The sequence below is a fragment of the Symphalangus syndactylus genome, chromosome 19, assembly GCF_028878055.3.
Source record: "Symphalangus syndactylus isolate Jambi chromosome 19, NHGRI_mSymSyn1-v2.1_pri, whole genome shotgun sequence".
Taxonomy (NCBI): domain Eukaryota; kingdom Metazoa; phylum Chordata; class Mammalia; order Primates; family Hylobatidae; genus Symphalangus; species Symphalangus syndactylus.
The window spans coordinates 77,177,429-77,249,517 of record NC_072434.2 but is presented as its reverse complement, the minus strand read 5'-3'; the positions used below and the strand labels follow the sequence as shown (position 1 = coordinate 77,249,517).

General features: G+C 43.5%; 1 long non-coding RNA gene and 1 other non-coding gene across 2 annotated transcripts; one reads left to right on the top strand and one right to left on the bottom strand.

Annotated features, from left to right (window-relative positions):
• The first annotated feature begins 15,159 nt into the window (after positions 1-15,159).
• Positions 15,160-31,849, top strand: LOC129458625 (uncharacterized). Its single transcript, XR_008649689.2, has 3 exons — positions 15,160-15,458; positions 27,822-28,028; positions 30,228-31,849. It is a non-coding gene; the product is annotated as an uncharacterized lncRNA (long non-coding RNA).
• A 29,622-nt stretch (positions 31,850-61,471) lies between these two features.
• LOC129459053 (U6 spliceosomal RNA) lies at positions 61,472-61,576 on the bottom strand. The gene has a single exon (XR_008649867.1). It is a non-coding gene; the product is annotated as a U6 spliceosomal RNA (small nuclear RNA).
• Between the last annotated feature and the right edge of the window lie 10,513 nt (positions 61,577-72,089).

The following is a 72,089-nucleotide window of genomic DNA, read 5'->3' as shown; positions in this document are numbered from 1 at the left end:
TCTTTTGAGATAGGGTCCAAATCTGTTGCCCAGGCCAGAGTGCAGTGGTGCAATCATAGCTCACTGCAGCCTCAACCTACTGAACTCAAGTGATCCTACCATCTTGGCCTCAAAAGTGCCAGAATTACAGGCATGAGCCACCATGCCTGACTGGTTTTGTTTTTTTCGTGGTTTTTTTTTTTTCTGAGATGGAATCTCGCCCTGTCATCAGGCTACAGTACAGTGGCACGATCTCGGCTCACTGCAACCTCTGGTCCCGGGTTCAAGCAATTCTCCTGCCTCAGCCTCCCGAGTAGCTGGGACTACAGGTGCCTGCCAACATGCCCAGCTAATTTTTGTATTTTTAGTAGAGACAGGGTTTCACCATGTTGGCCAGGCTGGTCTTGATCTCTTGACCTTGTGATCCACCCACCTCAGCCTCCCAAAGTGCTGGGATTACAGGTGTGAACAACTGCGCCTGGCCGAGATTTTTTTTAACATACAGTTTTGCCAATAAGAATTTCGATGACAACTTAATTCTAATTTCTATATAGGTAATCTATTTTTCCTCTAGGAGTTTTTCAAAATCTCTGTATACTCTATAGCTCTAAGACTTCATAAAGATACATTCTAGCCTGGGTGCAGTGGGTCATGCCTGTAATTCCAGTAGTTTGGGAGGCCATGATGGGAAGATTGTGGGAGGCTAGAAGTATGAGACCAGCATGGATAACATAGTGAGACTGTCTCTCCAAAAAATACAAAAATTAGCCATGCATGGTGGCATGCACCTGTGTTCCCGGCTATTCAGGAGGATGAGGTGGGAGAATGCTGTGAGCCATGATGGCACTACTGCACTCTGGCCTGGACGACAAAGCGAGAATGTCTCAAAAAAAAAAAAAAAAGATACATTCTAGATGCATCTTATCAATTTATATTGCTTAGGGATTATTTCTCTTACATTATACTTGGGTGGCTCTTTTTATGTAAAAAAAAGTCTATGTTTCTCTTCAGCTATGATAAATTTTTATTTTTCTTTATAATTTTCTCCATTTAATTTTTTTCTATTTCTGAAACTATTTTCTGAAACATATTAGATATGCTGGAACTCTTGAAACGAGCTTTCCTGTCTTTTGACTCTTTCCCCATCTTTTTATCTTTTTGCTCTATGTTTTGGAATATTTCCTTAACTTTATCTTTTAGGTCACAGGTCACTAAACTACAGTCCATGGGCCAAATCCAGTCCACCACCTATTTTTGTAAATAAAGGTGAATTATGTAAATAAACCCTTTCTTGTTTGTATAGTATTTTGTAAATAAACCCTTTCTTCCTTATATATTGTCAGTGACTACTTGCCTACTACCCTGGCAGATTGAGTAGTTGTGACAGAGACAACATAGTCTGGAAAACCAAAAATACTTAAAATCTGGCCTTTCACAGAAGAGAAAAACTTTCTGACCTCTGTTTTAGATCACTAATTTGTCCTTTATTGTGCCTGTTCTTCTATTCATTCCTTCCAGTAAGTGCTCTATTTTTGTAATTCCATAATCCTAAGAACTATTGCTTGTCCTCTGTTTCTTGTCCATGGAAGCCTATTCTTGTTTTAGGGGGCAACATCATCTTGAATCCTCTGGAGGATATTAAATAGAAAGCTTGGCAGTTCATTTCTCTATTGTGGATTTTCTTTTTTTTTTTTTTTTCTCAAGTTAGTTTATCAGAAGCACAAACCATCACCCTCTACCAATCATTATAATGAAGACCACTTCATTTCAGTTTATGTACAAAAACTCATCTCCACAGTTATGCCAAGTGTATGAAGACAAAGAAACAATATCAGGAAAAGAGGTTTATTTGGTTTTGAATCCTTAGCCCCTTACACAGTGCCTGAAACATATAAAAGGCAGTGACTAAATGCTCATTGACTGATTACATAAAGAGGTAAATGGTAGGCCGAGGCGAGCTGATTACGAGGTCAGGAGATCGAGACCATCCTGGCCAACATGGTGAAATTCCAACTCTACTAAAAATACAAAAATTAGCTGGGTGTGGTGGTGCCTGTCTGTAAACCCAGCTACCCAGGAGGCTGAGGCAGGAGAGTTGCTTGAACCCAGGAGGCGGAGGCTGCAGTGAGCACCACTGCACTCCAGCCTGGTGACAGAGAAAGACTCCATCTCAAAAAAAAAAAAAAAAAAAAAAAAAAAAAAAAAGCCTGTTCATATATCTTGGACATTTCAATTTCAGTGTACTCCAGCAGATTTCTGACTGACCACATCTGCATCTCCATGACTGAGGGTTTTCTAGAACTGTGGAAGGTCCCTTTGCACAAGGCAGGCTGAATGTGCTGGGGAATTAATGTTCTCTAAAGTAGTCCTCAGCCTGGGCAATATGGTGAGACTCTGTCTCTACACAAAAAGTTTTAAAAATTAGCTGGGCATAGTGGTGCATGCCTATAGTCCCAGGTATTCGGAAGATCACTTGAGCTCAGGAGTTTGAGTTGGAGGCTTTGGTGAGCTACTTTTGGGAGTTGGAGAATAACTACTCCTGCTTAATTGCCCTTCGGTAAAATTTTGAGGCATGTTTTACACAATGTCCCAGAAAGGCGCAACGGCATTGAGCTCTAGTTGCCCCAGCAGTCACCTGCCCACTTGCATACTATTTTATTGGCATCTTTCTCTCATTACTTGTGCTCAACATCTTTGCTCAGGGCCTGTTTCTAAAGGCATCCAAACTGAAAAGGAGGACAAGGAGCTAAGGATAAAAGATAGATAGATAGTCTAGGGAGTATGGCAGAGATTCTAGATAATATGTGCATTTCTGGTTAGAGTGACGGTCAAAAATTGACCAATTATCGAGCAAATGTGGGCAGCTCTGAGTGTCCTGGATAGTTCAGGGTGAAGTGTGGATTTGAGTCTCAAAGTGATCTCTTGGCTCTCAGCTCCCTGAATCCCCCAATCCTACTGTGTTGGGCAATTTGCCTGCAGAATTACCTCCAGCTGCAGCCACCTCATGATGGTGGCGGTGGCCCACCTGGAGCGTCCGCTACAAAGACGACGCCAGGTGCAGAGGGATAGGCGCGCCAGGGCTGCGTGCGGGGCCGACGGGGGCCAGGAGCAGGCCAGAGGCCCACTCCCTACCAAGCTGGCGGGACGGGAGCCCTGAGTTCCCAGGTGGAGCTGCAGTCGCCCTGCCACAGTTCCGGACCCAGGAATCCCTGCACTCCTGGGGGCCTGGGAAGCCCACCTGTCGCTGCAGGGTTGGAAGTGCCTGCTCCCGCCCTCTGGCCTCTCCTCACTCCCAGTGCCCACTCTGATTTCAGAGCAAAGTTGTGGCTAAGCCCAGGCACTCCTGCCACCTGGCCGCGTGTGTGCACACTTGAGGCAGCGCTGACATGACAGCCCCCTGACGCCTCAACCCCTCCCGACTTTGGGTACTCACGAGTGTGGGAGGGAGGCCAGCGGGGGCGGGCAGCTCGGTGCGGGCCTGGGCACGAACAGCCTGGGTGCCCTGGATGGCATGCTGATGGCGGGAGGCAGAAAGGTCCCTGGTGAAACCCCACCTTCAAGCCAAGGACAGCCCGAAGCCTGGGAGCCAGACTGCCAGTTCTGGGTGGAGTCTGTGGCCCAGAGAGAATTTATGGTGCTCCCTCCAGGCCCGCCTATGGCTACCCATGGACCAATCAGCATGCACTTCCTCCCTTCTGAGCCCATAAAAACACCGCGAACTCTGCCAGACTAACACAGACGGTACTAACAGGTGTGGGAATGAGCTACCCATTTCAGGTCTCCTCCACTTAGTCGGGATGACCTGCCTGTGGAAAGGAGCTACCCAGTATGGGTCCCCTCTCTGCTGAACGCTAGCCGCTTATCAGGACGACCTGCCTGCGGAAAGGTGCTACCCACTATGGGTTTCCTGAGAGCTGTTCTGTCACTCAAGGAAGCGCCTCTCCATTTTGCTCACCTTCCAGTTGTCCACATACCTCATTCTTCCTGGATGCCAGACAAGAACTCAGACCCACCAGATGGCAGGACTGAAAGAGTTGTAACACAAACAGGGCTGAAACACGACCCCTCGCTTGCCACATTGCCAGGAACGAGAAGGAGAGAAGAGCTGCAGGCCTTTGGGGAGCTCAGACCTACGGCCTCCTCGAGCTAGGGCTGTAACACCCTTTTTGGGTCTCTGAGGTTCCTGACGTCTCCAAGCTTCTGGGTGCCACCACGTTCCCTGGCGTCCACAGCGGAAGCCATTTGCAGTATGCCTGGTTCAGCTGGAGCCTAGCGTAGAGCTGGAGCCTGTGCAGGCACCTGGAGCTGCCCGCCCCACCACAGCCTGACAGTGCACAGTGGCCAGACCCTGAGCTCCCTCACATAGCCTTCACTGCTCCGTGCCTAGCTCACCCTTGGCAGGTGTGGGATCTGGGCTGGTAGCGCGAGCCAAGTGCAGCCTGATGGGCGGAGTGGGCAGAACAAGCCTAGCAGGCCCAAGCAAAATTCGGGCAAAGGCGCTACCAGCCTCAGAGGTTTCCGGCTGGAAAAGCAACCCCCTAGAGATCCTGTGACACTGGGATCTGGTATGAAGATCATGAACTGCAGGAGTCAGGATGGGGGACTCACAGCCAGCTCCAGTTTTGCTGCCGCTACTTTTGCCTGTAATCTTCTTTTTTGTCACTTTGACAGGTGCATCTGAATTTCTATTGTGGACTTTCTGTTTTCTCTAGGGTCAATGTTCTGTCTCTTTCTCTTACTTCCTTTTTAATTTAATGGTTTCCTCCCTTAAGCATGTCCGTTTATGCCTAAGGATGAAGAACTGGATGAGTTAATACCACATAGGTGGCCAGTGTGGGTTTCTTCTTCAGTTGAGGAGGGAGTCACTGGCAGCGGAGCCCTGCGTTCTGCAGGCGGCTCTTTAATTACCCTGATCATTGCCAAAGGGCCTCCTTCTGCTCTCTGTGATTGTTAATACTCAGCTTGGAGTTTCTCTACAACTGCTCTTGTCTTCCTAGTAGTTTTTTTTTCTTTGCACATGTTGGGCTGTGGTTTTCTCAGTTTTTGTCAGTTTAATCCCATCTGCTTTCTATCTTCCAAATTCATTTTAATTTCAGCATCTCTCAATGTCACCTCTATTCTTCCTGTGCCATCATGAATGTAGTCTTAAAAGATGCCCTTTTCCTGTCACTGGAAAGGATTAAGGGTGAAATGGGAAGTACAGGGTGGCAGACTTGTGTGCTGTGACCTACCTACTTAGTGTTTTAGATGAGAAACATTATTTGTAGCCATCTCCTATTTGCTTTAGTAAAGAAGTTCTTTCCCACCAGCCAATTTTCTAACTAAAGCTCATCTATTCAAAAATAAAGCTTTAAATAACTTAACCATTATGATGTAAATAGCATTTCAAATATGTTATTCACTTTTCTGGCTTCTTAAATAGAGGATACTCAACATCATTAACCACATATTTACACAGGATCATCATCACAATTGTTCCCCTTTCTGGGTGGTAATGGAGTGAACTTGGTCCTTGAGTTTACCTGGCCACATCAAGCAGCTCCTGTGCTCTTCATTTATGACTTCTAATGCTCCCCTGTGTTCTTGCTGAACTTTCTACTTCTAATTTTCTGTGGAACAGGAAACCACAGGGCTATGCATGTTACAAAAATATATACTGTGGATAATTGCCAGTAAGACTGGGGGCTAAAAGAAGAAGAACGTGGCTTGGTGAAGTGTCTTTCAGGCACCTGGAGGCTTTTTGCGTGCTTCTAGACCCTGAGGTTTTATTCAAGTAGATGAATGTTTACTAGGAGTCTGACTCTGACCAAGAGGGATATTTCTGTGCTGATGTTTTGTCATTAAGTAAAAAAAGTACACACATTATGTATAAACTATTATACATAAACAAATTATTATATATACATATAATACTTATATTTACATACAAACTATTACGTGTGTGTATATATATATTTACACATACAAACACACATAGCTACTTTCTTTTTTTTTTTTTTTTTTGAGACGGAGTCTCGCTCTGTCGCCCAGGCTGGAGTGCAGTGGCGCAATCTCGGCTCACTTCAAGCTCTGCCTCCCAGGATCACGCCATTCTCCTGCCTCAGCCTCTCCGAGTAGCTGGGACTACAGGTGCTCACCACCACACCTGGCTAATTTTTTTGTATTTTTAGTAGAGACGGGGTTTCACCGTAGTCTTGATCTCCTGACCTCGTGATCCGCCCGCCTTGGCCTCCCAAAGTGCTGGGATTACAAGCGTGAGCCACCGCGCCTGGCCTACACATAGGTACTTTCACTCACATAGTCATGTGTGGCTTAATGACAGAAAATGTGTCATTAGGCATTTCCATCTCTGTGTGAACATCAGAGTGTACTTACACAAACCTAGATGGTCTAGCCTACTACACACCTAGGCTACAATGGCACCCACCATTGCTCTGGGCTACAAATCTGTATGGCATGTTACTGAACTGTACTGTAAGCAATTGTAGCACAGTGGTAAGTGTTTGTGTATCTAAACATTTATAAACATAGAAAAGGTACAGTAAAAATACAGCATTAACGACAAAAAAAAAGATATTTCTTTGGAGGGCACTTACCATGAATAAAGCTTATAGAACTGGATGTTTGCTCTGAGTGAATCAGTGAGTGAGTGTGAAGGTCTAGGACATTACTGTACACTCTCGTAGACTTTATCAACACCGTACACTTAGGCTACACTACATTTATTTAAAAATTTTCTTTCTTCAATAATGAATTAAACTTAGCTTACTGTAACTGTTTTACTTTATAAAGTTTTTAATTTTTTTAACTTTCGACTCTTCTCTAAAAAGACTTAGCTTAAAACACAAACACACTGTACAGCTGTTCAAAAATATTTTCTTTCTTTATATCCTTATCCTATAAGCTTTTTTCTATTTTAAACATTTTTAATTTTTAAACTTTTTTGTTAAAAACTGAGACACAAACACACACATTAGCCTGGGCCTACCCAAGTTCAGGTTCATTAATATCACTGTCTTCCACCTCCACATCTTGTCCCACTGGAAGGTCTTCAGGGACAATAACATGCATGGAGCTGTCACCTCCTGTAATAACAATGCCTTCTTCTGGATTCCTCCTGAAGGACCTGCCTGAGGCTTTTACCATTAACAGTTACGTTACAGTTACAGTTAACAGTAAATAGTTAACAGTTAAGTAATGTTTACAGTTACAGTTAACAGTAAACAGTTAACAGTTAAGTAATGTTTACAGTTAACTTTTTTATATAAGTAGAAGTACATTCTAAAATAATGATGAAAAGTATAGCCTAATAAATACAGAAACCAGTAACATAATTGTTTACTATCATTATCAACTATTGTGTATAATAAATAATGATGTGTGCTAGATTTTTGTATGATGGCAGTACAGTAGGTTTGTTTACAGCAGCATCATCACAAACACGTGGGTAACATGTTGTGCTACAACATAACAATGGCTATGATATCTCTAGGTGATAGGAATTTTTCAGCTCCATTATAATCCCACAAGACCATCATTGTATATGTGACTCATTGCTGATTGAAACATCATTATGCACAACTGTACTCTCAAATGCATGTAATGTTCTCATATATACTCTCGCACACATATACTTTCTCAAACAAAAAATAGTTTGTTTGTTGCAGAAGTAATCACCTACAGAGGAAAAAAAAGTATTTTCTGCATATGAGTATAAATCTCAACATAAATCTCCACTTATTTATAAAGTGTGAATGAGTGACAGGCACATTAAACCCCCAGAGTTACGTTAGAAACAAGAGCTTGGAGTGACAAGGAAAACAAGCACTCAAATGAAGGATTTCTCAGCAAGGCAAATTTGCTTCTGCAGAAGGATGCTGCTTGCACTTCTGGCCACTGTGAGAACACACCGAACAAAGGAGGGAAGGGGTTTTTATCCCCAATGTGGTTAGTCCCTGCTTCTGTGTCCTGTCCACATTGGCTGGAGTAGGACCACACGGGCTAAACTGACCCAAGTGGCTACTGTTTAAAATTGAATATGGCTAATTAGGTGGGAAGGGAGTGGCTGTCTGTTATGGTACAAGGCATGTTTGGGCATGTCAGGGTGCCGCAAATGGGGGAAGGGTAATTTTGGCAGGAAGGGTAGTTTTGGCAGGAGGGGCAGTTTACAGAATGGGTAGCCAGGAGTAAAGAGGACTCTTTCCAAACAAGGAAGAGCTGTGAGTTACAGAGTGGGACTGGCAGGAGAAGTTGTTTACAGAGCAGATAGCTTAGAAGAAGGGACAGAGAAGTGGATCTCAAGAACAAAGAACGAGGAAGTCAGAAATTAAAATTTTGGAAAGGAACTTACCGTATCTGACAGTTAAAAGCTAACGTTAATAGAAAATTTTGGAGCTGCTTCTTGTGGTGTCTCTATTTCTTTCTGCAAATTAACTTCTTTCAACGAAATCTGCAGAAGAGACCAGGCGCAGTGGCTCACACCTGTAATCCCAGCACTTTGGGAGACTGAGGCAGGCGGATCACCTGAGGTCAGGAGTTTGAGACCAGTCTGGCCAACATGGCAAAACCCTATCTCTACTAAAAATACAAAAATTAGCTGGGCATGGTGGCATAGGCCTATAATCCCAGCTACTCGGGAGGCTGAGGCAGGAGAATTGCCTGAGCCTGGGAGGCAGAGGTTGCAGTGAGCCGAGATCGTGCCACTGTACTCCAGCCTGACTGACAGAGCGAGACTCTGTCTCAAAAAAAAAAAAAAAAATCTGCAGAAGGATAGTTCATAATGACCATAGCAGATTGCATGAAAGAATAGTTCATAATGACCATAGCACATTGCATATGCACATCTACTCTCATCCAGACCAAGACACTTCACAGGGGCCCCAAGGCAAGTGGAGGTCTTTCCCAGCAGGGACCACTTCAGGATATGTTTCCTGCCTCTACTTTCTCTCTCTTTGAATCCTTCCTGTTTTCCACAGCCAGAATTATGTTAATAAGAGAGCTTTTTAATAAGTATTCATCCCCTTCTAACCCACTTAAGTAGGCAGTGTGGTAAAGTGGAAAAAAGCATTGCTTATGAACCAAATAGATCTTGCTTTGGATTCCAACCCACCACATGTGAATTTCATAAACTTTTAGTTACTTGACCTCTCTCAATCTATTTTCTCAAGTATAAATTTAGGAAGATAATGCTCGCTGTGATATACTGTACCCTGTAATATCTGAAGAGTATAGGGCAGTCTTTTTGGTCTGACATTCAAGGTCTATATAATCTGGCACCAATATATCTACTGCTAAACCTGACGTAAACTCACTACTGCCAAGCTACCCCATGCATAACTTTTATCTACATCTATGTCCATCTGTCTTAGTTTGTGTGTTGGGCAGAATAATCTCTCCTCCCCTACCCCACCACAGCCCCCCAGAGAGCAAGTCTAATCCCCAGGACCTGTAAATGTTACCTTACTTGAACAAAAGGGTCTTAGCAAATATGATTAAGTTAAGGATTTTAAGATAAGGAGATCATCCTGTATTATCACAGTGGGCCCTGCATGTCCTCAAAAGTTTCCTTATAAGGTAGAGGGAGATTTGACACTCAGACACAGAGAAGGAAACCATGTGATGAATGCAAAGACTGGAATGATGCAACCACAAGCCAAGAAATGCCAGCAGCCAGCACTGTGGTAACTCCATTAGTGGCTACAGTGCTAATTTAGTGCTAATGGTTTGTCTCCTTAAGAGATGGTGCTGTACCTAGGGCTTGCTGCAGATCTCTCATTTTCAGCACTGACAGCATCCAGGCAGATCTGGTGAATTGGAACCATGCTGTTGGCCCACATACCTATTGCATCCATCTTTGCCACTGTAACTACCACGCTAGCTGGAAGAGGCAAGGAGCAGAATCTCCCTAGAGCCTCTGGAGGGAGCGTGGCTCTGCCAACATCTTGCTTTCTGCCCAAACTGATTGCAAACTCTCCAAAACTGTGAAATAACCTATTTCTATTGTTTCAAACCACCCAGGTGGTGTAATTTATTACAGTAGCCCCAGGAAATGAATGCAATTTGGGCTTGCCCAGAAGCTAATTCCAAGATAAGGCTTTGAGTGCAAGTTTTCTATGGGAGGTGACACCAAGAGTCACTGTGACGGCCTGGAGAAGCAAGGGTGTGAAGAAAGGAAAGCCAGCAAAGGGAGCATTAGAGGCCGCTGTGCTGTGGGCTACTGGGCAGTCCTGTAAGAGACTGTGTGGACCATGCTTCCCAATCCCCCCAGTGAGCAGTGAGATAGTTCGGGTATTGATCCATAGTTCCCATTTCTCACTGGTCGAGGGTCATTCCTGGGGACATTAATTTTCCATCACTGCAGGCCTCCCCTGTATGCAAGTGGAGCATAATCTGCAGCCAGAATATGTTCTCAGGCAGAGAGAGGCAAGAAACCATCAGACAGGAAGATACATGGTGAGGGCCCTGGACTTTGTTGGAGTCCACCGTGAAGCCTTCTGATCCACTTGTGCCCCGGAATAATTCCATTCTGTTCTGTCACTGAGTCTTCAAATTGGTGGCCACTTGAAAACTCATCAAGACCTATAACAGGGAGGTTAGTGGGATGGGCCAATATCCTGATGCTGCAGTTGGATCTGAGGCCATAATTAATACTCGTCAACTCCCTCTTCTACCACGTGTGTTTGATTCGTCTCACTTTTGCTGACTTTTTTGCTGGTCTTAGTTGGCGTATCAGGTGGGACCCAGACTTTGATCCCTGAAGGGTCTGAGCTTCTAGAGACTTTGCCCTGTTGTCAGGCCTGGTTGGTACAATTGTTCTTTCATTGTCATTAGCAGACATGGAAACAACTAGAAGTACCCCCAGAGAATCTATCTCTTGAGTTCCAAGTACAGTCATCTCTGTGCCTTTATGCATCGGCCTCTCTGGATTTTCATAACCAACATCAGTTACTCATGCGAGTAGAGTAAATGCTTTCTTGGCTGCTGGTCTATCACCGCGGAGGCTCAAATTAACCAGGCTACAGTGTAGCTTTAGGTTGAGTGGAACCATTACTATTTCTCCTAGTGGAAGCATTCCATCCTTGAAGGCCACACCTTCTAATACAATAGACCTTAAAATTTTAGAAATGGATGCACAAAAACCCGAAGTAAGTTCTGGAAGTGAAAATGATGAGATTACTTCTACTCCTTGATTTCTGGATTGTATATTCTTGCTACTGGGGACACAGCACCCCATAATTGCTGTTGGTTCAATATATACCATATCTTGCCCCAACCACATGAGATGGCACGCCACTGGCATCTTTACTGAGCCTCTCAGGGGCCATTCCAATATTCTGCCAGGCTGACAACTTATAGGGATAATACAGTTTTTGATAGGACCAGTGGATCTCATGGCAACATGCCCATTGCCAAACCTCATTCCATGTGTAAAAAGTAAAGTAGAGATTCCTCTTCAAAGACTTTCCTCCCCAGCTAATTAGGAATAAATAGTAACTTCTGTTAGAAGCAAAATTTCTTCAAAGACCTGTGCTAACATTCTTAAATATCTGCTAGCCGTGATAAAGAAATCAATATACTTTATGTTCTTAGCTCCCACAATTTAGCCTAAATATTTGCCCTGGCATGCTTATACTGGTCCAAGCGGGCATTAGATCATAGCCTGTTCCCCTTCCTTATTTGGAGGTGTTTTTACCTTTCTCAACATTCCACAGGTTACTTCCTCCTTCCTTTGTTCTCCTCTGCCTTTGCCTCTTTTAAAAAGTTCTAAGTTGCTAGCCAGTCAGGACAAATACAGAATGTGAGGTCCTGTTCCAGCCAATGGAAACCGGACACAGCAGTAAGGTGGACGCGTCAAGTTATAAATGACCCTGTCTTGTTTGCTCGGTGTCCTCGCCTGGCAAAACTGCTGGCGAGTGTACCAGAAAGTAAAGTAAAAATGCCCTTGCTGAGGAAATTAAATTTATGTTTGAGTGCTATTTCTTTATGGCACTGGGGAACAAGCATCTCTAACACATGTAAAGTGGATCCCGTGGTTCATGGCGATTTAATGTGAGATCGTATGTTGGAAAATGACTCTTTAAACCTTCAGTTAATGATACTGAGTGAAGCAGTGCAGGCAGGGATGGCCACCCCATACCCAGAATATGTATCAGAATAAAGACAAATTACTGCTCACTTCAGGATGGAAGGCGTCCCATGGAATTAATTTAGCACTAATGGTTTGTCTCCTTAAGGGATGGTGCCGTACCTAGGCCTTGCTGCAGGTCTCCCATTTTTGGCACTGAGAGCATCTAGGCAGATCTGGCGAACTGGATCCCATGCTCGTGGCCCATGTATCTGTCACATCCATCTTTGCCACTGTGACTACCATGCTCAGGGACCCCTTGTGCAAGTCCTGGGGTGACCAAAGAGAGCTGGATGGAGCACAAACAGTACCTGCTGCACTGACCTTACCTTCCTTTGTCCAGTTTCCAAATGAGAAGAGCCCTAGCTTTTGGTTTTGTTTTCACTTTTCAGATTCAGTTGTCAACACATAGCCCTATCTTCGTGACCTTTTGCGTTCTCGAGAATCTCCAGCTAACTTATATTTTCTTTTTTTTTTTTTTTTTTGGAGACAAAGTCTTGTGTCGTCCAGGCTGGAGTGCAGCGGCACAGTCTCGGCTCACTGCAACCTCTGCCTCCCGGGTTCAAGCAATCATCCTGCCTCAGCCTCCTGAGTAGCTGGGATTATAGACGCGTGCCACCACTTCCTGCTAATTTTTGTATTTTTAGTAGAGACGGGGTTTCACCATGTTGGCCAGGCTGGTCTCGAACTACTGACCTCATGATCCACCTGCCTTGGCCTCCCAAAGTGATGGGGATTACAGGTGTGAGCTACCGCACCCGGCCCTGACTTATATTTTCACCTGCGCACTTTCAAGGTTTCCCCTTGCTTTATGAACATGCTCAAATCTCTCCCATTCCTCCTCAGAAACAGTTCCCTTCACTAGTTAACATCAATTGCTTTCATTAATTTATTCATCAAGGATTTTTTTAAACAAGTATCATATGTCAGCCATCTTCTAACTGTTGTGGATACAGTGAATAATAAAACAGATACTATTTTGATTCTTATGTAGGTTATATTTTAGCAAGAGGATTGGGAGGTGTCATACAATTAACAAGTAAACAAATAGAAGATAATAAGAACCAGTGCTTAGTGTTGTGAAAGAGGTCAGCAGATAGTGTGGTTAGTAAACTTCACCGTCACAGTGAAATTTCAGCTGAATCTTGAAGAGTTAGAAGGGGCCAATTATACAAAAAGACAGGGAAAAACTTGGCTGACATAGGGAAAAGTCAAGTGCAGAAGTTCTGAAGTGAGAAGAGGCCCGAAATATTCCAGGAACTGAAAAGGTACCACACTGAGTGTGTATTCATTGAGCAACAATTTCCAGAGTGCCTCCAGGCACCAGGCTGGAGATACAGTTGTGAAGAAGATGCAGTACCTTCCTTCAAGGAACAGGAAACACTAGTGGGAGAGGCAGATGATGGAGGACTCAATTTCAACATAGATATTGCTCTACTGAGAGGCTGCGAGGGTGCACAGCAAGAGCTGCATAGGCTCAGTAAAGTCCCAGAAAAGACAGCATCTGTGCTGAGTTCAGAAGGACCAGAGACATTATGAGGCCGACAGAGAAGACACTGAGCAGGGAAAATAACTTACAAGACAGCAAGAGTAGGAAGGGCATGGTGGCTCACGCCTGTAATCCCAGCGCTTTGGGAGGCCAAGGCAGGTGGATCATGAGGTCAGGGATTCAAGACCAGCCTGGCCAAAATGGTGGAACCCAGTCTCTACTAAACATATAAAAATCAGCTGGGCATGGTGGCAGGCGCCTGTAATCCCAGCTACTTGGGAGGCTGAGGCAGGAGAATCACTTGAATCCGGGAGCTGGAGGTTGCAGTGAGCCGAGATTGCGCTACTGCACTCCAGCCTGGGGGACTGAGTAAGACTCCATCAAAAGAAAGAAAAGAGAAGAGAAGAGAGAAGAGAAGAGAAGAGAAGAGAAGAGAAGAGAAGAGAAGAGAGAAGAGAGGAGAGGAGAGGAGAGAAGAGAAGAGAAGAGAAGAGAAGAGAAGAGAAGAGAAGAGAAGAGAAGAGAGAGGAGAGGAGAGGAGAGGAGAGGAGAGGAGAGAAGAGAAGAGAAGAGAAGAGAAGAGAAGAGAAGAGAAGAGAAGAGAAGAGAAGAGAGAGGAGAGGAGAGGAGAGGAGAGGAGAGGAGAGAAGGGAAGGGAAGGGAAGGGAAGGGAAGGGAAGGGAAGGGAAGGGAAGGGAAGAGAAGAGAAGAGAAGAGAAGAGAAGAGAAGAGAAGAGAAGAAAGGAGGGGTCACAAAAGAGTGTAAAATATGAGGTCGCTGCAAATAGTTGAGTGTGACTGAAATAGGGAGTATGGGGGTAAGGAAAGATATGAATAAAATGCTGGGCAGTCACAAAGTAGCCCCATGATGAGGGCGCCAAATGCCATGCTAAGGAGTTTGAATATCAGACATAGGGTGATGGGAGCACTGAAAAGGCTGAAAGCAGGGGAGTATGTGAGTGGACTTGTGTTATAATAGGATCACTGAAATGCAGAGAACTGACTGGAAAGGGGCAAACCTGAAAGCAAGATGACCAGGGAGGGCAGGTGCAGTGATCCAGCCAGTGATGAGGTGGCCCCATGTATTAGTCCATTTTCATGCTGCTGATAAAGACACACCCGAGACTGGGAAGAAAACTAGGTTTAGTGGACTCACAGTTCCATGCGGCTGGGGAGGCCTCACAGTCCTGGTGGAACGTGAAAGACACTTCTTACCTGGCCACGGCAAGAGAGAATGAGCTTGTGCAGGGAAATTCCCATTTTCAAAACCATCAGAGCTTGTGAGACTTTTGCATTATCATGAGAACAGCACGGAGAACAGAATGTCCCCATGATTCAATTACTTCCCACCAGGTTCCTCCCATGACACATAGGAATTGTGGGAGTTACAATTCAAGATGAGATTTGGGTGGGGACACAGCCAAACCATATCACCCCAGGAGGGTGGAGATCAGTCATGAGATTCCACAGTTGCTGTGGAAGCAGAATCTATAGAACACAGCAACTCAACAATCAACAGGGCTTTGAAGTGGAAAAGGAGTGGGTGGTGGGGGTGTGTGTGGCTTTAGGGTCTCTGGCTTAGGAAGCTGAGTCTCCGTAGTGCCATTGATACAGATGGAATGAGGGAAGAAGCAGTTTCATGGGAAAGTAGTAAATTTTATTGAGTAACAAGAGCTTGGGGGATCCAGAAGAAAGCTGGGTTTGCAGTTCAGGAGTCCAGGAGAGAGTCAGACTGAAAACATAAGCCCATGGATAGTCAGTCATTGAAGCCATGGGAATGAAGATCACCTATGGGAAACACAGATGGAAGAGAATGTTACAACAATGAAGTGTGGTCTATACAATTAATTGCTGCAAAGAACTCAGGTAAGACAAGGAGTGAAAAACAGCCATCGGGTTTAGTAACAACAATGCCTTTGGTGACATTGGAAGTACAACCTTAAAAGTGGCACAGTAGGCTGGGCGCAGTGGCTCATGCCTGTAATACCAGTGCTTTGGGAGGCAGAGGCAGGAGCGTCACGTGGTCAAGAGATCGCAACCATCCTGGCCAACATGGTGAAATCCCGGCTCTACTAAAAATACAAAAAATTAGCTGGGCGTTGTGGCATGCCTGTAGTCCCAGCTACTCAGGAGGCTGAGGCAGGAGGGTTGTTTGGACTCTGGAGGTGGAGGTTACAGTGAGCCGAGATCACACCACTGCACTCTAGCCTGGCGACAGAGCAAGACTCCGTCTCAAAAAAACAAAAAAAAAGTGGCACAGAAGGTGCAGAACACCGTGTACAGAATGCAAGAAGTAGCCACTGAGGCAATGAAGACAGAGTGCAGACAAGGCTCCGAATGCATGATTCTGTAGGAAAGGGGAGAGATAATGAGGCTGTCTAGTGAGGAAAGTGGAGTGATTGAAAAAAAATTCTTTTTAAAGACAGATGTGTCTGGAACACATTCAAATACCGATAAAAATAGACTAGAGCATTGAGAGAAATTGAATATGGTTATTTTAAATTTGGGAATATAAGAGCTATAAGGTAATATATTAGCCAGATAGAATTTTTTTCACTTTAGAAAAAATCAGTTTGATTATAATAGGTATGATTTACCATACCTGCTATGTGCCAAGCACTGTACTGGGCATTTTATATTTCCAGTGATTTTATGTTTAAACAACATTAGGAGGTAGGCATTGCTATCATTGCTATCATTATTTTACGGATGAGAAAATGAAGATGTTATGTGTCTTTCTCAGCCCATGAGTAGTAGATTTTCAATTCAAATTCCAACCTTTCTCCAAATCCATTTTCCTTACACAGCACCACCTCTTCAGCGTATATTTGCTATTTGGTAGCAGAATCCTTGGTGAATGAGCATCGAAAGGCATGTTTTGATCAGGCTGGGAAATGAGGAGAGAATGCAAAGATCTGAAAGGATCCCCTGTCTGGAATAAATCTTGGTAAAAGATTCTACGAAAGCTGGACCTAGGACAGGAGGATATGAAGGGCAAAGGGAGACAGGCAGAATGAGAATATGATGATAGCAGAGGCACCAAAGCATTGTGTAGGGGAATAAAGTCCAGCAAACTGGGGAGGAGCAGAAAAGAACCCACGTCCTAGGCTAGCCCACACAGCACACTTGAACAGGGGAGATCTGGTAATTACTCTATTGATTTTACACATCTGGATAAAGGAAATGCCAGTGATAGGCTGCTGACAACCACCTGTCTCTACTACGCTCCTTATGTGCATATCCAACCACTTATTTGAAACCTCTACTCTTGATTTCTCCCTGAACCTGTTCTTCCCTAAGTCTCCCCATTTCAGTAAATTATTCTACCTTCTGTCCAGTTGTTCAAGAAGTCATTCTTGACTCCTCATTCCTGCTTATTCCATATAATCATTATCTGTTGCTGTGTAGAAATATTACTAGAAACTTAGTGGCTTGAAGCATACTTCTGATCTCAGTTTTTATGGGCAGGAATACAGGCACAGCTTCCTCTGCTTCAGGGTCTCTCACAAGGCTGCAATCAAGGTGTTGCCCAGGCTGCAGTCTGATCTGAGGCTCAAGTGGAGAATTATCTAATTCCTCATAGTTATAGGCAAGATTCAGTTCTTTGTGGGTTACTGGACTGAAGACCTGAGGTCCTTACTGGCTATTGGCCAGACATCATTCATTGCCATAACGGCCTCTCCATACAGAAACTTGCTTCATCAATGTCAGCAATGGGGAGAGCTAATAGTCTGCTGTCAAAACAGATGTTTGGATCTTATGTACTGCATTCACAGAAGTGCCATGCAATCACTGTTTCTATATTCTGTTGGTTAGAAACAAGTCATAGGCTCACCCCATATTCAAAAACAGGAGACTTCACAAGGGCATGAATATCAGGAGGTGAGGATAAACAGAGGCCATCCTGATATCTGCCTACTACATCCCATCATCCAGTTCATTGCTAAGTCTTGTGAACGCTACTCCCAAAACGCCCTTTGCATTTGTTCATATTCCTCCATTGCCAGGGCCACCATCACCAATTCAGGGACCATCTCTCACTGGACAATTCTTTGGTCTCCTTGGTTTCATTCTTTCCTCTCTGAAGTCTATTCTACACACTTAGATTATACAATTTCTCTTCCATACTTAAAAAGTCCTCCAAAAAGTTCCCACTGATGACAAAATAAAATTGAAACTCCAACAAGACCCTACATTTCCTGGCCTGCTGACCTCTGACTTAATCTGATTTCATATTCCACAACTCAGTATACTCTGAGTGCCGGCTGCTTATGGTTCTCCAACTCCCTGAGTTTATTCCTGCTTTTCAGAATTTATGCTTCATAGTTTCTCTGCCTGAAATGTTCTTTCCCCAGGTCTTTTGCAAAGCTGTCCCTTCCTTGTCATTCAGCCCCAGCCCAAGTGACATGTCCTTGGAGAGGCTTGCCCTGCTGTATTAGTCTGTTTTCACACTGCTATAAAGAATACTACCCAAGACTGGGAAATTTATAAAGGAAAGAGCTTTAATTAACTCAAAAGTTCCACATGGCTGGGGAGGCCTCAGGAAACTTACAATCATGGCAGAAGGGGAAGCAGGCATGTCTTACACGGTAGCAGGCAAGAGGAGAGTGAGCAAAGGAGGAACTTGCCAAGCAATTATAAAACTATCGGATCTTGTGAGAACTCACTCAGTACCATGAGAACAGCATGGGGGAAACTGCTCTTATGATCCAATCACCTCCTACCAGGTTCCTCCCTGAACACCTGGGGATTACAATTTAAGATGAGATTTGGGTGGGGACACGAAGCCAAACCATATCACCTGCCCAAAGAGAAAGGGAGGAACCAGGATGATTTCCAGGCAATCACCCAAGCTATCTCTACCACATTGCCTCTTTTAATTTTATTAAAGCCCTTATCATTCACTGTCATTTTCTTGTTTACTAATTAACTGTCTTTTCTTTTATTCGAGTTTAAGATCTGTGAGAGCAAAATCCCTGACTTTCTTATTTTCCACTACACATTCCCATCATCTAGAGTCAGGCTTCAAATATAACAGGCACTGGGTAAACATTGCTGAATGAATGAATGAATGGTCAATTAATTAATGAATCAAATTACCCATTCTGGGCTATCTTTAGATGTCTGCACAATATTAATAATTTTAAAACTGGGCTGGGAATGGTGGCTCACTCCTGTAATTCCAGCACTTTGGGAGGCTGAAGGTAAGAGGATCATTTGAGGCCAAGAGTTCAACAACAGCCTGAGCAGCGTAGCGAGACTCCATCTCTACAAAACAACAACAAAATAGCCAGATGGCCAGATGTGGTGGCACACTCTCATAGTCACAGCTACTTGGGAGGCTGAGGTGGGAAGATCACTTGAGCCCAGGAGTTCAAGGTTGCAGTGAGCTATGATCACACTACTGCACTCCAGTCCGGGTGACAGAGTGAGACCCTGTCTCTAAATAGATTAAAAATAAATTTAAAAAACTGAAGTCCTTTTGTATGCCCTTATTTTATTGCCACTGAGATCCAGCCTTAGAAAGTTTCCTCCACCATTCTTTAGGAAGATTTTATAGCCCATTCATTGATCACCATTTACTTCCCATGCACCCCAAGATGTATTTTATAGCACAAAATTAACAAAATGCTTTCCTGGAACAAAAATGCCACCACAGAAGGCATTTTGTCAAGGTCTTCAGGGAGCCAAATTAACCCAGTGGACCTAAAGAGAGAGCATCTCCATCATGCCTGCAGGACTGACAGAGAAGATAATCTCAGTATTCCTCGGCCACAGCTGTTCTGTGGGCATCATAGCTGGTTTCCACTATGATGTTTCTTTCACAGGTACGAACATTTCTGTAGGAAAATAAAGGGTTGCACCAAATAAAAATAAAAGCAACTCACTGAGAAATAATGCCATGCGGGAGACGTAGTGGAGTCCAAGAAAATTAAAAACATTCCAAGTTGGCCGGGCGCAGTGGCTCACGCTTGTAATCCCAGCACTTTGGGAGGCCGAGGCGGGCGGATCACGAGGTCAGGAGATCGAGACCACGGTGAAACCCTGTCTCTACTAAAAATACAAAAAAATTAGCCGGGCGTGGTGGCGGGCGCCTACAGTCCCAGCTACTCGGAGAGGCTGAGGCAGGAGAATAGCGTGAACCCAGGAGGCAGAGCTTGCAGTGAGCCGAGATTGCGCCACTGCACTCCAGCCTGGGCGACAGAGCGAGACTCTGTCTCAAAAAACAAACAAACAAACAAACAAACAAAAAAAAACATTCCAAGTTGCTGTTTTGGTTTGTTCTGTTTCTCGTTCTGATGAGGCCAAATGATTGACATCTGTTAGACACTCCTTTGCGTTTCAGAGCTGATGTCGTACCCATTCAGAATTTAAAAAGAAAAGCTAATCATGATTATTGCCTCATGGTGTATATCAGTCTGCTGAAGGATTTTTCTGAAGTGAATACATGTTTTTTGGCAGCTCTTGTTTGGGGGAGAGAGCCACCTGCTCTAATTCTTCAGCTAGTGGGAAGGTTTGGCACTATCCTCTGTTGCTCTTTAAACCAATACTCAAAAGGGAATAATAGGAACATGAAACAAAAGAAACAAACAAGGAGAAACATCTCTTCTATTGGTGTAGCCATCAAGGTCTACTCAGAAAAATAAAGCCCAGATGAAAGAGTTCAATGGTAAGAATTTAATTAGGGGAACTAGTTAGGAAGGTGCTGGAAGAGCTGAAATGGCCAATAAGGGGCAGTGAAAGAAGACATCAATTCTTTGCATCTCAGAGGAGATTCAGCTAAGTGCCTTGCCCCAAACAACCTGATACATCAGATTAGCAATAGCGGCAAGCCGCGACCACACAGGAAAGCGGTGTTATGGGTCAAATTGTATCCCCTCAAAAACGTATGTTGAAATTAGATCATCACAAATGTAACGAGTTAAGTTAAAATTAGGTTAGACTGGAATAGTGGGCCCCTAATCTAATAGGACTAGTGTCCTTATAAAAAGAGAAGAGACACAGAGACAGACATAGGGGCAAGATGGCCTTCTGACGACAGAGACAGACTAGAATAATGCAGCTGCAAACCAGAGAATGCCAGGGATTGTGGCCACCACCAGAAGCTTGCAAAAGCTGAGGACAGATTCTGTGCAGTCCCAGAGGGAGCACGGCCCTGCTGACACCCTGATTTTGAACTTTCAGCCTCCAGAGCTGTGAGACAATACATCTCTGTTGTTTTAAAATACCCAGTCTGTAGTACATTGTTAGAGCAGCCCTGAGAAACTGATATGAAGAGTGTTTTCAGAATCCAAGCCCAGGACCACCCGGGGGAGGTGGATTGATGAGGCGGCCCGGGAAGAGGCTGGGGTCATGGAGGGAGGGCCTAGCTGGTAGGATCTGGGACTGCAGAGGAGACTCAGTCATTGCTGGAGAAGCCACCAAAGCAGGTGAGTGTCGGGGAAGGAGGGAGAAATACTCTGGCCTCTCTATTCCTCTCATCCTCCCAGCTCCTGCCAGTGCCTCTCTGTTTCTGAATCTAGTTAGAAACCAGTTGGCACAAGAGTCTGCAAAATCGTTGTTTCCGGGGGCAGGGTGAGGAATACATCTGAGTAAAAAAAGACAATGCCTGTCACTCTAAGGGGCTGTCACGTTAGGCTGGCATGTGCACTGGATGTTCTGTTCTCCGCAGCCAAGTCGGGAAATACAGGATATCGATTACTGCACATACCCTAACAATAGGATTGTGGAGGTTGTTTGAAGTGAAAAAGATCCTAACCACAAAGGCAAAATATTACAAGCCACTGTGGTTTCATTATTAAAGGCATTTGTCCAATGACCTGGAGTCAAGAAAACTGCCACAAATTGGATTTTTGACAATTTGGATGTTGGATTTTGGACGAAGATGGTTCACTTTTTCTATCATGTTATACAGAAGAATTGAAACAATGGTATTGGGTATTGCTATGAAGAAATGGAGAAAATTTAGGGCTGAAGACCTAGAAAATTTGTTTTTTAAATAGAGAGAGAGAAACTTCTCCTTCACCCACTAAAATCTGCCAAAATCAAGAAGGAAGTTAATGGATGCTAGAGTGATATTTATTTCACGACCCTATAGGACTCAGCTGGACCCTAACGTTCCACAGTAAAAATGTAAACAGTATATACGCAGCGGTCATTTGCAAAAGGGTGGGAAACACTTGTGGATTTAAACAAATGCAGATACTTAAAATAAAAATCCCCACCATTCTTTAAAGGAAGCAGCATTTAGTAATGAACTTGAGATAAAGTTTTCTTTCTTTCTTTTTGTTTTTTTTTTTTGAGATGGAGTCTCGCTCTGTCGCCCAGGCTGGAGTGCAGTGGCGTGATCTTGGCTCACTGCCAGCTCTACCTCCCAGGTTCATGCCATTCTCCTGCCTCAGCCTCCCAAGTAGCTGGGACTACAAGTGCCCACCACCACGCCCAGCTAATTTTTTTGTATTTTTAGTAGAAACGAGGTTTCACTATGTTAGCCAGGATGGTCAGGATTTCCTGACCTCGTGATCCGCCTGCCTCGACCTCCCAAAGTGCTGGGATTTACAGGCATGAGCCACCGCGCCCGGCCAAAGTTTTCTTTCATATAAAACAGAATAATATAATATACGTGCATATATTTTATAATATATTTTAATATTTATAGATAATATTTTAAAATTTGTGATAAAAGAAGGCATACGCATTTATTTGCCAGGACAAAACTCTTCTTGGAACACAACATTTATGAAATTAGTCCTTGCATAGGTGACGGCAGGCATTGTCTCTAACCAATATCTTGTTCTGACTGCTAATCTTTTTTTTAAAAAGGGCACCACAATCAATCATTCATCAAAAATAACAGGCAGCAAAGGACTGAGGTAATGTGATTGTTGCTTTCCAAAGTCTGAAATTAGCATAGAAATAGAAGGTAAGCTATCACACCACTAAATAATTAATGTGGCCACTGCAAACATAGGAGTTCACAAGGAGGCCTTTGACATGTGTGGGATAATAGTACATTCATGGTCATTACACCTAACATAGAACTTTTTGACCTTGCTGATTGAAGTGAACGTTACAAGTTATGAATGTGATATTCTGTTGGAAAAGGTTGAGGTTTTTAAACAGATCCATCAGTGTCATGTTCAAACCACAACAAACATGAAATGATAAACAAAATTGAAACCCACAGGAAGACCTCCAAAGAGCCTACACGCTCACATGCAAGCAATGCTCACTGCAGCACACTGCAACTGGGCGGGGGCCTGGGACACAGCAGGACACAAAAACTCCTCTGGGGCCAGGCGCGGTGGCTCACGCCTGTAATCCCAGCACTTTGGGAGGCTGAGGCAGGTGGATCATGAGGTCAGGATATCGAGACCATCCTGGCTAACACGGTGAAACCCCGTCTCTACTAAAAAATAGAAAAAGAAAATTAGCTGGACATGGTGGCAGGCGCCTGTAGTCCCAGCTACTAGGGCGGCTGAGGCAGAATAGCATGAACCCGGGAGGCGGAGCTTGCAGTGAGCTGAGATGGCACCACTGCACTCCAGCCTGGACGACAGAGCGAGACTCCATCTCAAAAAAAAAAACAAAAAAAACCTCCTCTGTAGGGTGATATAAATCCCTCCACATCTATATCGCTTAGTTGTAAAATAAGGGAAGGGAGAAAAAGACAATCCAAACTGGCAGTGGCACTCAGGAATGGAGTGTCAGAAATAGATTCTTGAGCAGAACCTTCAAATAGATCATGAATCAAAGAGGAGAAGAAAAAAGAAATGTGGGTTGCAAATACAAAATTAGCATAAACCAAGAGAACAGACTTTATGTAGAGTGAAGAAGATAAGTATTTCTCTTGAGTGTCCATAAAAGTGTTCCCTGGGAGTACCATAGACACTTTCTTACCGTGCCCCTGGAGGTTTCATACTAGGCAGCATGCTTTCATAGTAGCTGGGCACAGACAGGCTGAGTGCCTTGTCCAAAACAACCCAATACATCAGAGTAGAGCTAAGATGGGTCTTCTCAGTCCCTGAGTTTAAGGACTTCGATCACTTAATCGCGCATGCTGCAGCTCTCAAAGATGACTTGGCTTCCTTCAGGTCCAAAGCACATTACCAACTTAATGAGTAATGATACTAAAATGCAAGAAGGCTACGTGTGCACAGTGTCTATCCCCTGCAGGGTCCCTGTATGACCATAGTAAGTTTTTATTGCCGAGAGATGGAAAGGAGAAATTTTACACAAAAATCAGGATGGGCAGAGCACTGCCCATGTACATTACTTAAAAAAAAAAACGAAAAAAAAAACTCTTCCTAGTGTTTAATATCCAAATGACTTACTATTTGTTTGTCCCCTGAGAAAATATTTTATTGAAAGCTACATAAATGCTATTCTGATGATTCTTTTGTAAAACACCGAATCCCAGTTACCATATCTTAAAGAACACAGATGGGGATGCACTTCACCTGGGTGGCATGCTCACCATTTAACCAGAAGGCTAGGGCTAGTACACCTTGTTTAGGATTCCCAAAGGGAATAGAGCAAAACTTGCTCTATACTAAAGGCAAAATAATGAAATCTGATGACAAAACACCATCCTAAAATAAAGATAATATTAACCATTTATTAGGTTCTAGGTGAACTAAAATTTGAGCAAAGAGGTGAATTTACTCTGGGGGTTGGTAGAAGACAAGAATGTTTGTAGACTGTTTAGAAGGGAATCTAGTGGTAAATGGTCACCCATTTTTCTTTGTACGTCAGGGAGTTTCATTAGAAAAATCTCTGCTAGTGCATTGATATTCTCCCACAGCTGTGGCCAGTAAGTGTGTCATAGTTACCGATGCCAATTTGACAAGAAGGCTGAAGTGAGTCCAAGTGTGGGAGTCTTACCTTCTTAGCAGGCTCCATCGTCTCCACTGTGTAATCTGACCAACTATTCCACTTCAATGTACTTTTTTCGCTATAAACACAAAAGTGTTTCCTCTCATCTCTACACTCCTCTAAGAATATTACTCTTATAATGCTAAGAAAATCTTTGTAGTTATTTGAAAACAGAACAACATAAGCAAAAACAATTCTTTTTCAGAGGGTTAAAAATAAATAGCCACTTAACCACACAAGGGTTAAAGTATTTCAGGTGATTTAAAATACAGTAACTTGACTGACTGTCCCAAGTGGGATATATCCTAATGGTAAAAAGAAATTCTGGAGAATTTTTTTGTTTGTTTTGTTTTGAGACGGAGTCTCATTCTGTCACCAGGCTGGAGTGCAGTGGCGTGATCTCAGCTCACTGCAACCTCCGCCTCCCAGGTTCAAGCGATTCTCCTGCCTCAGCCTCCTGAGTAGCTAGGACTACGGGCGCACGCCACCACGCCCAGCTGCTTTTTGTATTTTTAGTAGAGACCAGGCTTCACCATGTTGGCCAGGATGGTCTTGATCTTTTGACCTCAGGTGATCAGCCTGCCTTGGCCTCCCAAAGTGCTGGTATTACAGGCGTGAGCCACTGCACCTGGTCCTACTCTGGAGAAATTTTAAACTGTATTCTATATTTATATTGAATGATTTGGGCATCATTTTTCTGAAACTAAGACATGCAAGGTAAAAACAAGTAATTATGTTAACTTTGCCAGAACCAAGAATTTCAGGATAAGTGATTAGAGTCACAAATATAAAATCAAAAAGTAAAATTTCTCTGTCTTCTCTTTCAGTTGGCTATGTCACTGTGCTCGTAAGGTATTCTTTTCTTTTAAAAGTGCATATTTTATATAGCCTTGTCCACTGAAAGGGGCAAAGAAATATGGAGCAAGGAGCACGTCTAGGGCTCAGACTGTGATCTCGCAACATCGTTTCCCACGTAAAGTCTCTTTGGAGAAATGACTGTGTCAGATCTGGTTCAGGAAATAGACAAGACGAGCTAGAACATCTTATTACACTAGAACATAAGAGAAATCTTTTAAAGATCACTAGGGTCATGTCAAAAGGGTTTAGAAGCCAAATTAAAGAGACACCCTCACTAAAGATGGGACAGTTGGGTTCTCAAAAAGGATAGTAACTGCAAATAATTTTTAGGCATCTAATACTGTATCATTCATGAGTTCAAAATGATACTGAAAATGAGCCACCATTGGTCTTTGGTCACATTTAGCAGATGTTAGGAAACTATTCTAAAAGCAAGAAAACAGTCAAGCATTTATTCTGCTTTTCCTTTACAAACTATGCTTAGGGATTATCATATAGCTCATGAAGACAAGTCTTTCTTTAAAGCAGCACTCCAGCTACTAAATGAAGAAGGATTAATATAATGACATCATTTCAGAACTCCTAGTAAAATAATGGATGTAGGCAGTGATCGTCAATGGCTGCTAAAACTGTTAGATGAGAAACTGATGGGGAACTTTAAAATGATGGAAAGACTAACAAGATTTGACCCAGCAATCAATCTTAACATCCCATAAAGGGAGATAATCAGACATTATGTGCCTCCTGATGAAAGTACACAACTATGAGTCATTCCTGCCAAAAAATAGAAATTTAATCTGATAAATCTTCCAGATCGAATTGCTAGCTTTTAAGAAAACAGAATGTGTTAAATGACACCATGAAGATGCAATTAGTAAAATTCATAGGAAAAATGACCTGGTTTCTTTAATCTCTTCAACAAACACATTGAAAAGAAAAATATAGAGAAGGAAATCTATAGATTAGAATAAACAAGAGGGGCCTGGTGTGGTGGCTTAAGCCTGTAATCCCAGCACTTTGGGAGGCTGAGGCGGACAAATCACTTGAGGCCAGGGGTTTGAGACAAACCTGGGCAACATGGCAAAACCCTGTCTCTACAAAAAAATACAAAAATCAGCCAGGCATGGTGGCATGCAACTGTGGTCCCAGCTACTTGGGGGCCTGAGGCAGGAGGATTGCTTGATCCCAGGAGGTCTAGGCTGCAGTGAGTCAAGATCACACGACTGCACTCCAGCCTGGTTAACAAAGTGACATCCTGTCAAAAAAATTTAAAAAAAGAAACTTAAGAGTTATATCAACCAAACGCAATGTGTATCTATTGATCCTAATTCAACTAAACCAACTGCTGTAAAATACTTTGAGATAATCTTAGAAATTTGCATAGATTGAATATTTTATGATATTAAGAAATTATTAATAATTTTATGTGCAATATTTATGTTTTAATCATGTTTTAAAGGAGCCCTTGGCTGGGTGTGGTGGCTAACACCTGTAATCCCAGCACTTTGGGAGGCCGAGGTGGGAATCACTTAAGGTCAGGAGTTTGAGACCAGCGTGGCCAACATAATGAAACCCCGTCTCTACTAAAAATACAAAAATTAGCTGGGCATGGTGGCGCACCTGTAGTCCAAGCTACTCGGGAGGCTGAGGCAGGAGAATTGCTTGAACCTGGGAGGCAGAGGTTGCTGTGAGCTGAGATTGTGTCACTGCACTCCAGCCTGGGTGACAAAGCGAGACTCTGTTTCAAAAAAATAATAATAATAAGCCCGTAACTTGCAGAAATACATAGTAAAATATTTTCAGATGAAATGATGTGTCAGGGATTTGCTGGAAAAGAACCGAGTTTGGGAGGGAAACAATGGAACATTGGAGGAGGCATTTGTGCAACAATATCAACCACGAGTTAATAATTATTGAACTAAGTAACAAATACACGAGAGTTTGTTATAGTATTCTCTACTTTTGTATGTGCTTAATAATTTTATAGCAAAGAGTGGAAAATACGAAAGCTCTAAAAGTCAACGTTATTCAAATGCTTACATTACCAAAAGTTAAAATTATACACACATTATTCTGTTCATGTTTCTCTCCCATTGTCTAAGATCATTTTATTTATTCTAAATATTATGGGAGAAAATTTGATAACATCTCCTTGGCCTCTTTAATGATTAAAAGTAGAATTGAGGTCTCAGTGGACCTAGTGCAGCCACATATTGGACCCTAAAGGAAAAGATAGGTTGGTGCTGCTTTCCATTTGTGAACATAGCTCTTTAAATAAGTGGTAGCTTAAAATAACTTGCCTTTGGGGATCATACTCAGTGAATATAAAAGGATGAAACAACAATCCTTAAGCCACTAGAGCTGGGGTGGGACCAGGTATCATAGCATAATAGAGCAAGTGTCATAACATCAATGACTCCCACTGTGTGGTACAGGTGAGAGAATTTTTAGGTCTTTCTCAAGCTGAAGGATGCTCTTTTCCTGCTCTCCTTACAGAATAGAGTGATCTGTGATATCTTCCCACTACTCCCAAGTCAGGAGAGAGAGAGAATGAAGATCCATTGCTGTAGAGGAACAAACTGAACATGTTGAAGGTCCTGCAAGGCCAGTGTGGCTGGAATGCAGACACAACACCAGGAGGAACAGGAGATGGGGCTGACAAGAGAGGCAGGAGTCAGATCTCATGGGAACTATCACCTGCAGGTAAGAGATTTGGACTTCATGCCACATGTGGTAAGAAGCCATTGTTGGTGTTTTAAGCTGGCAAGGGCAGTGGCTAGATTTGCGTTTTTAAAAGTTCACTCTGGCTGCATGAGGTAAACAGGATCAGAGAGGGACAAGCATGGAATCGTGTCAGAAATGTAACCCTCTCACCAGGCACAATGGGAACCTGGTGGAGGTGGTGGAAATGGAGAGAAGTAGGCAGATATGAGATATAATTTGGAGATAGAATAGACAGGACTTTTTTTTGTTGTTGTTGTTTTTTGTTTGTTTTGTTTTTGTTTTTGTTTTTTTTTGAGACAGAGTCTCGCTCTGTCACCTAGGCTGGAGTGCAGTGGCACCATCTCGGCTCAGTGCAACCTTTGCCTCCCAAGTTCAAGCGATTCTCCTGCCTCAGCCTCCTGAGTAGCTGGGACTACAGGCACGTGCCACCACGCTCAGTTAATTTTTGTATTTATTTTAGAGACGGGGTTTCACCCTGTTGGTCAAAATGGTCTCAATCTCATGACCTCATGATCCGCCCACCTTGGCCTCCCAAAGTGCTGGGATTACAGTCATGAGCCACCACGCCCAGCCAGGAATTGTTGATGTATTGGTTAAGGAGGATCACGGAGAGAAATTTCAATGGTAACGCCCAGATTTTTTCGTATGATCAACCAGAAGAAGGGATGCATTTATAACTAAATGAAGAACAGAAGAAAAGAGGCATATTTGTGATCAGAGATCAAGAATAAAGTTTTGAGCATATTAAGTTTGAGATGCTGATTAATCTATCCAAGGGACATCCCAGTGATGATAAACAGAAGTTAGAATGCACATCTGGAGTAAAGAAATATCATCAGGCATTTAGGCTGGGCGTGGTGGCTCACACCTGTAATACCAGCACTTTGGGAGGCCGAGGTGGGCAGATCACCTGAGGTCAGGAGTTCGAGACCAGCCTGGCCAACATGGCCAAATGCCAACTCTACTAAAAGTACAATTAGCCGGGAATGGTGGCCCATGCCTGTAATCCCAGCTACTCGGGAGGCTGAGGTAGGAGAATTAGTGGAACCCCGTTGCAGTGAGCAGAGATCATGCTATTGCACTCCAGCCTGGGCAATAGAGCGAGACTCCATCTCAAAAAAGGTGGGGGGGTGGGGAGGGGAAAGAAGCATCATCAGGCATTTGCACAAGGTGGAAAGGTGATAGCCCCAATGTTGATCAGAGCAGGAAGTATTAAAAGACTGGGTGGGGTCATAGGGAGAGAGGCAATTGAAGTTAGAAGCCCCGGGAACTGATAAGACCCACCATATTGACCGTCTTAGGCTGTGGCCCTCCAAATCCCAGCCACACTAGCACATAGAATGCTCCTCTAGGCCGGGCGCGGTGGCTCACGCCTGTAATCCCAGCACTTTGGGAGGCCGAGGTGGGCGGATCACGAGGTCAGGAGATCGAGACCATCTTGGCTAACACCGTGAAACCCCGTCTCTACTACAAATACAAAAAATTAGCCGGGTGAGGTGGCGGGTGCCTGTGGTTCCAGCTACGCAGGAGGCTGAGGCAGAAGAATGGCGTGAACCCTGGGGGGCGGAGCCTGCAGTGAGCCGAGATCGCGCCACTGCACTCCAGCCTGGGTGAAAGAGCAAGACTCCGTCTCAAAAAAAAAAAAAAAGAATGCTCCTCTAGTGAGTTCTGTCGTTCCCCAAACATGGGACACCTTCTCAGCTTTCTGGGGAAGCTATCCTAGGATGAAGTGATTCTTCTGCCATCCTGTAAGTATGATTCTGAGCTTTGAAGACAGGGCTGACCCAGGGGAAGCCCAGGATTGGGACAGAGTTAACTAAGATCTTAGGATAGTGTCCAGGAACCAGATAAATTTTTTTTGTCTTTCTTAAGGAAGCCTCTAATCAAGGTAATTATTGTGAAAAGTAGGAAATGATTTGTGGTACTGCCCAGTAAGCCTCCAATATTGCTGGAAATCATTAATCACATCAAGGTAGGGGCATGCCATACCCTCTTTAGAAGTACAAGTGCCTTCTTCAGCAGGCAGAGATTTTACCCAGAAATTTTACTCTTGACACTCTCAGATAAATATTTTTTAGGTTTGGGTTTGGAGTTAAAGCTGCAAACATCATCAGCGTCTCATGGGATACCAGAATGAGAAAAGTAGTCCGAGTAAACATCTGTTTTTGATCTTTTCAGTGTTGCAGACCTCTTTGAATACACCATGAGCAGTGTGGATTCTCGCCTCTGGAAAATAAAGATCATCTACAGAAAAATTCAGACAACTTTAAGGAGTTTGAAGAATCCCTGCTAGTCGTGGACCCATTTGGAGTTGATGGATTCCTGACCATGACTCCTTGGATTCAGAAGTCATATAAGATGCAATTTAACAAACATTGGAAATCAAACGAGCATTCTGAGGAAAACCAGCATCTTCCATGCATCATCTTCTGGAATATCCCTGATCTGGATGAGGTCACGGGAATGTCCATTCATAGGGAGCTCTTCTTGGAGCTCAGAGATCATTGAGAGAGGGTAATCATCATGGATGTGTCCAAGTGAAGGTAGTTTGGAAAGAAACAAAGGTACCCTTTTTTCTCACTAAACATCTTAGGGTCCCCATTAGCAGGAAGGAAGGAAGAGGACAGGTGAGCTCCCTGGTATTGATGTATTTACAGAGAACCTAGGCATCAGCCATACATACAGAGGACACTCATTTGGCCAGAATTGGGGCTTTGAGTTTAATTAAATTCTCTTGCTCCCAATAAGACCTCTCTTAATCTGAAAACAATTTGTCTTAAGTGATGTACCTGCCAAGACCTCATGGCAAAGAGGCACGGGTTACCTAGTAAATGTTGCTGGCAAAGTCCAGCGTGACTCTAAAGGGACAGTGGCTTCCTTTGGATGGTCATGTGCTGGTGCTGGACATAGCAATCAGAAGGACAGTCGTGAACACCCAGGAGTGAACCAAGATGCAAAGTTCAAGTCCGAGGGAAGAAGGGTGCAGTGTGGAAGAAGGGAAGGCAGATGCTGCAGCCCTGCCTACAAGCAAGGAGGGAGCCATTAAGAGCTCCAAGCTGGCCAGGCACGGTGGCTCACACCTGTAATCCTAATCCCAGCACTTTGGGAAGCCGAGGTGGACGGATCACCTGAGGTCAGGAGTTCGAGACCAGCTTGACCAACATGGAGAAACTCTGTCTCTACTAAAAATACAAAATTAGCCAGGAGGCTGAGGCAGAAGAATTGCTTGAATCCGGGAGGTAGAGGTTGCGGTGAGCCGAGATATGCCATCACACTCTAGCCTGAGCAATAAGAGCGAAACTCCATCTCAAAAAAAAAAAAAAAAGCCCCAAGCCTACTTTATCAGACAGAGGAATCAAGTTGTATTTCCTTCTCACCAAGAGACACTGGAAAGCTATGATCTTACGCCAGTGAAGAAAGTGAGAGGAAAATAAACTCTTTCTAAGGATGAATCCTGAAAGCCTTTCACAGACAATGCTGGTTCTATAAGAATGACCTGTGATGGTTAAACAATCACAGTCTTCATTCCAATTGACATTCTAGGTAAACCTGCACACAGCTTTTTCTGTGTATTTTCCAAAAAAGGATCATTTTATAAAGGCTCAAATTATTTACAAATATTGTGCATATTCTTGTTGTTTCTCAGTTCTTTAAGAAACATACAAACATACATATTGGCTGGATTTTCCCCAGCCAATATGAATGTGCTCACCTTCCCTTGGGTGAGAGAACACAGGCACAACATGCAGCTCAGGATAAGTTTTATTGAACTTTTAGAGACCTAGTTAATTAATTTTTTGAGATGGAGTCTTGCTCTGTCACCCAGGTTGGAGTGCAGTGACATGATCTCAGCTCACTCCGCCTCCCCGGTTCAAGTGATTCTCTTGCCTCAGCCTCCTGAGTAGCTGGGATTACTGGCATGTGCCACAACACCCAGCTCATTTTTGTATTTTTAGTAGAGACTGGATTTCACCATGTTGGGCAGGCTGGCCTCAAACTCCTGACCTCAGGTAATCTCCCTGCCTCAGCCTCCCAAAGTGTTGGGATTATAGGCGTGAGCCACAGCACCCCACCCAAGAGCTAGTTAATTTAAAAAAATAGTTTACCAGTTCTTTAATAAATAAGAAAATGGAAACTCAGCCCCAAGGGGAAAAGGGATTCTAAGTTTAACTTCCTTAGGCAGGTCCAGTTTTGTGTGGTTTCTGTGGTATGGGTGAGTAGTTGTCACACAATTTGATCTCATGAGTAAAACTGATGCAGGAAGACTTTTGTTCACTCTGTTTTATTAATGAAATGAATCCAGAGCTGCTTTTTTATGCTAAACACTTTAAAGACATAATGAAGACAGCCCTTCCTCCTCTTGCCTGAGGGAATTTAGGAAGACATTCCTTGAGGAATCTATTTAGGGCTTTGGAGACAGGAAAGGTAGCAGGATATGGTAAGAGCAAAAAGCATCAGCTACAGTAGGTAATGCCTGGGGTTGTTGAAACTGATGGAAAAAAAACGTTTCCTGTACAAAAACCAAGCACCGTTTTATTTTAATGCTCAACCGAGACCCCTTCCTGAGAAAACCAGCCACGTCTGTGATTCTTGACAAGGGTAGTTCCTCTGAGCCCTGTGTTCGCCAGAGGCCTGGAGGAGTAAGTGAGAAGTAGAGGGTGCTGCCAGCACAAATGCTTTGTCATTTAGAACTGCCCAGGGAGCAGTTATAAAACACACACCTGCAAATTACAAGAGGATGGCATGGGCTCACAGGTGCAGCAAGACATGAAGTGACATCTGTCCTCAGTGTCCCTTTTCTTGGAATGCTTGAAAGGGTGACTCTGTAGGCTCAGACTCAGACCACGCCGCACCGGTTGCAGTCAAGAGATCTTTATTGGAGGAGTCCGAGGGAGAGCCGAAGCGGAAGAAGAAAGAGAGCGAGGGCTCTGCAGCCTCCGTCTTTTATGCCTAGGGACGTTACGTGGGGGTCGCTGGTTGGCTGAGGGGCTGGGTCTAGGCTGAGGCGGGAAGGCGTGACCTCTGATTGGCTCCCTTGGCGGTCCTGTGTTGGGGAGGAAGAAGAACCCGGAACCAGCGCCATTAGGGTGCTCTTGTTACCTAACATTCCTCCCTTTTTTGTTTTTTAAGAAGTGGGGAGGTGGGCGTCATGTCACTGTTCGTCTGGCTACTTCCTGCTGAACGGGGGCGTCGTGGGGAAGGGATATTGGAGGACTGTAGCGGCAGAGCAACAGCAGGAGGCCAAAGAAGACGGCGCTGAAGGTGAACACTTCCCGGGGTGTGAAGTCTAAAATGTCCCTTGTAAGTAGAGGTCATCTATGGACGCGAGCCATCCGTATGGCAGGGAAGGATCTGCTATGAGCCACGTATCTTCTTGGAGGGCCTGGAGGAAATCTAAGAAATTACAGGTCCTGGAGGCGGAGGCCATAGGCACGGGAGTCCTGGTAGTCTTCCTCGGTTGCTGGGAGTTGGTAGTGACTAATGAGAGGCTGGTTAAAAGTCTGGTTAGATAAGGAGGAGATTCGTTGTTGTATGAACTTTATTATTATTAGGCAAGGGAGGAGAATACACAAGGCCGCTATGCCTAAGAGGGGTCCGAGAAACGGTAGGACCCAAGCTAAAAGAGGCATTTTTAGAGTGTCCCAGGAGAAGGAACGAGAATCTGAGATGCGTTGTCTGATCTCAGAAGCCTTGTCCTGTATACGCTGGGCAGCATCTCGCACTATCCCTGACTGATTAGTGTAAAAACAACACTCTTCCCCTAAGAAGATGCAGAGTCCTCCTTTTTCAGCAGTGAGGATGTCTAGGCCTCGGCGGTTTTGGAGAGTCACTGCTGCTAAAGGGTCTATTTGAGATTGTAAAGTAAGAATAGATTTTGTTATTTCCTGTAAACTGTCTGAGAAATCTTTTGAGAGTATGTGGTAGTAGGATAATGACGTGGACAAGCCGGCTATTCCAGTCCCTGTGGCAGTGGCTATTTCTAATCCTATAAGTAGGGGTATTAGTTGTACGGCTCTCCGCTGACGGACTTGAGCTTTGAGGGGTACCGATAAGGTCTGATTCCCTGGGGCAATGTCAATGTGGGGGCTTAGAAAGACTAAAGTGCAGGTGCCTGTCCAGTTAGTGGGGAGGCAGATATAGGTTGACATTCCACATAAGAAGAATATGCCTTGGCTGGGTAGACAGAACTCGTTATGTATGTTAAAAAGGTGTGTGAGTTTGTTGTTTTCATTTTCCCATACTCCTAGAGTACTTGCTAAGGTGGCTCCAGTGAGCGGCTGGAAAGGGGTGTTGGGAGCAAACTGAGTGTGTTTTATTTTCCCATTGGAGGAAAAAACGTTTTGTATCTACTAGGAGCCATTCGAGAGAGCGATTGAAAGAGGGGATGAGAAGGCACTCACTAGTGGTGGGGGCGCTGCTGCAGGGAGTCCAGGGGTGAATGGTCATGCAGGGAGTACGTCTGCCATTACAGAACCCGGACTGTTTGTTGAGTAGGGAGGAGGTGATGATTTTGGGGGGCCCAGAGAAGCGGACAGGCTGGTTGAATGGAGCTGTTTGGGTGACTTGAAAGCTAGCATGATCCACTGGGGCTTGAAGTTGTAAGGTGTAATTACACTGATGTGGTGGTAGGTGCCCTAGAGGCAGGCCAGATGACAGGTTGCATTGTATGCATAAAGGGGCTTGGAAAGTTAAAATAGTATTTGTGGTTACAGGGCCATGTATGGGCTTTTTATTGTTTGTGTAACGGGTGATGTTGGAAATGTAAGAAAGCAAAAGTTGGGTTGCACGTCCTGTCATGGTATTTTTGGTCGTATCAGAGATGGGGAAGTCGGCTAATGACTGCATGTTTAGAAGTTGGAAAGGGTCTTTTCCTTCATAACGAAGGTGGTAGGTCAAGTTGGCGAAGACCTAGTTTTTTGCGGGAATGGGAGTGGCAACATAGCCGGAGGTTGATAGAGAGATACACAGCCAACAGTCATTTGCCAGGGAAGGATTGGACTGGTTTAACAGAGTGTGAGTTAAGTTGAGAGTCTTGTAGAGGTAATTAGGAACTAGTGGAAGGGGAGGGGTGGTTGTATGAGGTATCCAAGGAAGTAGGAGGGATATATGGGCAAAGAGCAAATAGGAAGGTAAAGAGGGTGCTCTGGAAAACGAGATCATTTTATCTAGTATGAGTTCTTTCACCTGTGTTTTTTGGAGGAAGCGGTCGTTCCTCAGGGTCGTGGTAGGAGCCTTTAGGCGGGGTAGTCGTTGGGCGTATGGTCTGGCCTCATGCCTGGACTATGGGAGGGCCAGAGGTGGAGACAGCGCCCCAATACTCCTGCAGAACCGAGAAAGTAGCTCCGGTATTAAGGACTAAAAGGACGAGACGCCCATCCACTGTAAGAGGCACCCTGGGCTCCTGCGTGGTGATGGTGTGTGTCGGGGAAGAGGTCCCAGGGCCCCGTCAGTCGTAGGCCGCTAACCCAATGAGATCGGCTTCAGGACAGGGGTCTGGCCCAGCTCCCCCGAGGGAGCTGGGGCAGTCGGTCGCCCAGTGGCCGGATTGTTGGCACTTGGGGCACGGTCTTTTGGGTGGCCTGGGATTAGGACACTCACGAGCCCAATGACCTTTGTTCCCACATTTAAAGCAGGGTCCAGGGGGTTGGCGGTGAGTGGTGGACATAGAGGCATGGCGTCTGATAGGCTGGGTTGAGGCCTTGAAGGCCTGAGCCAACATCTGGCACTTTTGCCTCCTTGCCTGCTCGTCACGGTTGTGGTAGACTTTGAATGCGGTGGCGAGGATCTCGGTCTGCAGGGTAAAGGGACCTCTGTCTAGCTTTTTTAGTTTGGCCCGAATGTCTGGGAAGCTGTGTGCGAAGAAATGGGACATGAGAAGTTGCCTGCCGTCGGGGGCTTCGGGGTCTATGTTGGTGTATTGTTGGAGTGCCTCTGTAAGGCGGGCGAGGAAGGAGGACGGGTTTTCATGTTTTTCCTGAATGATTTCGTGAAGTTTTTCAAAATTGACTGCCTTTTGGGCTGCCTTGCAGAGACCTGTTATTAAACAGGTGGCGAAGTGGTCTCGGGCCAAGACACCATTCTGGGAGTTATAGTCCCAGCCAGGGTCGTGTTCGGGGACTGCCTGCACCCCGATGGGTAGGGCTGGGGTTGTTTGGTGAACCTGATCTGCATAAGTACGGGCCTGCTCCTAGACCTGCCTGCGCTTCTTGAGAAGGAAGGTGTTAGAGAAAATTTGATATAAGAGGCGGAGTTAGAAGTGTAAGAGCCTAAGCGTTTATAAGTTAGCCATAGAGAAGGGAACATGGACATGAAGAATGCCTTCTGCCCCTGCAACTTCTGTAAGAGGGGCGAGGACGGAGAGGTGTGATCTGGAACGAGTGGTGGGAGGGCTGAGCGGCGGAGGTTGCGGAGGAAGGGGAAAGAAAAGAGAGGTTGGGGGGAAGTGGTAAGGGGCGGGGCCGCCGCTGGCCGGGCGGTGGCCGGAGGGTGGGGCTGAGGGTGGTGATATGGAGTTAAGATCGGGGGAAGGTGGGGGCAGCGATAAGATGTTAAGGGTTATGCGGGGGCTGTGGGCATAGGGGATCTCTTCCCATTCTCCTGTTTGTTCACAATATTTAGAGGCCCATAAATGGGTCATTTATTTTGGTTGTTTAAGGGGTTGTGAATTTAATTAAGCGTTTAGGTTTGAGGTCGGCGGCAAGGCCTAGGGTAGCCAGATTGTCTAGAAGGCATTTTGGGGGGGCGTCGGCCGGCAGGGATGCGGAGCCTCCCATAGTGGGAGAAGGGGCAGTGATGGCTAAGAGGGTGTCCCCTAATTAGCCGAACACTGTAACCAGGTTCAGAGCCTTCGGTTGGTCGTCACCAAGGCGAAGGGACTGAAGAGCCAACAGGATGGTGGAGGGACCGTGAGCCACCTGGTACCAGGATTTTGTATGTAGCCAACAGTATGGCACGGGGCGGAGGCTCAGGGGAAGGGGCAAGGAGGAGAGGGAGAAAACTCCATTCCCTGCGGGTCGAGGAGGGGAAGCTAATGATAGGGGCCTACCACTGCCGTAGGGGCGTTGGGCGAAATGTGTTTGTCACGGGAGTGGCCATGGTCTGGCGATTTGCCTGAGAGGTAGGCCCAGGAGGGGAAAACTTACTGAGATGAGGCCAGTGGTGGGCGAAGAGCGTGGCGAACAGGAAAATGGGCGAAGACTGACCGGGGCCTGGTCTGAGCCTGAGAGGGATTGGGGTCCCACCAAAGGCGGAGATTCCCAATCCGAGTCACGGTACCAATGAAAGGGTGACTCTGTAGGCCCAGACTCAGACCACGCCGCACCGGTTGCAGTCAAGAGATCTTTATTGGAGGAGTCCGAGGGAGAGCCGAAGCGGAAGAAGAAAGAGAGCGAGGGCTCTGCAGCCTCCGTCTTTTATGCCTAGGGACGTTACGTGGGGGTCGCTGGTTGGCTGAGGGGCTGGGTCTAGGCTGAGGCGGGAAGGCGTGACCTCTGATTGGCTCCTTTTGGCGGGCCTGTGTTGGGGAGGAAGAAGAACCCGGAACCAGCAACATTAGGGTGCTCTTGTTACCTAACAATGCTCCCATGTAGAACCCTATGTCACTTTGAATGAACCTCTTTCTGAAGTGCCTGGGGAGCTCTATCTCCAAGCCCCTACCCTAGGTACTTGCCCCCTCTCCCCAACCCCACCTCAGTACTGATGACTCATCTTAGGAACTGGAGATACTGAAAGACAAGACCAATTGAGCATTTGGGTGGGAGAGAACATGACTTACGTGCAATGCTAATCTGGGATCGCATTCTTCCCTAGTCTGAGAGCTAAGTGACAGCCCAAAGTCTCCCTTTTAGCAGCTTAGGAGGGGAAGCACACCAAGAGGCCTCACAACTGTGTGTGGAATCACTGTGTTCTCAGTGAGGGAGAGAAAATAGAGAATTTTTAAAGCATTCTCCCCAGATAATAGAAGTTTTGATTAGTTATTTCCCAAGACAAAACCAAAAGTTTGTTTAAATCTTGTTGCGTACACACATTCAGGAGAGCAACTTTGAGTGTCTACTACATACTAGGCATTGCACTATGTGCAGGATAATATAGGGATGATATGGGGCGGAATAAGGCAACTTGAGTGGCCACTAGGCATACTGCAGAGGTAGTTAACCTGCACTTTGACAAGGCTCCCTCCCCTCCCCTCCCTTCCTCTCCCCTCCTTTTCCCTTCCCTTTCTTTTTCTTTTCTTTTTTTTTTTTTTTTGAGACGGAATCTCACTCTGTCGCCCAGGCTGGACTGCAGTGGTGCGATCTCGGCTCACTGCAAGCTCCACCTCCCGGGTTCCTGCCATTCTTCTGCCTCAGCCTCCCGAGTAGCTGGGACTACAGGTGCCTGCCACCATGCATGGCTAATTTTTTGTATTTTTAGTAGAGACGGGGTTTCACCGTGTTAGCCAGGATGGCCTCGAACTCCTGACCTCGTGATCAACCCACCTTGGCCTCCCAAAGTTCTGGGATTACAGGAGTGAGCCACCATGCCCAGCCCATTACTTTTTTTTTTTAAGGCAGTGTCTCTATCTCCCAGGCTGGAGTGCAGTGGCGTGATCTCTGCTCACTGCAACCTCCACCTCTCAGGTTCAAGCGATTCTCCTGCCACAGCCTCCCAATTAGCTGGGATTACAGGTGTACGCCACCATTGCCTGGCTAATTTTTGTATTTTTAGTAGAGACGGGGTTTCACCGTGTTAGCCAGGCTGGTCACAAACTCCTGACCTCAAGTGATCCACTCACCTCGGCCTCTCAAACTGCTGAGAATACAGGCATGAGCCAACGCGCCAGGCCTAATTTTCATTAATTTTAATCTTTCTCTTTTTATAAAAGCATTTAAGTTTCTACGTCGTCTTCTGAGGATTAGTTATGCTAGGTTTCAGTTTTCATTGCCTCTTTGTTCCAAAGTGTGTCTAAGGATATATTTCATAATTTCAAAGTATTAACTTCGTCACTTTTTATTATTTATTATAACTATTCTAACTCTATTGGACGATGACAGAAATAAACTCTCCTTTCTTTGTTCCATCAACCTAGAAAATAATTTTTATTATCTATTTGAGAGATTATAGATTCATAAATTTCTTTATGTTTTTAATTTTTGTCTGTTACTTATGACTGATTATGAAAGAGTTATGTTAAAATTTCCCAGTAATATTACACTTGTATACAGTTCTTTTATTCCTAATAAGTTTTGCCTCATATATTCAGCTGCTATTTTTTGTGTGCACAGAGGTTTATGAGTTGTTATAATTGTCTGGATTGTCTAAGAAGCAGACACCGAGATAGAAATCAATAGGGAAGAATTGTATTAGGGGAAACGCCTAAGAAATAAATTGGAGAAGGAGTTGGGAGAGGCTGGGAGAGCTGTCAGATCATAATGAAGACTGACCCTAAGAAAAGGAGAGAGACAAGAAAAACAGAGTTGAAGTGTTTTCAACTGCTGTGAAGTCTAAACATTCAGCACTGCTGTCTGGAAGTCCTTGAGCCAAAGCTGGCTGTCCAAGAGTCTCGTGTCTTCCAGGAAGGGGCCTAACTTACTATGCTATTGCTCTTGTTTATTGCCTGAGAACAGCCTCTGGGAAACCTGGCCCACCACGAATGGGGTGATAGGTTTAGAGGGCAGTGGCTGGTGCCCACTGTCAATGATGCTCCCTGTAGTTGGAAGTCAGGTAGGTGTATTCTAATGACAATCATTTTCATGTATCTTCCTCAAAAATAAACACATTCAAATTTTATTAGCTGATTATTTTAGCATTTTCCAAACCTACTAGATCATGGAATCTTTTTTTTTTTTTTTCTACAGAACTCATGGAGCACATCCTGAGAAGTGCTTTTCTAGTTGCACATCCGTAGGCATTGCCCTTGGTCATGTCTAGAGCGTTTTACTAATGATATCTATGACAACAGAGAAAGCAAGTATGTTGAATTTGCAGCAGTAATGTAGAGCAAAAGGGAAAACAAATTCAATAGATTTTCAGAAGTCTGTCTACCTATGCAATTATGTTCCAGTTCTAAGAGGCTCTTTGAAAAGCCTGTCATAAATCCAAAGTAAGAGAGCCTGTTTTTAATCTGCAGCCTCTGGGCACATTCCTACCAAAATGGACATGGGTCATGACTTTGAAGTGTTAAAACCAGACACACATTTTCCTAGCTGATGTTTGTTCTGTAAGCATCTAAAGTTTTTGGGACAGTTAATCCCGACCCGAAGTTCTGAGGATCTCTGAAATTAGTTTCTGGTAACTCCTTAGATGTCATGCCATCCCACATATATTTGTCTCTTCTCACTTTGATTGTATGCAGATTCAAATGGCCATGAACCCATTCAACCATAGACAGCTTGAGACAGAAGTTTCTTTGGCAGTAGTATCACCTTGTTCTGTCTTCAAGTTCTCTAACTAACTCTTGGCTTTATAATACTTAGTCTAATAAACTAAAGCCTAAAAGGTCTACCTCATCTAATAATAGGGTTGATCTTTCAACCACGTACATCTCTTTTCCTTGTCTTACCTACTATTGTCAGTTGCGTAGACTTTTTTGTTCACTGATGTTTCACTGTTTATCCTTGAGAATCATTCCTACTGTCAAATGACTCATCTCAGCTGCCTATGCTGCATTTGTCATTTCTTCACCACTTTCAATTTTTACAAGTCACTTCCTTTGTATTCCTTATAATCTTAAGTCTCTAGGTATGAACGCTTTCAGTATTTTCTCAATAGTACTTTTCAAATAGTATGCATTTAATAATGTCCTTAAAACAGCTCAATAATAAGCACAGACCAATAAAGAGTGTGACAGCTGGCCAGGCGCGGATGCTCATGCCTGTAATCCCAGCACTTTGGGAGGCCGAGGCAGGTGGATCACCTGAGGTCAGGAGTTCAAGATCAGCCTGGCCACCATTGGTGAAACCCTATCTCTACTAAAATAGAAAAATTAGCCAGGCATGGTGGCGCGTGCCTGTAATCCCAGCTACTCAGGAGGCTGAGGCAGGAGAATCACTTGAATCTGGGAGGCAAAGGTTGCAGTCAGCCAAGATCACACCACTGCACTCCAGCCTGGGCAACAAGAGTGAGACTCTGTCTCAAAAAAAAAAAAGAGTGTGACAGCTGAGTATGCAACCACTGATGTCATCTGTTCGTGGGAGTGGGACCTGAAACAACTTGCTCTGATGGAAAGCTTTGCTTATATCTACAAAAGCTTATTGGTGGAAAACTCATAAAGAAAGATGATTCTATATTAATCTATATGGCTGGAGGGGGCTTATAAGTAATGCCACATATGGTTTTCTGGTCCCGCTGGAGACAGATCCTTTAAACACAAATAGGGAAAGAATGGTAGTTACAACTTCAGATACCAAACCAATTTACCTTAAAGTCTCCTGTAAATTAAACCAGCTTTGATCCACCAGTCCTGGCTCATTGGTGACCTGGGTTTTATTCCTAATTTGATTCAGATAGCTTTAGCTTTTATCTGAGTGGTACCAATCTTCCACTGATAATCTGGCATTGACACATAACAATTCCTGGCTTCATCTTTGTGTATAAATAATAAGCCCTAATCTCAATCAAGCTGGTGATGTCTTTGCCTAAGGTCCCAAGTGTCCTTTTAGTAAAAGGCTAGAATTACATTAATTGATAATAAACTTCACCTGGACACCAGGTTCTTCCAGGACCTGCATTTGGTTGGATGGTTCTTAGTTGTTTCCTTGAGTTTCTTTCCTTCTTTTTTTTTTTTTTTTTTTTTGTTTTTTTTGAGACAGAATTTCACTCTGTTGCCCTGGCTGCAGTGCAGTAGTGTGGTACAAGAATAGCTCACTGCAACTTTGAACTCCTGGGCTCAAGTGATCCTCCCATCTCAGCCTCCCAGGCAGCTGGGACTACAGGTGAGCACCACTATGCCTTGCTAATTTTTAGATTTTCTGTAGAGACAGAGTCTCGCTGTGTTTCCCAGGCTGATCTCAAACTCATGGCTTCAAGCAACCCTCCCTTCTCCGGCTCCCAAAGTGCTGGGATTTCAGGCATAAGCTACCATACCTGGCCTGGCATCCCCTCTTTTACCACTGCTGGGATCACTTGGCTCCCATCTATTGGCCTAGGCCTACCTTAGTCCCTGTGATAAATCTTGATGTTAGACAGGATAAAAGCACATCCCTCCAGCCCACAACATTCCCGTACTGTGGGGCTTGGGGTCTATCCCCTCCCTGCTGCTCTTTGACCCTGTGAACCTAGTCTGATAACAAGAGTGTAGTCCTATTGCTATCACTCCATCTACGCCTTCTACCACCTCTGTAACTAAACAGAGACAGTGTAATGTCAAGAGTACCAGACTGGCTCAAAGGACACAATCAACAGAGTGAAAAAACTATGGAATAGGAGAAAATATTTGTGAACATTGTGGGATTGTGGGTCCTTATTCCATGAGAGCTTAATATCCAGAAAACATAGCTACAACTCAATAACAAAAAAGCAAACAAATCCCATTAAAAAATGGACAAAGGACTTAGAGATTTCTCCAAAGAAGAAATACAAGTTGTCAATAAGCACATAAAAAATGCTCAACATCACTAATCATTAGGGAAATGCCAGTTAAAATCATCTTTCACCATTAGAATGGCTACCATAAAAAAAGATAAAATAATAAGTGTTGGCAAGGATGTGAGAAATTGGAATGCTTGTACACTGTTGGTGGGAATGTAAAACAGTGTAGCTGCCATGAAAAACAGTACAGCAGTTCCTCAAAAAATTAAAAATAGAATTACCACATGATACAGCAATTCTATTTGAGGTATATACTGAAAAGAATTGAAAGGAAGAATTTGAAGAGATATTTGTACACTCATGTTCATAGCAGCATTATTCACAATAGCTAAAATGTGAAAACATCCCAAGTGTTGGATGAATAGATAAGCAAAATGCAGTATATACATACAATGGAAAATTATTCAGTGGTAAAACAGAAGAAAATTCTTATACATGCTACAACATGGATGACACTTATAGAAAATATTATGCTGTGAAATGAGCCACTCACAAAAAAGAAAAAGACTGTATGATTCCACTTATAGGAAATATCTAGAATAGGGGACTTCATAGAGACAGAAAATAGAATGGTGGTTGCCAGGAGCTGAGGGGAGGAGGGAAAGGGAAGTTGTTTGATTAATGTCGTTTCAGTGTGGCAATAAGAAAAGAGTTCTGGAGATTGGTTGCACAACAATGTTAATGTACTTAACACTATTAAAATGTACACTTAAAAGTAGTTAAGATCGGCTGGGCGTGGTGGCTCACGCCTGTAATCCCAGCACTTTGGGAGGCCGAGGCGGGCAAATCACAAGGTCAGGAATTCGAGACCAACCTGGCCAACATAGTGAAACCCCGTCTCTTCTAAAAATACAAAAAAATTAGCCGGGCATGGTGGCGGGTACCTGTAATCCCCACTACTCGGGAGGCTGAGGCAAGGAGAATCGCTTGAACCCAGGAGGTGGAGGTTCCAGTGAGCCAAGATCACGCCACTGCACTCCAGTCCGGGCAATAGTGCAAGACTCCATCTCAAAAAAAAAAAAAAAAGTTAAGATGGTACATTTATGTTATGTATTATTTCACCAACAAAATTTTTTTGAGAATGAGCATAGCAGAGGACCTGAATAGATGTCTCAACTCCGATCTTATTATGCATGTCACTAACTTCTTTGGAATTCAGTTCTCTCACTCTATCACTAGAAGCCTAATTATTCTTATTTACATCCCAGGAACACAGAGAATTCAATGAGATCATCCATGGAAAATTACTTTGTAAGCAATACAGAATTCTTCTGTAAATGTAGATATTGTAGAAAGTGAAGTAGAGGCTCCTCTTCAAAGGGACTTTCCTCCCTGTCTAATTAGTAATAAATAGTAACTTCTCTCAGAAGCAAAATTTATTCAGAGATCTGTGCTAACATTCTTAGATATCTGCTAGCCGTAATAAAGAAATCAATGTACTTTTTGTTCTTAGCTTCCACATTTTAGCCTAAATATTTGCCCTGGCATGCTTATACTGGTCCAAGCAAGCATTAGGTCATAGCCTGTTCCTCTTCCTTATTTGGAGGTGTTTTTACCTTTCTCAGCATTCCACAGGTTTCTTCCTCCTTCTTTTGTTCTCCTCTTTTAAAAAGTTCTAAGTTATTTGCCTCTTTTAAAAAGGTCTAAGTTGCTAGCCAATAGGGACAAGTACAGAATGTGATGTCACGTTCCAGCCAACGGAAACTGGACACAGCAGTAGGGTGGATGCGTTGGGTTATAAATGACCCTGCCTCCTTTGTTTGTGTGTGCTCTCATGGCAAAACTGCTAGTGAGCAGTACTCTTTCTGCAGAAAGTAAACTAGCCTTGCTGAGAGATCCTTTGTCTCAGGGTTGATTTTTGCAACACTGAGCACCTGTTCCCAACTATATCAACAATAAAGTATACAACTAGGAATGTTTTAGTCGTCTCTAAGAAGACAAACAGTAGATAAATTTGAGAGAAATTTGTAGAGTTAAAAGAATCCCAGGAACCTGCAGTACAGCATGGCCATGCAATTCAAGTCAAAGCATTTTCGTGAGAACTCACCATACATCAGGCACATCCTAGGCACAGGAAAAAAGAATAGTCTCTCTCTGTTTGCTGAGCATAATATGATCAGAGAATTTTTTAAAAACTATAAAACACTGTATTGAGGAGGGAACACAGAAGGCTGTGAGAGATCATGGATGTCCTGAACGAGGCAGGCTTCTCATAGGAAATGACATCACACCTGAGGTCTGAAGGCTGAGTACAATTTCACCAGGCCGAGAGGAAGGGAAAATCAAAACATACATCACCACTTATAAGAGATACACAAAATGTGTATACAAGAGAATGAATAAGAAATAGTAGAAATATTAGAAAGGTTGAGTAAAACTTCTGAAGGTTGAGTTAAATTTCACCAGACCAAGAGGAGGAGAAAATGTGTTCTAGGAAGATGAAACAACTCATGAGAAGGTATGACAGTAAGAGGGAATCCTGATAGGTTTGAGGGGCTGAAGAAATTTCTCTACGAAGTTTGGGAGAGGAAAAGCTAAGAGTTAACAGGAACCTCAGCTCACACCCAGAGCTTTAAGCTACATAAAGCTGTTAACATTTAACCTGTAAAAAGTAAAGTAGAGGTTCCTCTTCAAAGACGTTCCTCCCATCTAATTAGGAATAAGTAGTAACTTCTGTGCTAACATTCTTAGCTATCTGCTAGCTGTAATAAAGAAATCAATGTACTTTATATTCTTAACTCCTGCAATTTAGCCTAAATACTTGCCCTGGCATGCTTATGCTGGTCCAAGCAAGCATTAGGTCATAGCCTGTTCCTCTTCCTTATTTGAAGGTGTTTTTACCTTTCTCAGCATTCCACAGGTTACTTCCTCCTTTCTTTGTTCTCCTCTGCCTTTGCCTCTTTTAAAAAAGTTCTAAGTTGCTAGCCAGTTGGGACAAACACAGAATGTGAGGTCCCGTTCCAGCCAGGGGAAACCGGACTCAGCAATAGGGTGGACACATCAGGTTATTAATGACCCAGTCTCCTTTGTTCGGTGTACTCTCTTGGCAAAACTGCTGGCGAGTGTACCCTTTCTGCAGAAAGTAAAAAAATGGCCTTGCTGAGGAAATTAAATTTATGTTAAAGTGCTATTTCTTTATGGCACCAGGGAACAAGCATTTCTAACAAACCCAAAGTGCAATATGATGCCATCAAAGAGTGTTAAGTGGGTAATGCTATCATCAGAATTTTGTTCTGTGAAGATCATTCATTTTATAGGGTAGAAGAGTGTATTGGGGTAGGCAGGAGAGGAGAAGTCCAGGCATAGAAACGTCATACTGAAGGTTGTTACAGTAATCTAGACCCATGATGATGGAGGGAAAATAGCATATACATTCAAGCCAGATTTAGGAATAAAAATTGACAGGACCTGGTAATGTATTAGACATACAGTAAGAAGGAGACAGGGGGGTCAAAGTGATGGCTTGGGCAACTGTGAACATGGCATTACCATTTTTGGAGAAAGGGAACACAGAGCAAGCAACATGTTCAGTTGTGGATGTTTTGAGTATGAAATGTTTGAGGGCCAAGCAAATGGGATGCCCAGGTCAGGTGAATGCACTGGTTTAAGATGATTGGGATAGAAATTTGAGCCAGAGATATAGATGTGCAAGTCATTAACGGGTAAAGGGAGTCAAAGCCATGGATGTGTAAAGGCACTGTGTAGTAGTTGTGTATAGGCACTGTGTAGTAGTGCAGGTGATATAAGAAGGCAAACAAAGAGGATTTGTTATGAGAATGAGAATCAAAACATACATAACCACTCAGAAGACACAAAATGTGTATACCAGAGAATGAATAAGAAATAATAGAAATACTAGGAAAAGGGAAGGACATATTTTCTCAAAAAGTTAATAGTTTATGTTTTAAGCTGGGAGAAAAACGTCATCTATCCAGTGAAAAATAAGAAATAAAGGAAAAAAATTCAAACGGCACAGTAAATGGAAAATGTTAAATAAGATGGCAGAAGTATTTTTTATCATAATAAAAGTAATTAGAGTAAATATAAATGGATTTTAAAACACTCACTGAATTTTAAAAAATAGAAGAACCTAATATGTTATTACAAGGGACAAACTTGAAACAAAAGAAAACAGAAAGATTTGAAACAAATATTTTATTTTTTTTAATTTTTTTATAGCTACTAACTTTTGTAGCACTTACTATGTGCCAGGTATTGTTCTAAGCCTGTTACAAGTATTAACTCATTTAATCCTCGTAACAATACTATAATGTAGTTCCTATTAATATCTCCATTTACTAGATAAGGAAATTGAAGCATAAAGGTTACATAATCATTCCAAGATCAAAAAACTAGTGGTAAGTGGCAGAGCTGAGATTCAAACCCACATGGTCGACCCAGATTGAGAAAGATATACAAATATGGATCAAAACAAACGTGGTATTCAAATTTTAATATCTGACAAAATAGAGCTTAAGACAAAAAAATATATCATACTGGTCAAAAAGGGACATTAGATACTGGTGAAAAGAGCACTAATTGTTTTGGGGGATTTCTAATAAATCATTTTAAACCAATAGGTCAAGCAAAAAATAAATAAACATATACGTCTATAAAAGATCTGTTTAATTATCATTTTTTTCAAAAAGGTTTTCCTAATCCACCCTTCATGAATTAACTCTGACCACATATGCCCTAAATTCTCTATCACCCTTATTCTGCTTTATCTTTCTCCAATGCAGTTATCACTACCATATATATGTGTGTAAGATGTAATGTGTTGTTTACTAATTTATTATCAGCACCAGCAAAATATTGCCTCCATGAAAGGCAGGAATTTTGTTTTGTTTACCACTATATCTCATATGCCTAGAATAGTGTGTAGCAAAAGAGTAGGCATTGAATATTCATTGAAAAAGTTAACAAATAGATGAATCTAAATAATACAATCAATAAGATTAATGTATAAGTACTATATGTACATACTCACCCTCAATAGATGTAGAAGATATTCTCTTTTGAGTGAAAATGGAATAGTCAGAAAAATTGGCTATGTATGAAGCCATAAAATAAGCATCAATAAATTCCAAATGAAAATATTATAAGATAATAATAATAAAATATAATAAACATCATACTAGTAACAATAATTATAAATCAATATTAAAGATACCTAAAAAATGTCAGTAACATACTAAATATTACACTAAATAATAAGCTAAATGTTTAAATAGTGGATCAAAATAATTTAAAAGACTGAAATGTTAAAAATTAGTAACTGACTAGTAAGCAGTAATTTAACTATGCTAACAAACTCAACTAAATTAAAAGGAACTAAACAAATAAAACTAAATGACTTAGCTAATAAGTAAACTAAATTAAATACTGAAACTAAATTGTACAAACTAAAAAAAATACTATCCCAAACACTTGAGATAAAGATAAATCATAAGAAATGCTATAACACATAGAACTGAATTACTGTGAGTTATTTACTTGTCAAAATTAAAGGGACATAATAAAAGCATACCTAGAGAGAATTTTATAGTTTTCATACATTTATCAGGGAAAAAAAAATGAACTCAGTAAGAGCAAATGAACTCAGCTGAGCATCATTGCCCACACCTACAGTCTCAGCTACTTGGGAGGCTGAGCCAGGAGGCTCAATTGAACACAGGAATTTGAGGCCACAGTGCACAGTGATCACATCTGTGAGTAACCACAGCACTCCAGCCTGGGTAATATAACAAGACTCCATCTCGTTAAAAAAATGAAATAGAAAGAAAAAGAAAGAAAGAAATAATGTTAAAGATAAGAATAGAGCAAAATTCTGCTTAGGAAGTTGTCTAATATTACTTGAAGATACACTGTAATAAATCAGAGATGTATATTTTAAGCCCTAAAGCAACTTATAGAAAAGTAAAACAAGAAGTATACTCCTTAAGCCAATACTTGAGCAATCATAGTGGAATCATAACATATACGTAATCAATCCAAAAGAAGGCAAGAAAGAAAAGAAGCAAAGAAAGATGGTCAAATAGAAAACAATCAATATATAAGGACATTTTGGTGTCTTCCAGTGAAAAAGTTGGCTTTCTGATGGTAAAACCCATCTGCCAACAGATCCTCCCTCCACATACAGAGTTTGCTTTCAGCTTTTTAATTCCTTTCTCTTAAATATGAAAAGGCAGACAAGGTTTACTGGACATTTGAGCAAGGTCTCTATAATGAAAGATAATAATAAGTAGTCACGTACAATGGAATGGAACTACTTGGAAGGCTGAGGCAAATTGCTTGAGCCCAGAAGTTTGAGACCAGCCTGGGCAACATAGCAACAGACACCATCTAAAATATGAAACAGAGAAACACAAGGAGAGGAAATCTTCAAAATGCATATAATTTTTATCCTCAAAGAAAGCAGAGAATATATTGCAACCATAGAGCAAGAAAATATATTTTCAGATTCATAAAACAAGACTGAACTTTTGATAAGTAAAATATGTTAACATAGGTTTTCCTACATTAATAAGTGGATTAGAAAATAAAGTAAGAAATTCTTTCCGAATGTGAGAACTAAAAGACAAATAGAAGGAAAGTGAGAGAGAATAAATAAAATGGAGGGTTCATCCAGGAGATCTAATATCTGACTAGTAGACATTCCAGAAAGAGAAAACATGGAAAGTGAAGGGGAAGAAAGTATCATAGAAATAATACAAGAAAAGTTCTCAAATAGAAGCATATGAGTTTCCAGACTGAAAAGTAATTCTCCAGGATAATGGATGACATTAGAAAGGACCCACCCTAAGTGGGACCTTGCCCACTAGTAAGGCATACCTGTAGAATTTAGGGATAAAGGGGATCCTAAAATCTTCCAAAAACAAAACAAAACATAAACCTCAAGTCACATTTAATTATTGAGAATCAGAATGGCCTGGGTTTCTCAAAAAGAACACAGGGAATTTAAAGACAATCGAGTAATGCCTTCAAAATTCTAAGAGAAATATTTCCTAAATTATAATTCTATATTCAGCCAAACCATCAAGCAAGTGTTGGGATATAATAAAGATATTTTCTGATGTTCAGACCTTCAAAAAAGCTATCTCTATTTTTTCCTGTTATAGCTCTGGAAATTAAAAATTACTTCCACCAAAATCAGAGAGTAAACTAAAAAAGGAGATTTGTTGTTTAGGAATCAGGGATGTAACACAGGAGAGGGGCAAAGGGAATTCACAGGATGATGGATAAGGAGAGTCCCTGGATATCAGCTGAGTATCTGGCCAAGAGACAACCAGGGCAGACTGAAGCTGAAAGACAGCTCCAGGAGAGAGATGTTGAATAGTAATAATAATAATAATAAACTAATAAATGGAAAGGAAAATGGAAAAAAATCATTTGATGGCTTTAATACCTTGAGAGGAAATTTAGATTTCTGTGGGAAATTTTAAGGATGATTTAGCATAATACAGAAAAATAAGCAAAAAAAGACAAGAATTAATTTCACTAATTACAAGAAGGGAAATGTAACAATATTGCTTTACATGATTCAACTGTAAATAATAATTATGTAATCAATATAAACTCTCACAATTGATTTTAACAACATAATTGGGTTCAGGGACAGTGAGGGTGTGGGAGTGTGTATATGTGTTTTGGGGGCATGGGAAAGAGCCAAATTCCATCTTTTATGATAGAAAGTTAAAAGACAATGTCTAAATTTGAAATATGAAAAACTATTTTTTAAAAAATCTGTTATGTTTTGAATGCTTATGTCCCCCACAAAATTCATATATTGAAATCCGAACCCCCAAGGTGATTAGGAGGTGGAATCATTGGGATGTGGTTAGGTCATGAGGGTGAGGCCTTCATGAATGGAATTAGTGCCCTTATAAAGGAGGCCTTAGAGAGCCAGCTAGCTCCTTCAGCCATGTGAGTCTGGAGTAAGATGACAGCCATCTGAGGAAGCCTTGATCTTGGACTTTCAGCTCCAGAACGGTGGACAATAAATGTCTGTTGTTTATAAGTCAGCCAGTCTAAGGTATTTTGTTAGAGCATTCGGAACAAAGACCAGGTGCTATCTTGAAATAACAAAGTATAACTCACAAAACAGAGCTGAGAGAGTGAAAAGTGATGCCATTTGAGGTGTGGGAATTGGGAAATAGAAAAGTGTGGTGAGGGAACTGCTCTTTTATTATAAGTCCTATAATAAAAGTGTTTTTTTCCAACAGTTTCTGTGTTACTTTGATAAAAAATTAAAATCACAATTAGATGAAATTGTGGGATGGATGGTAATGAATCCAGATCGTGAGCCTAAAGATCTATCCAAAATGATTCCAATTTCTAGAATGAAGAAGCAAAAGCAGGTTTTGGCAGGGAAGTAATAATGGCATATCCTGGGAGGGCTCTGAAGCCGGTTTCTAGAGCGTAGCTGGGAAATGCTGCAGTGTCTCACACCCACACAGCCTGCTAACCCGTCGCTACCTAGATCATGTTTTCCAGTGAAATATTGGCAGGGGAAACACTGATTTATCACTATTTTATAAGGAGAGAATTTGGCAAGGGCTATGGATTAAAACGTACACAGAATATAGGTCTTGAAACTGGAAAATGTCCACCTGGATTTGAAGAGAATTGCAGCTAAGTGGGATAGCTATTCCTTCAATAAAGACATACTGAGCATCTAAGTGTAAAACATTGTGTTAGACTTTGGGTGGGAGGTGCTTATAAAGATTAATAGGCTGCAGGTTCAAGAAAGTTACAATCTACTGGGGAAGATATGAACACATGAAAATTAAATAATAAGATGTCACAGTCAGTATATCCTGTTAAACTTCCAGGGAGGGCCACCACCTTCTGTCACCAGCCCAGAGGCCTGTCTGGGAGCCCCTGATCCTCATCAAGTAACACCGCACTAATGCAGGACCTAACCATTCCACCCAGGGCGGCCGTCATCATGGGATGCACCTGGTCATAGTTACTCAATAGTCTTCCTGGAAGAGGACCCTGATGTTTCTTCCACTCCCCAAACTGTAAACTTTGCCAGGAAGGAAGGAAATGCCCTGTGGAACATTTAACTGAACAGTCAGCAAAAGACAATCACACGGGTCAGGTGATGATTCATGCTTTGCAGCTCATTTCATCCCTTTAGGAAAATCCACTCTCTTTCCCTGAATCCCCTGAAATAAATTGCAAAGGTTTAGAAAGCCTAAAAATAAGTGCTTCTCCAGTCCAGAGCTGTCACTAGAAGCTAACTCCCACGTTGGTTTTAATTTCCTGTCTTGTAATGTTTTCTAAATATATGCTACTCTTTGCCACCTCTTCGGAAACTGCCATTTAACAGTGATTTGTGTCTAGTCAAGAAACAGAGGCACAAAATGGTCAAGTAACATTTTAACATTTCCAAGGTCACACATATAGTCAGGATGGGGCTGGAATCCTAGCACAGGTGGGTCTGCCTCTGCCCCTATTTCTTCATGCCACCTTCTTAATAACTTTTAGGCCTGGTGCAGTGGCTCACGCCTGTAATCCCAGCACTTTGGGAGGCTGAGGCGGGCGGATCACCTGAGGTCGGGCATTTGAGACCAGCCTGACCAACATGGAGAAACTCTGTCTCTATTAAAAATACAGAATTAGCCGGGCATGGTGGCGCATGCCTGTAATCCCAGCTACTCGGGAGGCTGAGGCAGGAGAATCGCTTGAATCCGGGAGGCAGAGGTTGCAGTGAGCCGAGATCATGCCATTGTACTCCAGCCTGGGCAACAAGAACGAAACTCCGTCTCAAAATTAATTAATTAATTAATTAAATAAAATAACTTTTATCAGTCTCATCCCCTAGTTCTCTAAATTCCTAGAGCATGCCCCTCACTGATGGCCCATGCCACTCAATTCAGCTTCTAATACTCTTCTGATTTCGATTCAAATAAATTCCAATAATACTCTAATTTCAAAAAAGAACTTTATTGACTATTTCAAAAATGTTATTTTATTTCCCAATGAGCTTCTGGCTTTTTGAGGAGCTGTATTTCAGAATGATCACTGTGGTCCTGTGGGCAGCGTTAGGGCCCACTTCTCCATGGCAGACAAGACTTGAGCATGGTTGCAGGGTTTGAAGCTGGTCTGGAGTACTGGGTGCATGATTACCCTGCTACACAACTGGCTCCCAGGGTACAGGGAGTTAAAGAGCTTCCCAAGAGAGCTTGGTCTGCCTGTAGACATGGTTAGTAGATACATTTCTTCATCCAATAAGACTAGGGAGAGAATGCCCAAAGAAAGATAAAGGTTTTCCATCAAACTATGAAAATCTTTGTCCCCAATATTGGCAGTAATGTTTTCTTTTAGACACCAATGCAAACATCCCTTTCGTGGTACTGCCAACAATTTTCTCAACAAAACATCGTGTTGATGGATCATGGATGCAGCTTACATTCTCTACTTCACTTTCTTTTTTGTTTCTTTTTGTTTTATTTTTATTTTTATTTTTTTGAGATGGAGTCTTGCTGCATTGCTCCACGCTGGAGTGCAGTGGCACGATCTCGGCTCATTGCAACCTCCTTCTCCCAGGTTCAAGTGATTCTCCTGCCTCAGCTTCCTGAATAGCTGGGATTACAGGTGTGTGCCACCACACCTGGCTAATTTTTGTATTTTTTAGTAGAGACAGGGTTTCACTGTGTTGGCCAAACTGGTCTTGAACTCCTGACCTCAAGTGATCTGCCTGCCTCGGCCTCCCAAAGTGCTGGGATTACAGGCATAAGCCACCACGTCTGGCCTCTACTTCATTTTCATTCGGAGCAGATTGTGAGGAATTACATCTTTGGTAGTCTTTTCATTGCTTTTTTTTGTTTTTTTTTTTTTTAGCCTCTTTTTGGTTAGCCTTTTCATTCCTTTTTTATATTCTAAAATTGAATATAAAATTGATTGAATGCAAACACCAATAGTGACAAGGGGTTACAAACTTGTGGTAATAAATGGCCTGAATTTATGATGGCCCTAAGCTGTAACTCTTCATAGAGTCCTCAGCCCCTCAGCCTCACTCTGGCATATCTCAGTTTCTCTGTTATTCTGCTCCATGAATGATCTCTATAGGGTTCATTAGTTCTTATGTAGAGTACTTGATTTTGAAAAAATATGAGGTATCTGTCTTAGTTTCTCACCCAATAACTGATTACTTCATCTCTCCTGGATGGCTGGTATCACACCCCACTGTACAGGTTCAGTAATGTTCTCGTTCTCCACATCTCTTAGTCTTTAATACAAATACAAACTTTATACAAAGTTTGTTCTTCCAGCAGGTAGGGCACAACATGTTCAATCAGGAAAACTGGGTTTCAGTGGCAGCTTGCCAGATTAACCAGCTAGTGAACTTGGCCAAGTCACTTCACATCTTTGAGTCTTAATTTTCTTATTTATAAAATAAAGATCAAAAATATATTCCTAAGAATGCTTAGCCCCAATGATGTAAAGATCTTTAAAATTATAAAGTGATATACAAATAGAATGGATCAATATTTTGATTTTGTGTGTCTTCCACAGATTCCCTAGAGGCAACAAAAAAGTTGCGAGTTCCTGGATTAGATACTGTATAGGGTGCTAGGGATGTGAAAATGTGTCTCCTTTTCTTGTTTTCTCTTTCACATGAACTACCTTGACTGCTAATTTTATCTTCTCAGATTATATCATTTTCGTATGATATCTCAAATCTTTGGTAGATTGGAATAATACCCTATTTAATACATTAATAATTAATAAAAGAAAATAAAATAATTAATGGTACAAGGCACAATACCTGCTCAAAAGGAATGTATACCCTAACAAGAGGACACGACAATATTTTTAAAGATGATTTCACAACATCAGGGACATTCTGAAAGCCCTGAATGAGTGATGGAGATGGTACAGCTGCAGGAGAGATGGGAGAGATCACCAGAAGACGAGAAGTGGGAAAAGTCTTCGGAGAACAGGTAGTGCTCCTGTGAAGTCTTGAAGCCAATGAAGATTGAAGACAGCCTTTCATCCCAGAGAGGGAGGTGAACAAAGATTCAAGCACAGAGATGGGTCAAGGGTATTCAGGAGGAAGTAAGGCAGCCTGGAGTTGAGAGAAAGGACACTGAAGTACAAGACAGAAAAATGACTTTTCAGAGGCTGAAAATGTAACAAAATGTACAGGCTACTGGCTCTTGTCCACCACCACTTCTGCATTTGCACAATCTGAGAATCCTGTACAATCCGTGAGGCTCAGGAACAAGCCACTTGGGTGGGAGTCAGCAGGCCTGGGCGTTACCAGCTCTGCAAGTCACAAGCATCTCTGAGCTTCATTGTTTTTCCCAGAAGAGCAGTTCTCCACATCCATATTGCCACACATTGGAATGTTTGACAAGTCATTTGTTACTATTATGAAATTATTAAAGTAGGTGAATATTTTAATTAGAAATCACTTGTTTCAAAATTTCTTGAGTAGAATGAAAAGAATGGAAAAGGGAGTATGTAAGTCCATAAGAGGGGGTGACCTATGTCACAGCACCAATAGTGCTGTTCCAACGTAGAGGGAATGGGGAGAGACCAGTGTCCTAGAACATAGAGGCGTGGTTCTGTATTTCTTTTTCTTTTTTTTTTTTTTTGAGACGGAGTCTCGCTCTGTCGCCCAGGCTGGAGTGCAGTGGCGCAATCTCGGCTCACTGCAAGCTCCGCCTCCCGGGTTCACGCCATTCTCCTGCCTCAGCCTCTCCGAGTAGCTGGGACTACAGGCGCCCGCCACCACGCCCGACTAATTTTTTTGTATTTTTAGTAGAGACGGGGTTTCACCATGGTCTCGATCTCCTGACCTCGTGATCCGCCTGCCTCGGCCTCCCAAAGTGCTGGGATTACAAGCGTGAGCCACCTCGCCCGGCCGCGTGATTCTATATTTCAAAGTGCCCCATAACAAAGAAGTAATAACATGACTAGGTCTGGACTGTGCCTATGAAGGTGGAAAGTCTGAAGACACACTTGCCTCTGGAGAGTATGTAGCCAGTACTCAGGCACTGGGTAGCTCCTCATGGAAGAAGGAAGGAGCAAGAGGCTCTTACTGGTTCAGAGGCAGCTTGTCTCAGAATCTCAGACGTGGAAGGCTGGTGCGGTTCTGATGCAGGCACAGCCAGGATTGACTGGGTTTGCAGCTTTCCTTTCTCTTCTCTGTTCTAATTCTGGAGGTAGAACTTGATGCCTCCTTTGAGTCCTCTGCTCCTGGTTCCTCTGTTCCCATTTCCTGTTCCCGATGGATCCTGAGAAACAGGTGAATCACACTTCAAATGATGTTTGACATTATTGAAAAGGGCCCTCTCTAGGGAATACCTTTTATTATGTGAAACATCTTATTTGTGATACGTAGAGCACTTGTGTTTAAGCTGTTGCCAATTTATATTTGTGTATGCAGTATTGGTTTTGAGAGGTGGCCAGTTAGGACATTTATGTTGCTGAGTACCCATTACATTGTGAAAGATCCCCCAAGGCTAGCTGATTGTTCAGTTCTTCCTGACTTTCTGTCTTACTGCTAGTGCCAACTGTGCATCTGGCCATAAACCAGACCCTGACTCACCAAAGGCTGGCCATTGTCTCTTCCTCTTACCCATCTATTTATTCTAACACACCTTCAGTCACCCAGAGCCCATAGAGTGCCATCAACAATAGTACACCTTACACGAGAAGAAAGATGAGACCTTCTAGTTTACTAGAAAGAATGCAAGTGTGAACATTCTGCAGTGAGGAAAACAAAAACCAAAATAGAAAAACACCAAAAACTTGGAATATTCCTCTTGGTTTTCATTGAGTTGATAGAGTGGGCTCTTTAAGGATGGGATGCTTTACACAATACATCAGGTCATGAGTTCTCAGCAAGGGCCAAAAGGGACACATTGACAAAGGAAGACATCATTTTCCTCCAGCAGATTCAGGGACCAAGAGATCTGTTCCGTTATTGATGCAATGCTGAGTCACTTAGCAGCTGACTCATTAGCAGCCATTAGCCGGCCCACAGTCAACAGAAAATGAGCACAATTGTGCAATCTTTACAGAAGAGAATTTACAAATTAGGGTTGGCAACCGAACTGACAGATCTGGGACTGTTATCAAACAGAGGAGACTTTCTGCCTGCTGACTGTTTTGGAGACTCGAACCCAGCAACATGAACACCCAGGAAGCTGTTGCACACTATATACAGGTCAAACGAGACTCCTTTAAACTGATGTTTTTCTGTCTCTCTCTGTTTGCTCCTTGCATGAGATTATGCCATTACATTCATGCACTGAGCAGACAGATAATACTATTAGTTCTGATTTCACTTGGCTCCTTAAACACCATACAAGTTACTAACAGAGCTGTTTTAATACATATTGGCTCTTTGTGTCATGCCAAGACACAGGTGTCACTAGGGGACACAGGGCTGGAAACTTAGCCGAGCATGAATGGCCCAGAAGGATAAGACTGGGATATCTTCTAAATAGGGAGAGGAAAATGACTACCATAAAACCAGATAAGGAAACAGGAAGTGTTAGCCAGGCTTTCAGCAGTGGGAAGTGCTACCATGGAATCCTTCTCACTCTGGTGGCCAAATTTACTTGATTTCTACCTTTCATCCAACCTGGTGCCCCTGTGGTGGGCTTCACTATGAATTATTCAGAGACCTCTGGCTAGTCCTGCCTTTACCTTGGTACCCCACTCTCTCAAGGTCAGGTTTCCCTGACTGATCACTAGCTCTCTGAAGCTCTAGCCTGGTAGGTAACTGGGCACCTGTCTGAACCTCAGATCTCTTTTTTTTTTTTTTTTTTTTTTTTGCGAGACAGAGTTTTGCTCCTGTCGCCCAGGCTAGAGTGCAATGGCGTGATCTCGGCTCACCACAATCTCTGCCTCCCAGGTTCAAGCGATTCTACTGCCTCAGCCTCCTGAGTAGCTGGGATTACAGCCATGCATCACCATGCCCGGGTAATTTTGTATTTTTAGTAGAGATGGGGTTTCTCCATGTCGGTCAGGCTGGTCTCAAACTCCTGACCTCAGGTGATTCGCTTGCCTTGGCCTCCCAACGTACTGAGATTACAGGCATAAGCCACCACGCCCGGCGAAAACCTCAGGTCTTTAAGATCAGATGCTCCTGACAAGTTAGCCTTACCAAGAGAAGACGTTCTGCCAGGTAGCACTGGCTCCCAGCTATGAACCCTGGTTTCTTCTGCGATTTACTGGCTGCATACCTTTGGGCAAATGACTTAAATCCCTAAGTGTCTATTCCCCCATCAGTTACATGGGAATACCACTGCAGTTCCATTTAGCTCCACAAGAGTCCATTTCCTCAACAAATATTCATTGATCACCTCTGACAAGCCTGGCTCTGTGCTAGGCAGTAGGGACACAGTGGCAAACCGTAAACTATGCAGATAAGGTTCTTTCTCACGTGGAAGGAAGTTTACATGTTACCTAGGGTGGGAATGGGCAGGAGGAGACAAAATAACAAAGCAAACAAATTTACTTGGTAACTTTAGATAGTAACACATGCCGAAAAACTAAGAAACAAAGATACATAATACAATGATTTGATAAAGAGTGACCAGGGTGGAGGTGACAGGATTTAGCCAGGAAGGTCGCATGTGATATGAAGCAATGCGAAGGTGCATTGTGAAGATATGATGCATGGATAGGAAGACCACCTTGTGAAGATGTGGAAGCGCAGCAGTCCAGGTAGCGGAAAGAGCAGGAGCCGAGGTCCTTAAGCAGGAATGAGCTTGACTTGCTCTGAGGACAGGTGGGGGAGTGTTGGACTCAGGAAGGTAGGTGATCCAGTGTGTGGTAGCAGATGAGCTTATCTGACAGGCAGAGTCAGTCATGTGGGACATTGGAAACCATAAAAGGAGCCTAAATCTTAGTCTATATTCAGGGGTGACTCTGGGAGGAATTTTCCACAGGGAAGTGACACTGTCTGCTTTGCATTTTAAAAGACCATCCTGTCTGCTTTATAGGGTGGTGAGTATAGGAAGAAGTGAGTGTAAAAAGAATAGTTAATAGAGTATGCATAACCCAGGTAGGAAATTCTGGTGCCTTGGCTTGAACTAGAATAGTTGCTGGAGATAAGGAGAAGTTGACACAGCAGGGATTCATCTTGGAGATAAAGCCAACAGGTTTGCTGATGGATTGGATGTGAGTGGATGGGAAGGAAAGAAATTAAGGATGATGCTTAGATTTTTGGCAAGGTGTCTGGATGGATGATGGTAACTTTAAATGAGATGAGGGAGACCAAGTCAGGGCTATTAGGGGAGGAAGGTCAGTGGCAGTCAGAGTTTCCCTGGAGCCAGGTTAGTTTGTCATTTTTCTTAGCCAAGTGAGGTTGTCAGATTGGCAGTTGAATCTACTCTACGTTTGCAGCTCAGTGGAAAAATTAGGGATGGAAATTTTTTTTTTTTTTTTTGAGACAGCGTTTCACTCCTGTTGCCCAGGCTGGGTGCAATGGCATGATCTCAGCTCACTGCGACCCCCACCTCCCAGGTTCAAGCGATTCTCTTGCCTCAGCCTCAGGAGTAGCTGGAATTACAGGCATGCACCACCACGCCTGGCTAATTTTGTATTTTTAGTAGAGACAGGGTTTCTCCATGTTGGTCGGGCTGGTCTCGAACTCCCTACCTCAGGTGATCCACCTGCCTTGGCCTCCCGAAATGCTGGGATTACAGGTGTGAGCCATAGCGCCTGGCCAGATGGAAGTATTTAAGTACGTAGATTGTTTAAGTCTCAGCTCTGTGCTAGACAATGCATATCACCATTCATTCATTCAACAGGCCCTGTTCTAGGCACTGGGGTTACAGTAGTAAACATAACAGACAAAAAGCCCTACCCTCATGGAGCTGACATTCTAGCAGGAGGAGAGGGGCAACAAACAAATATGTGAATGAAATGTATGTTAGGGAAAAAAAGAGCAGGAATTATAGAGACAGGGATGCAGGTTGAAGATGGAGGATCAAATTTAAAATCAGTGGTTAGGGAAGGTATGTTTGAAAAGAATAAGACCTGAGTGAGGTGAGGGAGTGAGTATGTGGTTACCTGGGGAACTACATTTCAGGAGGAGCGCAGGCAGGTGTGGGCAGGCGTGAGTTCTCTCAATCCCAGCCCTTCCCAGTTCTGTGTGGGTTGTCCATCAAAGCTATTATTGCTCTCACCACCTCTATCAGCCAGTGGTTGAAGGGGTAGCCTGTGAGTGTCACCAAGTCCACTGGCTCCTCTGCATTGAATGGACTCACTTGTTGACTAATGGTGGGCGGCACTAGCCGGGACACTTGCCCTCAGCAGGCGGCTTCTCCACCAAGCCTGCAGGCGTGAAGAGGAAATCCCACAGTCCTGGAACTCACAGGAAAGGGCGCTGCTCTGTGCTCACTGATACTGCAGCCCCAGAGGGTAGGATTCCTCCAGAAAAGAAGTAAACAAACAAACAACATGTTCCCTAAATCTTTGACTTGGGCTTAAGCTTTTCCCTGCTCTTTGTATCTGTCCTCCATTCCTGACAATATAGCTGGGATGCCTGCCTTTGTCACCAAGCCTGGCTCAGGCAGATGCACATCTTCTGGGACTTCAGCTTTGTCATGCCCTGGCTGATCCAGCCACCATACTAGCCCCTGCCCAAGGCCCTGAGTTCATGGCTGCCATTTCCTCCTGTTTCTATGGGCAGCCTCGACTTACCCGGCAGGTTTTGGAGCCAAATGGCCTGGGTTTGTTTCCTGGCCCTTATCAGCCATGTGACCTTGAATCAGTCAATTTATTTCTTTTTCTTTTTTTTGAGATGAAGTCTCTGTCACCCAGGCTGGAGTGCAGTGCTGTGATCTCTGTTCACTGCAACCTCCGCCTCCTGAGCTCAAGCAATTCTCTTGCCTCAGCCTCCCGAGTAGCTGGGATTACAGATGCCCACCACCACGCTTGGCTAATTTTTTATTTTTACTAGAGACAGAGTTTCACCATGTTGGTCAGGCTGATTTCAAACTCCTGACCTCAAATGATCCACCCGCCTCGGCCTCCCAAAGTGCTGGGATTACAGGCGTGAGCCACCGCGCCCGGCCAGTCAACTTCACAAGGGCTGTGTTTCTTCATCTGTAAAATGGAGATAATAACCCCGTCAATGTGTTTGTAAGACATAAATGTGGCCGGGTGCGGTGGCTCACGCTTGTAATCCCAGCACTTTGGGAGGCTGAGGCGGGCGGATCACGAGGTCAGGAGATCGAGACCACGGTGAAACCCCGTCTCTACTAAAACTACAAAAAAATTAGCTGGGCGTGGTGGTGAGCACCTGTAGTCCCAGCTACTCGGAGAGGCTGAGGCAGGAGAATGGCGTGAACCCGGGAGGCGGAGCTTGCAGTGAGCAGACATCGAGCCACTGCACTCCAGCTTGTGCGACAGAGTGAGACTCTGTCTCAAAAAAAAAAAAGAAAAGACATAAATGTGTTACTACATCTGCAATTATTAGTCCTGTGCTCGCCATGCATTTGGTGTTCAAAATAAAATGTATTATTATTGGCTAGTTATCATCTGCCCTTTAAATAGATATAAATAAATATTGTAAAGTACAGCCAGTGACAGCAACAGTAGATGTCTGTCCCAGTTGTGTTTAGGCAACATGCTGGCTTTTAAAAATGCCAATAATATATTTTATTTAGTGAATATATCCAAAATATTTTCAGTTCAATGTGAACAATATAAAAGTGAATGAGATATTTTACATTCTTTATTATGGTAAAATATATAAAAGATAAAATTTATTATCTTAACCATTTTTATGTGTACAGTTAAGTGGGATTAAGTTGATTCTCATTGATGTGCAACCATCACCACCACCCATCCACAGAACATTTTTTATCTTGCCCCAAAATATTAAGCACTTTGCAAGTTTGTGTGTTATCCTTGCACAGGGCCCATGCTAATTTCCTCTGTGTCATTCCAATTTTCAGTATCACTTCCAATATTACTTGTTTTCCACACAAACACCACACCTTGGCCTTTTAAAGGGGTTCGCCGATGGTCTGAAAGTGAGCAACAAGTGTTAAAGTACCTGTCTTACAGAGTAAGTTAGCTTTAAACCTCATGCAATTTTGCATGCTAAAGATGCCTCTGACTGTGGATTCTGTGGACACACATCTTAGTGTAACAACTACAGCTTGAACATTTTCATTTTTCACTCGACCAGAACTAATTTAAGGTGCGTCGTCACCAATGTGCTTTCTCATAGGGTCTATTCCTGACTAATTGGAGGCATTGTGTTAGTAAATTCTTTCCACAGATCTTAGATCTGAGTCCTTTATGGAGGCAGTGTTAACTTTCTATTGTAAACATTTGTTACTCAACTCCAGATCAGATACGAAACGGTTATTGAGATGATGTGCAGAAATACTTTTTTTTTCTTTCTATTCCACATGACTTTTTAAAACCTGGTTCAGGATAGAAAAGGATGCCTGAGTTAGGATTCAGGGATTAACTACCACCCACAGGCTCACTTCTAGGTACATGGAGAAGTGCATATCCCCATGTCCCCTTGAGGTTAGGTGTGGCCATGTGGCTTGCTTGGCCAGTGGAATATGGGCAGCAGTTACCTTGCCCCAGTCAACTCTGAAACTGTGTGTGAAGCTAGTGGCGTCATAAAATGATGGATCCCCCATCAGCCTGGGACCCTTAACAATTACAAAGAGCAGAGGCCCCTCCTGCCCAATGGCAGGCATGTAATACAGCAGCAATAAAGTTTTGAGTCTTTAAACCCCTGAGATTTGGGGATTATTCATTACAACAGCATAATCAACCTTAACCTGGCTAATACAGGAGCTAAGTAATAAATACAAAAAACTCACTGCATCATGGAAGGCCTTCCTCCTTTTCCCTGCCCATCAACAGTCTTCTCTGACAAGCATTATAAACAATAGAACAAATTCTGAAAGAAAATCTCCCTTGGTCATAATTTTAACATGGCTAGGTTTTTTTTTTTTTTTTTTTTTACGGAGGCTCGCCCTGTTGCCCAGGCTGGAGTGCAATGGCATGATCTCAGCTCACCACAACCTCTGCCTCCCTGGTTCAAGCAATTCTTCTGCCTCAGCCTCCTGAGTAGCTGGGATTACAGGCACATGCCACCATGCCCGGGTAATTTTTAGAAAAGATGGGGCTTCACCATGTTGGCCAGGCTGATCTCGAAGTCCTGACCTCGTGATCTGCCCGCCTTGGCCTCCCAAAGTGCTGAGATTACAGGCGTGAGCCACCACGCCTGGCCTAATTTTTTTATTTTTAGTAGAGACCAGGTTTCACCATGTTGGTCAGGCTGGTCTCGATCTCCTGACCTAGTGATCCACCCACCTCAGCCTCCCAAAGTGCTGGAATTACAGGTGTGAGCCACTGCACCCGGCTGGCTAGCTCTTTTATGTTGTTGTTTTTCCAGCTCAGGTTTGGTGACGTAATGGAGCCTTAAAATCTGACCTTTTTTGGGCCGGGCACAGGGGCTTACTCCTGTAATCCCAGCACTTTGGGAGGCCGAGGACGGTGGATCATGAGGTCAGGAGATCGAAACCATCCTGGCTAACATGGTTAAACCTCGTCTTTACTAAAAATACAAAAAATTAGCCGGGTGTGATGGTGGGCGCCTGTAGTCCCAGCTAGCTACTCGGGAGGCTGAAGCAGGAGAAGGGCGTGAACCCTGGAGGTGGAGCTTGCAGTGAGCCGAGATGGTGCCACTGCACTCCAGCTTGGGCGACAGAGCAACACTCCATCTCAGAAAACAAAAAAAGTCTGACCATTTTGAAGTTTCAATCCTCTAAGGTAACATGGTTATCAGTGGGCATTGGTGTCTGGGTGTATCTGTCTCTCAATCATCTTCATGACATTTTCATCCATTTTTCACTTGACAGATGTATTGGGGCTGAAAGTGATATTCTTTATTTTTTTTCAAGTTAGAGAAAATATGCTCCCACATGAGTCGATTCTCTTTCTAATTTGAAACTCCAAGCTACTCCATCTTCCAAAGATGAAGATGTGACAGAAGGTGATCACTGGGATTCCATCCGTTTGCTGCTGCCTCACTTTCAGAAAAGCGGGAAGGAGGCTGATCCTAATTTAGTGCCTACAGCACTCAGGCACTATGCATATTATTTAGAGCAGCTTCCAGTGCAATCTCCTGAAAGAATGGTTCTTAACTTTTCCTTAGGTCGCAAACTTCTTTGAGAATGTGTTGAAAACCACTGAGCCTCTCTTCAGAAATCAACATACAAAAAGTTTGCATTCAACATAAGGATGTTTGCAGGGGTCATGAACCCCAGCTGAGCTCCCTTCAGATGCATTTCTGCCTGTTCTAGAGCGATGTCATGGGGCAGAGAAGCGTAATGTAAGGAAATCACACAATTAAAAAACCCGAGTCCCACTTATCAGACACTTGCTAGCTGCAGAATCTGAGCAAGTCACCTGACGTCTCTGAGCCCCATCTCCTTTTAATACGGAGTAATCTCTCCTGGGCCTGCTCTGTGCTGCGTGGTGTGTTAGAAGGGGGAATGGAGCCACAGCGATGCTTAAGACCCACTGCCTGCCCTGAGAAAGCTCACAGGCTAGTACACTAAGGGAGAGGGGATAATATACATCTATAGAGGAGAAGCAACCCCCTACCTCTCGCCTATACTAACCCCCCCACCTACCCACCCCCCGAGAGCCAGCTTTCAGGACACAGATTGGGTCCCATCTGCCACAGGGTGGGGCTGCAGGTTTTACAAGGTTTCATTTGGGCATGGCTGTCTGATTCCTCCTGCTTCCACACTTCAGCTGTGGACACACCCAATTCTGCTGTCTCCTTCGGGCTGGCTTGAGAGAAAGGCAGAGCCTGTCCCTCTAGAATGGAGCCTCTGGCTCTCTTTTCTCTGTTTCACAAATGAACAGGCTTTTCATTTGGGGTTCAACGTTACATTTACGTTTGGGGATCCACAGAGGCCCCATTTGGGCCCAGAGGCTCATCCCAGTGCCGCAGTCTGTAAGGAACTTGGCTGAAAATGCAGTGAGCGTTTGGTTTCTCACCTATTATCACTCATTTCATTTGTACATCTCCCTCAGGGAATCGGGTGGGAGGGAGTGTGCTTGGCAGATGAAAGTTCAGGTCTTCCTGAGTCCCCTGAAACAGGGGCAATGCCCAAACCCCATGCGAACACTTTAGAAAGAGTAGCCAGGACGTAATCTGATCAGTGCTCTGGGGGTAACATGGGCTGTGTGCTCTGGAGGCAGAGAGGAGGAGCAGCTCCCTGTGGGGTAATGATGCCGCCTGGCTGACCTCTCAGCTGTGAAGAGGGCATGAAACGAATTGCACACGGTCGCTTTGCAGATGTCTGGATGAAAGCAAGATGCTATAGTCATTCGCCAACGTTGACATCAGCCCCTCAGTTTATCTCAAGGGGAATGGGGCTGGCTGGAGTATCTACTCCCTTCCTTTCCTGACTCCCCCCTCCCCAGGCCCACCCCACCCCCCCAAGATGATTGTTCTGTAGTCAAGGGGAATGAATATCTATCTTACAACATGATATGCTTTCCAAACCCTTTGAGCTTGTGCTTCTCTTCTTTCTTTTCCTTTGGGAAATAAGATTCTGGGTCAGAAAGTCTTCTACATTTAAAGAAATTACTTAAAGAAGAACATCTTCTTTCTCTGCTAAGGCTAAAAGCAAGCCTGATCCCCCATGCTAATGAATTTGCAATGCTAGGGCACATTCGGAAGCTGCCCAGAAGTGGGTGGAAAAGACGGTCTGATTTAACTGAGAGTAAATTGTGCTCAAGTGATATGAAATCTCTCCAAAGCAATGTACAACTCAACTGCAAGCTTTCCTCATTTTTTCCCCCTACTTCATCTGCTTTTCTACTTAGATTCTATGGACTAAGTCACATGGCATTGAAGAAAGTCACATTACATCACAAGCGTGGACACACCTTCTCCCCAGCTGGGGCAATCTGGCTGTCCCTACTTAGTCCACAGAGATGAAGACACAAACAAGCTCCTCCTCTCTTCTGTTTATCTTCAAAACGGCTCCTGTAGATGTCCAAGCCTGTAATTCCTCAAATCTGGGGCCTCATCATTTACATGCTTTGCTTTCAACTCCATAAAGTGTTCCTGTGCCCTAAGGAACAGGAGCCCTGTTTGTTCATGTGCCAGTTTGGAGAGCCAGGACCTAACTGCAAATAATTGAGCACATGTGCAGGAGTCTCAGGAGCCTGTATGTGGAAGCTTGAGCCTCCCCAGCTGAGCTTCCAACTGACTCCCACAGCACCTCTCAGTTTTGCTTCTGGCACGGAAGCCCCAGGCTTGAGATCCAGCTATGTGGCATTGGACCCAGCTCAAAGCTATAGCCCAGGGTGGAAGGGAAACAGCTCGATGTTTTCATCTCATACTGCAAAACAAGACGAAGCCTTCTATCCTTTTACAATGAGATAAGAAGACTAGAATTTATACCAGTTTGCAAGTTAATTGTCCAGAATGTAAAAAGATGCAATCTGCATAATTAATTTGCATTTCTGATGGCAGAACAGAAATTCAGTGACTACCAGTGTAACTTAGGAGAGTAAGAATTATCTCATGTGAAAAATGATTAGGCTTAGCTAAGACCTGATGACAAGCCAAGACCCTACCTCTGTTACATTAACATAGTATTTACTCATTCATTCAATCATAATCTTAGCACCTACTTGTATATGCCAAGCTGGGCACAAGATACTGAACAAGAGATAATTCTTGCCCTCGTGAAATTCAGTCTAGTGCAAGGTATAGACAGGTGAATAGAAATCAAAGTATAGTGTAACGAAAGTTGAATGTTGGCCAGTTAACAAAAGAACAGCAATTTTTAGCCATAGAAAAAGACACAACCTTTTTTTCAAAATATAAGGAACTAAGGCTGGGTGCGGTGGCTCATGCCTGTAATCCCAGCACTTTGTGAGGCTGAGGCGGGCAGATCACGAGGTCAAGAGATCGAGACCATCCTAGCCAACATGATGAAACTCCCATCTCTACTAAAAAACACAAAAATTAGCTGGGCGTGGTGGCATGGGTCTATAATCCCAACTACTCGGGAGGCTGAGGCAGGAGAATCACTTGAACCTGGGAGGTGGAGGTTGCAGTGAGCCAAGATCATGCCACTGCACTCCAGCCTGGCAACAGAGCGAGACTCTGTCTCAAAAAATAAAAAAAAAAGTAAGGAACTCCAAGGCAAAGAATCCATAGACTATCCTTAAACTTCATGAGGTTAAATGTCGATCACTATACACATGTGACTTATGGTTGTCTATTTTTATGAATTATTTATGTATTTACTAAGAAAGTTGTAAAAACAGTTAAACAATTTTTAAAAAACAGATGCCTGAACAGGTTTTGGAGGCTCAGAGTGGCACTCTGTTTTATGCTAGTGAAGCAGGAAACTGCCCCGATCCCTTTGCAGGTGGAAACTGGAGTGTAGGTGTGGGAACTAGCCAGGCGCTTCGCTGCTGGCGGAGGTGAAGTCCACTCACTTGAACCCGCTGTGCTCAACCCCCCACAGGAAGGACCACACAGGTGAACAGGTACAGGAGCCGGGGTGAGTGCTTTTGGGCGCTGGTAGAAACTAACTCTGTACCAGCCCCAAGGCAGCGTCTAGACGGGGTGTCTGCGACCCCTTAAGCCCCAGAGAGAGTGTTACAGTCAGTGCTCTTTTAGCTTTGCCATCTGCAGACGGCTTAAGTATTAACAGCTCAGTGGAGGATCAATGTGACAGCCTTTTGCACCCACACTTGTGGCTCTGAGCTCTTGTCCAGCATCCCAGAAGAACAAGGTTGCATGAATGAGTTGAAGATGGTAAATGTGGGGGATTTTATTGCCGATTAAAGTGCCTCTCAGCAGGATGGGGAGTTGAAATGGGGACACAGCAGGAAGGTAATCTTCCCCCATAGTCCAGCTGTCCTCGGCTGGACTCCTATCTGAAGCTGCACCATCAAGCTGTTCCTCTGAAGTCAAGCTCCTTCTCTCCAGCATTCAACATAGTCTCCAATGTCCGGTTGCTCTCCTCTACTCCCTCTGCCTGGGGTTTTTATGGGCACAGGATGGGGGGGTGGGGTGGGGTGGGCCTTGAGTGGTTTTGGAAAATGTAACATTCAAGCAGAAACACAGTGATGTATGTTCTCACTTTGGGCTGAGGTTCCAGGCTTGAGGGTGGGGCCCTTGCCTGGGACCCGCTCTCTTCTGCCCAGAATTTCCTTGCCTCCTGTCCCTATCACTAGTGACATCATCTCCCTTTTATTCGACAGTATCAACAATCCCAGGCCGGGCGCGGTGGCTCACGCTTGTAATCCCAGCACTTTGGGAGGCCAAGGCGGGCGGATCACGAGGTCAGGAGATCGAGACCACGGTGAAACCCCGTCTCTACTAAAAATACAAAAAAATTAGCCGGGCGTGGTGGCAGGCGCCTGTAGTCCCAGCTACTCGGAGAGACTGAGGCAGGAGAATGGCGTGAACCCGGGAGGCGGAGCTAGCAGTGAGCCGAGATTGCGCCACTGCACTCCAGCCTGGGCGACAGAGCGAGACTCGGTCTCAAAAAAAAAAAAAAAAATCCCACCCAATCTAGGCATCATCAATTAAGGTTCTATAAGGACATGCTGTAGACTTGTGTGATGAGTAGCAGAAGTGGAGCCATAATTTGAGGAAGCCGACTGCCAAGTAGAGTCATCCAGACACCCTGAGTTGATTTGCATGGTCATATCTTTGCATACTCTTTGCTTTGCGGGGGAACCAGGTGAATGCCTCCCAGGCAAAGTGCTCTCCTCTCTGTCTTAATGGTGCGACGAGCAAAGCTCTGCCTGGGTATCCTGGTGCCTTGACGATCAGAAATTGAAATCACCGGCAATGTGAACCAAGCCTCCCCAGCCTTCTTTAGCCAGGGGCAGGGCTTCCTTCTGCAGTCCGTTTCCCTGTGTTTTCCTCAAGGCTCCTGGTCACTGGGTGATGTGGCCATTGCCTCATGTGGATTTTCATATTTTGTCAGACAAAAGATGCTTCTGTGATCTGCAAGCTGTTCTGCAGGTCTTGCTCTCTCTCCTGCATTCATTTTTCCCTTCGTTAGGTCACGGTGAAGTGTTTCTGCAGCTCTCTTAAACTTTCTACTAACAAAACACTTTGGCCTCGTTTCTATTAGCTTGTCCTTAGGGCACCTCTGCGAGGCATCTCAGTTGTTCCTTATGCAACACAAGCAACCTACCTCACAACTCAAAGCTTGGCTGTAGGGAGATGACTCTACTAAATGCTAACATGGCGCAAGAGAGAACAAAAAATTGATTTTTTTTTCCTCTTCAAGGACTTTGAATCTGGTTAAGGACACCAAACATTTATGAATTTAAAAAGAAACAACTTTGTCTCATAAACAAGAAATAGTCTTCTCTGCTTCCAGAGCCCTTTGTCCATGAGGGCATGGTAGCAATATTTTTATTCCATTGGATGCTTTGCCCCTTTGTTTTTCTACAAAGATGGGCCCCATGAGGGTAGACGCACATCTTTTCAACTTCTCATTCCCAGAATTTCATTCTATTGAAAGAAAATAGAATCTCGGGACCCCACACTCACCATGCCAAAGGGAAAGTTAAGGTTGGGAACCAAGTCACAGATCCTGCCTGCCTTTTGTTCTGGAGCAGATAGCTGTAATTTCACAACCCCATGTCATAGCCTCATTTCCTCTACTCCCTCTTTTCTCATGTCTATAATACTTTAGCTTAAACAAAATGTAGATTTACTGAGCATGAGACCAGGCATCAATGACTTTTTCATCTACACTCTCTTTTCACATGTAAAATGTAGTTTACTAAGGCTCATGAGAGCCTCACTAGAATGTAACCATCTACCTCACTGCCTACCCTCTTTTTTCCCCTCCTGTTTCCTCTTTCCTCTTTAAATACAGAAGTTCCTAAACCCTTTTGGAAAAATCACGGGTCACAGATGTCCCTGCAACTGGTGTTTTTTCCCAGGCATGTCCTCGACCTTGACAAAATAAACCTCTGTGGATTGACACCTGCCTCAATCACTTTTTGGTTGACAGTGCCCATCATGGCGCCTCTTACATGGGTATTCTATAAGTATTTGTTGGATGCTAAATTTGTCAAGAGGTAAAGTGGCTGAATCAACTTCTTTACATTGACTGCCCTTGGGCAGAAATAGTTTTCACCCAGCTACTTAACTGTTCAGAAATCGGTTGCACACTGTTGATGAGAAACAGAAGCTTGAGATGTTTATGTCAGCCAACATTTCCTCATTCACCAGGAAGTATCACTTGAATGAGGTTCAAGGTAGCAGAATGGCAAGGACAGTTCTATTCAGCAACAATTAGGTGGCATATATAATATATTGTGTGCGTGTGTATTTATAGACATACATACAGATTTATATTTATGTATATATATATGTTTATTCACACATTTACACATGTATAATTTGATTTCAGGAAACACAGAGACAACCTCTAATAAAAATATATGTTCCTATTACATCCCCCTAGTCAAGGGATGAATGTGGTAGAAGGGGCTTATGAGGAAAAGAAGGGCTCATATAATGTGTTAGGAAGTGGGTGTTCAGAAGCAGGAATGTCAATCTAGGAAAGGGGACCAGGGATGAAGGGATTCCAGGGTAGAGCGCGGTGATGAGGGTCGCTAGTGATCCTGCATATTTAGAAGACATGGGAAGAAGAAGGTCTGAGAGGCTTACCCATGGGCAGCTGAAAGCGATTGGGGCCTGCAGTCATTCAACACTCGCTGCAGCTGCGGGGTGAGACCCGCTGATCCCCATCCAGGCGGAGCTTCTGGCAGAAAGTGTGCAGAGTCATCAGGTGCACGTGCTTGGGATTTGAAACATCTCGATTCAAATTCCTGCTCTGTCATCAGTCAACTTGGGAAAAAAATATTTCACTTCTCTCAGGACTTTTTCTTCATTTCTAAAATGAGGCTGCTATTCAACCTTGTAAGTTGTTTAGGAAATTAAATAACAGAAAACACTCAATACGGTGCCTGCCACATAGAAAGAAAGTAATATACAGCAACTCTTATTAAAGGTTATTTTTGGCTGGGCATGGTAGCGCACGCCTGTATTCTCATCACTTTAGGAAGCCAAGGTGGAAGGACCACTTGAAGTCAGGAGTTCAAGATCAGCCTGGGCAACATGGTAAGATCCCGATCTTTAAAAAAAATTAAAAATAGCAAGGCATGATGGCTCATCCCTATAATCCCTGCTACTTGGGAGGCTGAGGCAGGAAGATCACTTTGAGCCTAGGAGGTCGAGGCTGTCATGAACTGTGATCACACCACTGCACTCCAGCCTGAGCAACAGAGAGAAAAAAAAATAAAAAGAAAGAAGAAAAGAAAAGAAAAGAAGCCAATATTGCATGGAGAGGCAGGTCATGTGAAGATGGCTGGGTTCTCATGGTAAACTGCTGGGATGGGACTAGACTTTGATCAGACAAGAAATTACAGAAGACATTTTATCCTTATCAGTTTTCAAAGACTTCTGGGAAGGAAAACATTGTCAACATCATTAGACAGTTATGCCTTGGTTAGAAATAACTTTTTCTGAAAGCTGGCTTTGATTAAGAAATGGAGAAGTGAGAAAGGACATGGACAACTGACTGCGGGGAGAGAGATTGTGGGAGGAATTTCTGAGTTACTAGACATAGAAGGGTTGTCCGAGAAAAGCATGCTGAAAAGAAAAGCTTTTTGCTTCCCCACTTTGCTGCTGAGTAGACGGGGGCCGGCCCTCCTTTGGTAGCTGAGTGTGACTTCCTCACCTTCCCCACCCAATTCTGCCCTGAGTGGAAGTGACCAAAATGCGCCATTTCCTGCGGCAGGGCGTGCTACATCAATTCCTCATCGGGTAGTTAAATCCTATCTCCTCTTTGTTTTTCTAATACCCAGATATTATTCAGAACTTCTGTTCTCCTCAATTCTCTTTTCCCATGTTGGAATTAGGACTGAACAGATGGATTTAAGCCAACTTGATTCTGTCAATTTGGGAGTCAAATCTCGCAAGATTTTTTAGGAGACTGTGGTGAAAAAAAAACCCAAAATACTCAAAAGAGCATTATTCTCAGGATACTTCTGATTTATCTGGAGCCAGAAAATTAAAGACATTTATAAAAGGCAGATTTCTGCGGAAAAAAACAATTTTATCTTCCTCTTACCTGAAAGCCAGATTGTGTTTAGAATGTGCAAATTGGAAGCAGATTGAATAAGTGCTGCTTCTCAGGGTTTGGGCCTTTGGAATTTGAAAAAAGAAAGCCAAACTATGAACCAATCGATTTGTTTGCTCTTGGGAGCTTATCTGTCATGAGCTATTATCTTCTACTGTAGTAATAAACACGCCTTGCCTACTGAAGAGAGGCGTGGAGTTCCATAAACTTCTAAGAGGATATTCTCAAGGGCAACAGTTGCCAACATATATCCTAAGAGGAACTAGTTCCCTGGGATGGTAATGCACTATCTGTGCTA